At 38.3% G+C, this 68172-nt stretch overlaps 2 protein-coding genes across 6 annotated transcripts; one reads left to right on the plus strand and one right to left on the minus strand.

The window, feature by feature from the left end:
- The first annotated feature begins 3913 nt into the window (after nt 1–3913).
- On the plus strand, nt 3914–21339 carry LOC114318800 (oligoribonuclease). Of its 5 annotated transcripts, none has more exons than XM_028265763.2 (9): nt 3914–4457; nt 10748–10884; nt 11299–11433; nt 12826–12902; nt 14928–15009; nt 15187–15242; nt 19578–19664; nt 20030–20120; nt 20850–21339. In XM_028265763.2, the coding sequence occupies exons 2-9, from the start codon at nt 10773–10775 to the stop codon at nt 20969–20971; spliced, it is 762 nt and encodes a 253-aa protein (XP_028121564.2). In that variant the 5' UTR covers nt 3914–4457; nt 10748–10772; the 3' UTR covers nt 20972–21339. The 5 variants fall into 5 exon arrangements, with proteins under 5 accessions (XP_028121564.2, XP_028121562.2, XP_082776225.1 ...); XM_028265761.2 differs by having other exon boundaries at nt 4268–4457; nt 10740–10884; XM_082920099.1 differs by having other exon boundaries at nt 4313–4457; nt 10740–10871; nt 11298–11433.
- A 29248-nt stretch (nt 21340–50587) lies between these two features.
- LOC145821620 (uncharacterized) lies at nt 50588–51379 on the minus strand. The gene has a single exon (XM_082918156.1). The coding sequence runs from the start codon at nt 51377–51379 to the stop codon at nt 50588–50590; it is 792 nt and encodes a 263-aa protein (XP_082774282.1).
- Nucleotides 51380–68172: the final 16793 nt, after the last annotated feature.

Below are 68172 nucleotides of genomic sequence, written 5' to 3' on the forward strand. Positions count from 1 at the left end.
TGTTTATCTATTTCACATTGCACTTGTGGAATCAGATTTAGAACCACGGGAGTCCGAACTGTTGGGCTAATCGTATCTGAAAGGAGCACGAAAAGCAAGCTACAGTTGGCTGTCATTTCATCAAATCTAACATCATGAATTGCTTTTTCTTCAACTTATGTTTCTCAACCTTAGTACCAATTGATCGTATTGATGTATCAGTTGAAGGTTGTTGGTCCAAATCTATATTATTGTTTGATGCCGAAGTAGTAAGAGTTGATGGAGTCAAATGTGAATTCGATGTCAGTGTGAGTTTGTTGAATTGTGTTTTAAGTTCATGCCAGTTACAACTTTGGCTCAAAATTTTCCAACTTGTATCAAATGTAAAGTGCTTTTCTAGATTAAATGATACACGCGCTTAGCTTCAGTGAACTGAAAAACGAAGTAGTTAGCAAGTAACAAAAACTAACTACAAATCAAAAATTATATATGCTTCAAAAAATTATAAAAATTGCAGCAACCTTGTCTGCTTTGGTTGTTCCACTTTATTGTCTCAATCGAATTTGCTCAAGAAAACCACAAAATTTATTAATTGCATTTTGCATTGCAGACCAACGGTGAGCCAAAGAAATATGGTTTCAATTGTGAATTAAAATAAATGAGTACCTGATCCTAGAAGATTGCCATAGTCTGACTATTACCTGCAATTGAATCTTGAGAGACAACCAACTAAACTTTATATAAAGTTTCATCTGCTACCATTGTGAGAGCCTTACCACAAGGAACACAAGAACTTTTAGAAAAATATGTATTTCATGGGTTTTCTCTAAACTTTGTGATTCTTCAAACATTTCATGATCATCCATGGTTCGAAAATAAAATTTGTAGAAATAAACAAGTGAAAAAAAACCAAAAGGACAGAAAATTCAAGTTCAAAATAACAATAATAATAATAATAATAATAATAATAATAATAATAGTAAAAGAGATTGTAAAATAAACAAGTGAAAAAATTTTGACTGAGTGAAAATTAAAATTTAGAATAATTAATAATAATAATAAGAAGAAGAAGACGAAGAAGAAGAAACTGTGAGTGCACCAATAAATGGTCAAAGTGTAAATAGTGATATTGTGAGAATAAAAAATAGAGCATTGCTATTTTATAAGTAGAGCCACAACGGTAACGTGCAAAATTTGAAGTTTTTGCAAAATCAACGGTAACTTGCAAAATTTGATGGTAATAAATTTGCACAAATTTAAAGGCTTTGCAAAATTTTGAAGCCTCTGCAAAACCAAAGTTGTTATACTTTCAATAGTTCTATACAAATTTGTTGGTAAGAAATTTGCTATTGGCAAAATTTTGCATAATTTTGCAAGTTGGTTGATACATAAGTTGTCCGAGAAGACATCTTGCCAGTTGTCCGTCGTGTTGGTAAGTAATGGGCAAAATTTTGCATAATTTTGCAAGCCCGGTTTACAAGCAGGAACCGGCCAATCGTCCAGCTTAATTATGTTGGTACAGTTGAAGCCTCTACAAAAGTAACAGCTACTTGCAAAATTTAATAAAGGATAAAAGCTCCCTTCATTTGATGAATATTTGGTTCTCTTCTATTTGATATCAATTTGATGAAAGAATTGGAGCTAACATTTAAAGTGTTTTTCATCAAATTTGAATATTATGAAAGATCTAACGCAATGTTGGAGGTGGCCTAAGGACTGCTTTCTGTAAAAGTGAGACGCTTCAAAAAAAGGGTGTCTTATATGCCAAGTTACAATTTTTGTAATTCTTAGTTATAACCAATTGTGGTATTTATTACGATTTAATTATGACTCATTATGGTCTTTATAATCAATTATGACTTTTCATTATGACTTAATTATTGGTTATAACCCATTTTGGTATTGATTTTGGCTCATTATGATTTTGATTTTGATTATGATATATTATACTTTTTATTTTGATTATGACCGAAAATATCTTTTGATTATACCTCAAATGGTGTTTGATTAAGATTCATTGTATGTTTTTTGTATTACAAATTATCATAACTTACATACGTGACATATTCCCAAAAAAAAGTGTGCATGGCAACTATTTCGTTTCAATTTTCAATTTATATTTATAAAAATTTAAAAATCTATTATATAAACTTGTTTGGTAAGTTTTTAAATTTATAAATAGGTCTCTCAAATTAAAAATTAAACGAAGGATCATAAACTACAAAAATGTGGTTTCGAAAGTTTAAAAATTAAAAAAAAAAAATGCGGAAGGAACACGGATGCACAAGGTCAACCGTTCAAATCACTGAGGTAGCATTCATGGAAGCATTTTTTGTTTTTACTTATTATTTTTAACGTACAAATGTTTACAAACTGAAGAAAAACGCATAAGGTCAGTTTTCAAACCATGGAAGCAGTATTCGTGAAAGCATAAATTTTTAAATATTTTGTTCAAGTCAAAACGTATGTTAAATTTTAATATTTTTTAAATAAAAAAAAAATTAATTTACAATTGTTTTATAATCTAAAAAAAAAACGTAAATGTTATCAAACGTCACCTATTACAATTATTTCACACTGCATAAATTGGATCCATATTGTGGGGATTTTTCCCAAATTAAGGCAAAATAGCAATCTATTTTCCAAACTGGGTCTAGTTTGAACGGAATTTCCAAACTAGGCTAAAACGTGGTTAGAAATCATGCTTTCACCGTTTTTGTAGTCTAACCGTGAAAAATTTATAAAATCGTAAAAGTGTGGTTATAAATCACGCTTTTAATTAAGAAAGCATGGTTACAAAATAATTTTGGTTACAAACTATATTTTTAAGGAAATTTGATTCATACAGAAAGCGTTGTTTCTAATCACGCTTTTAAATAATTTTTTTTTTAGAAAACGTGGTTCACAACCACGCTTTTACGAAATAAATTTTTTTTTCAAAAAACGTGGTTCACAAACATGCTTTTACATAAAATTATTTTGTAGGCAAAATAAAAGACAAGTAAAGAGGTAGTTCAAATGGTAATGCATTCATTTTTATAGGAGAGATACGGGTTCAATCCTCCACATCTCCAAACTTTTGATTTTTTCAAATTCAATTCAATTTCGCCCCCCTTCCACTTACGTAATTTTTTTTTTGTCAAAAAAATGTAAAACATTTGTTTGGTTAACTAATATTTATAATAAAAATTATATTTCAAATAAAAAATAATTTTTTTAATTTTTTTTAATATTTAAAATATTAAAAAAATGTAACACATAAATGTATGAAACATAATGTACATTAAAATAAATAAATAAATATTTATGTGTTGTATTTTTTTAATATTTTAAATATATTTTTCAAATAATAAAAAAATTATTTTTTTATTTTAAATATATAATTTTTATTATAAATATTTTATTTCATTTTATTTTATAAATATATTTTTAAACATTTTAATTTTTTTTTTGTTATATGTTTGGTTACGATTTGAGTATAGAATTTTGAAAGTAATGTGAAATTTCGAGTTATGTATTTGTTTATGAGATTTGAAAATAATTTTTTAATTGAGTTTTGAGTTATGCGTTTGGTTATGATAAGTGTGAAAATGTATTTTGAGTTTAAAATATTAAAATTAAAAAAATTTAAATATTTACAAAATAAAATAAAATATTTTATTTTTTATTTTTTATTTTAAATATATATTATATATATTTAAAATATTTTATATTGTGTTTTAAATATTTTAATTTTTAATATTTTATTTTATTTTTTATTTTAAATATAATTTTTATTATAAATATTAGTTTACCAAACAAATGTTTTACTTTTTTTTTGACAAAAAAAAAAAATACAAAAAGCAAGAGTTTGGAGATGTAGGGGATTGAACCCCATATGGTGATGCTAAGGAATGCGTTACCATTTAAAGCACCTCCCTACTTGTCTTACATTATGCTTACAAAACAATTTTAAACCATGTTTTTTTGATAAAAAAAAAAAAAAATTATTTGGTAAAAGGTGAACCACGTTTTTTGAAAAATTTTTTATTTATAAGTGTGGTTAAAAATAAAACTTTTTGTATAAATTAAATTTCCTTAAAAACGTGGTTTGTAACCATACTTTCTTAATTAAAATCGTGATTTGTAACTACATTTTTACGATTTTACAAATTTTTCATTGTTGGGCTAAAAAACGGTAAAAGCGTAGTTTCTAACGACGTTTTAACCTAATTTAAAAATTTCATCCAAACTAAGCCTAATTTGAGAAATAAGTTACTATTTTGCCTTAATTTGGGAAAAGGCCCCAGATTGTGGGCTGATCTGTGTTCCCAAGCCCTGAATTTTCTATTTCCTGGGTGACCCAGTAGTCTCCGAAATATCCCTTAAAAACAAGGTTTGACTGTTGCAGTCCATAGCCTACCTCTTCCGCTTCTTCTTCAATCGAAGACACGCAACACAGAGCTGTCATCGCTCCCAATCCAACTGCTGTCATATAGGTACACGCTTTCCATCTCTATAATATCTATGCAAATATTCATACTCAGCTAACTTCTCTGCTTTCAATCTGTTGTTTTTACCAATACATTAATCCCCTTTCATTAATTTATTGGGTTTTTCTTCGCTCAAATCATCAATGGTTATTCTCTGTTTGTTCCAAGTACTGCTCTTTCAAGTCGTATTATTGATTTTTTTTTTGTATGTATTATATACGTGTATTCATATAGATATAGACCACTCTCTCTATTTCGCTCAATTTTAAATTTAGTGTTTTTTTTTTTGTTCTTTATTTATATATTTGAACCCCAGTTGCGAAGCTGAATCTTGTTGTTGTGACATCATGAAGAAAGATTTTTTTTTGGGTAAACTACTAATAGGTTTGACTTAATGCCCATCAAGTCCTATTGAAAATAAGTCTCGATAAAATTGTCATTAAAAATAATTTTTTTGTGACAATTTTTTATTTATGTCGCTAAAAATTAACAATTAGTGACTTTTTTTTGCCATGATTTTTATAAATTATCTTTAAAAATTACAATTAGTGACGTTTTTTGATGACAAATTTTTCTCATCGGATCTATTAGACAATAAATTCACTTATTATTAGGACCTACAGGTAAGTATCTTTTTTTTTACCAGGTCAATATAATGAGCTATTTAAAATAGCATGTGCTAAATTGCTAATGCCTTGTTATTCCAATTTTATTTTTGATGCACTTTTTTGCTAATGTATTCAAAACCTATTAAACCAGTATTACACTCTGTTAAAATTTTAAATTTTTTTTCTTTATTTATACATTTATGATATGTTTGGATTTTGGATTTGTTGAGGGAACGAAAAAGAAAAGAAGTGTTAAGAAAATATAATGAAGTTAAAGAAGTTGCATTTATTCAATTGTCATGTTAGGAAAATCAGGGGAAAAAAGATTTTTTTGCATTTTTTTCTCTCTATTTTCTGGTTACCCATACAAATGAACATTAACCAATGATGGGATTTTTTTTTTGATATATGGGAAATTTAAAATAGGGAATGAATGAATGAATGTCTACAATACCTAGGTTTAATTAGATACAATTTGAAAGTTTTGTTGGTTCATCGATCAGGTAGACTGTTTACCAAAAACATAGGTCTCCACAAAGTCATTGCCCAGTGCCGAAAGGTCAAGGAAGTTGGTAATCGTATGATAGGTAGTCAATGACCGAAGCCCTAGAGAATGACATCCGAGTCCATGATCAACTTCCTTTCGTAGTACACTACTCAAAGGGGAAAATTGAATCCCCACTGCCTTTTTTAAAAAGAGATGTCCCGAACCCTTAGAGTCTTAGACAGCTCGTGTGTGTACTTGCCTAACCACCTTCATTAAGTGGATTCATTATTTGAAGGGAAGTGGACTATTCAAAACATTCATTTTGGTCATAATTTAATGATGACACAAGTTGTAGTTGGCCATACCCCCAGGTGGTGATTCAACATAAATTCTACCTAATGAAGCTATGACATCAAGTTGTGTTAGGTTTGGAACACCAAATATTGATGAGTGGACACATTAGGTCAAAAATGCTGAATATTGTACCGACCATGCCTCATAAACAACCAATCATGTTCTTCATGATTGCTCCATAGCCAAAGAAGTATGGGAAAGTCTTGATGATATTGCTCTCTTCTATAAATTCTTCAGTGTTGATCATCGGGTATGTATCGAACAAATTTATATCATGATCTTACTTCACATCACCATGGTATTCCTTGGCACATCATATCTTCATTCACTTGCCATGCGACGCTGAATTTCGGGAATCAAGATTAAGATATAAACCTCAAGTGTAGGGATGAAAGGATACTACAGTCAAGGGTGGCCATGGCCACCGGACTTTGAGATACTCCTTCCTGTATTGTGTAAATCAAGGACTCAAAACTGTTTTATAAGGAATGACCCCCTTTCCAAGAAGGGAAGTTGGCAACATGCTCTATTTTTTTTTTCCTTCGCTTTTTGCATTTATTTATTTGTATATCCAATAAGGAAATGCTATTATTTTATTGGGTAGTGCCATATTTATTTTATCGTATGATTATTACATTTTGTTTATCACATAATGTGATAAGATATTAATGAGATTCATGTGAAACCAATTGTATTAATGGTAGTGTGTGTATCAGATTAGATAGTAAAAAATATGATCATTTTAGGAATATTATATTTTATTTCCTTTTTTTCATTCTTTCATTTTGTGCAACTTCTTTCGTCATTATAAATTTGATAGTTCCATTGTTTTTAGAAATGTTACGACTATTTTTTATTTTGGTATACCAATATAGCTTGTAGTATTAGCTGTAATTTTCTTCATAAGACATGTTCTTGACCCCCTTGAAGATAAAATCCTAGCTTCGTTCTTACCCAAGTGTACAAAGGTTTAAGGAAAACACATTTCCAAAATAACTTTCATAGATTAAATATCTGCCTACATAATTTCCAAAGAAAACTAAATTCCAAATTGATATGTTCCAACCAAATCCAGCTAAAGGGTACAAAAAGAACTAATGAAAGTTTCATCGGATTACTAAGACAAACTACAAATATAATACAACATAAGATTTCTTCATTGTAAGTGAGCCATGGCTCAACAACTTCATCCTCTACGGTTTCCATGTCCCAAGGCTTCAATGTTATCCTCACATGGCATAAAAACCCAATAGGAATATCAAACCTGACAAATATTCTAACCTATGAAACACTAACACTTCAAAACAAGTGCCATAGCCATGTCAAATACACGGATATATCAGGAACACGTAGATACTTCGGGAACAAGTATAGGACACCCCACATGGCGTGTCTCCTTAATTAATTTATTTTTAGGGGACACTTCATGGACACACTAGAGATATGCCAAGCTGTCTTTTGTCCCATTTTATTTAGTACTTTTGATGAATGTTGAATGTTTATTATTATTATTTTTATATTTAAATACTTAATAGATTATTCATTAAAAAAAATATAGAAACTGTAAGTGTTAATTTAAAAGTGCTTTTAAAAAAAAAATAGAATTAAAGTTAGTTTTTGTTGATATTGATTATTTGTGGATGTGATACTAATCTAGATAGCAAAAAAAAATATATCAAACATATTTTATTGTTGTGTCCCCACTGTGTCTGTGTCCCTATTTTTTTGAAATCACCGTGTCCCTTGTTCGCATCCGTGTTTGTGTCCGCACCCCGTATTCGTATCCGTGCTTCTTAGATTCTAATCGTTTCCCCAAGCAATTATGAGTAAATAAGCGAACAACGATGGCAAGAATATTCAATGTATGCAAGCATAGATAAATATATAGAAGTAACAGAATAGCAGACAAAGAAATAAAACATGTACTGTATTAATATTCCTAAGGTTTTGTTAACTAGGTGCATCTAGGTAACTTCACCTGGAATACGTTTTCACCAAACCACTAAGCCATGGCCATTGGCTATTCAGACTCCATTTTGGTTACTAAGGATGCCCACGGTCAGAGTTACATACCTAAGTAGTGGCATCAATAGTCTACCCCAAGGGAACAATTTGCAGGATACTCTTCCCTTGTGCCACTCACACATCCACCCTTGTGCCCAAGTTGATCTATTGATCAAAGCTAGAATATGCCTCGTGCCATCTTTGGATTTCGCAACACAACTTGGGCAAGAATTTAAAGTCAGTATTCATCCTAATGATTGGATTAACATCATATGCTCAACAATTCCAATTTCATATTTTCCGCGCAAAAAGCCGAACCACATGGTACAACCCTACAACTTCAATGAAGTTCCAATCGCAACCATTAAATATGATAGGGCACAATAGTAGAATAATCATGAATCATTAAACATCGTATAAGCATGCAAGATAAGCAAAATAAGGTTCAACTTCAAGGGTTCAAGGAATAACACTTCAGCCATCATTTTCAGATAAAACTATATTTCCAACACTACGGTCCTAAAGAAAAATATGAAACACATACTAAATGATGTCCAATGATCATGAAAATTTTGCTGGAAATAGTACATTAAGTTGGGAAAATTTTGACATAAATCGTGCATAAAAATCATTTTTGTAGAGTGAGAAAGTAATATGGGAAAACCTGCTGGCCCAGATTTGTCACATTTTCGTAAAATACTTGTTTCTTTCAATACTTTTGGTTTCGAGTGAAATCAGCGGCATTTGAAACGTAACACATAAATCTAACTTTTCCAACTAATTTCACTCAAAAAGGATTTCTGTGGATAAAATGACATGATTTCAAAGTTGAGGTACCTCCCCCAAATTGCAGTGGAGAGAAAAATAGATTTTGGTACTCAAATGATGTTGGATCCTTTTGCAATAACATACATACATATAGGACACTTACATCTAACTCCAATAAAAACAATTTTGAACAAGCTCCATCAAATTTCTCAAAGCTTTAGGTTCCATGCAAATTTATACTGTTTTTGACAAAAACTTACATTATCAAGTTTGGTGCTTCTACATTCAAACTTTCTTTCTCATTTCATGTGTATATAACATCTTAGGAGTAATGTAAGCTACAATAAGTAAGAAAAGGAATGGAAGGGATACAGGTTGTTTAGTAAACCTACCTTTCAAGAGCTTTAAGTGTTGATTTTTAACTTAGCAAGAGAACCTCCAAGACACCTTTTCTTCCTCACTATCTCTCAGATTTTCTTCTCCTCTCCCTTTCTTGTTTTCAAACGTGGGTCCAAATGAGGGGGGAAGAGGTCTCTTTTATAGGCAACAAAATTATTTTTGCATTTAAATGTGTTGTCTCTTTTTTGGTTCTTCATTTGTCCCATCCATCATCTCAAGTGCTCTATCCTAGGAAATGTTTGGAGTGCAAGCATGGCCAAGATCTTACAAAGGTGATGGGTGTGATGGTGGCTCACATGGCTGACACTTTCCTTCTTTTTTTAATATGTGTTTTAAGTCACATTGCTAATATAATAAATATTATATGTAACCAAGAGACTTGTAATTAAAACTAATAGGTTCTATAAATCAATTTTCTATACAAAAACCGTTGACACTGAATTTTACACAGATTAACCACTTCAAATAATTTAAGGAGAGTAGAAACAATTAATAATGATATTTTCATTGTCAATCGTCATGATAAGGATAAATTAGAAATACATCTCCTAAGGTTTGTTTAAAATATGGACTACCTCATGTGGTTTGGGAGATTACAAATACCTCCTTATTAGAATTTTTTATTTAACAGAATTAAGAGAAAAAAATAAAATTTCTAACTACTCTCCTATACAACAATAAAATTACCTAAATTGTTAATTGAAATATATTTATGACATCATTAAAAGTTGTTAATGACTTGATGATTTATTAATAAAATGGGCCATTTGTTATGCAATTATAAACTTAAAGCGGTGGGATGTAATTTCTAACTGTGTTACATAGACTTTTCTATCTCCCCCAAAGTGCTCGTGCCCATTGGATATGACATGGTTAAGGGTGTGGGATATGTGTCCGACACTCGTACCTAATTTAGACAATCTAATCTTTTAATTTGTTACAATATGTGAAGAAGAAACTCACATTTACTAGTAAAGCAATATTTTTAGCCTCTCATATGAATTAGATATAGAAATTTCGTATTTTTCTTGAATCCTATTTAGTTTTTAGTATATTTCTACATAATTTACACCACTTCTTCCGATAATATTATATAATATGCAATATATGTGTAAATGACATGTTCCCATACCCATATCCAATTTTGGATACATATTCCAAGATCCTAAGAATTAAATTTATGAGGGTCTTACGCTTGCATTAGTAGGAATACAACTACTTTCCAACATTATGTTTCCTTCCCTATCTTCCACCGTGTACACAATACTGCATAGGGCTAGTGAATACTATGTTCTTTATCCTCCTGAAACCAGAGCCTTGTCTGATCCAACCTATTGGTTGCATGAATTGCAACTAGTTCCATCATTCTTACAGTGACATTGACTCTTTGTCTCAAATTATTCATACAGAGATGGAGAAGGGCTACATAGGAAAATGTTACACTTTAACGCTCTTGAAATTTTAGGTTGAACTGTTGTCTTGCATTGGTCACAATGTAAATTTGAATGCCTGCAGAAATTACTCTCTCTCTCTCTCTGTATATATATTTGGTTTTAATTTAAGCTTGATTTTTTTTTTTTTGAATAATTTTACTTTCAGGAGCCTAAATTTGCTTCTTTACTTTTTCTTCCTACTACAATAAGTCGTTGACATTCTACTATTGGTTAGTTTGACAGGAGCTGAATGACTAAAAAATAGAAAATGAATCAGCTCGCAAATTCATTTTCTTTACTTGAGTTGGATGTTGCAGATGATAGAGAAGTGGCGACTTCTGCTATAGCTGCTGATCCTAAAGAAAGTGCTAATGGAAGAGGTTGAACCATACCTAAGTCTGCCATATTGATTCCTTCTTTTTTTTTTGTGTGTGTGTGTGTGTGTGTGTGTGTTTAAATGTAATCATTTTTCTTCTATACTCAAACTCAGATCAACTCACTCATATTTGGAGTTCTTAATTTTGGGGTCCAATTTCAACTTCAAAACTCTTTGACCATGACCTTCAATGGACATTGTGGTTAGAATGGTGGCATATTTTTTCTGGTGCTGTGATGGAAAAATTAAGTCCATAGATTTTGACCCCTATACGAATGTTGAACTGCAATATATGGTTGGATTATGACTCCTCCAGATTTTTAATTTTATTGTTCTGATCCTAACTCCTTGCCTGCTAATGTTTTGTTGCTGTTTTAAGTGACTATTTGATGCCAATGGAACAATATTCATGATGCAGGTAAAGGTAAGAAAAAAGATGACAGTTCAGGGGACATGACCGTATCGAACAATGACAATGCGGGTCAAAAAAACCTGGAAATGGGTTCAGGAGAGTACAAGATGCCCCTCGTGTGGATTGATTTGGAAATGACTGGTAGGTATTGGTTTTTGAACATTAAATAGGACTGGATCCCTCAGCTTGAGCTTGACATAGAGCAGTGACCAGCTTGTTTGAAATATTTCTTTGTACAATATGCACATGTCATTAGAATGAAGGGTAGGGTATTATATTATCCCATGAAATTGCACTGATATATTCAAGGTGTAAATCCCATGCCTATTCTACCAAGGTCTTTTTTTAGCCATGTTTAATAATGTTTACTTCAAACTTGAGATGGTTAGGAAAGGTTTAAATAAATTTTACATAGTTACTCTCGCTAATACGAGCTGCTTCACATCTTCCATGCTATAAGAGCAACTCAGCATTTAATTCCTTAGTCTTATTATTGGTGGATAAGTTATTATTGATTGATACCAAGAACATAGAACAACTTTTTGTCCTAGGTTTCAGAGAAGCTTTTTGAGTCCTTCACTTCTATCTCATTGCTAACAAGCAACAATATTGTTTCCAATGATGTCAATCGAAGATATCTTTGATACTTTTTCCTAGGTTCGTTATTTCGTCTCCTTCCTGCTGTTTCTTCTTTTGTGTCGCTTTCCTATGTTGCTCACTTGACACTTACATATATATATATGTACTCTCTGTCATTGATTTCCTAGTCAAAAGACTCCGAACCAATTACCCTCTGCCTTTCATTGCTTTCTTTACTCCACTTGAATCCTATTCTTCAAATTAGAAAGTTTAGTTTCAATTCCTTTGCTTCGTTTGTAGTTTTTGTCTTTCATGTTCTCCTCTTCTTTGATAGCACTTGTTTGCATGGTGTATTAAGTTACCTACTTCCGTTTTAATGAAATTGTTTCAAAGAAGTTCCTTTTAAATTCTGACACCACATTGTTAATTTTTATTTTTTCTCCAAAGAGGGGAAATATGGAAAATCCCGGGCTATAGTAGTTGTAAATTTTGGTAGCTTTGCAAGAACATTATTGATTCTATAATTGACAAATCTTTGCACCACATTCTTACTTTTCATTTTTTTCTTATCTCATTTAATAATGAGAAATGCTAGAGACCAAGAATTTTAGTCCCACAATTCACCTACAGTGACATGGCAAGGGAGTCAGACCTTACATGATTGAGTTTGTGACAAATCAAAAACTCACACATAACCTGCTATGTCATTGTGAGTAAAATTGCGGGTCTCAATCTTTTTCCTCAATCAAATTTATATGCATTGCATTGCTTTGCTTTAGTCTTGAGTAGAAGTTTTGTAGTTTCAAGTTGTGCTTAGTTAGTTGCATTTGTAACTGCCACAAATTTGTCTTGTTTATAAATGTTGACCTAGCCTGCTGTTGTATACATCCGTATTTGATGTTGAATGGCTGATAATGTTTGTGGATAATTCTTTTGCTTTTGTTGCCTATGCAGGTCTAGATGTGGAAGTAGATAGAATTCTGGAGATTGCTTGTATAATTACAGATGGGAATTTGACCAAATCAATTGAGGTAATTTTATTCCTTCTTTCAAGACAACGTGATGCCCCAGAATTGGTGGTTGGCTAGTTCAATTTTTTTATTTTTGTTCCCTGCTGTATTGTTTATGTCTTTATCTTGCCATTCCCTAGTTTCAGATTTCTTGACTTACTGAAGGTATTGATTATAGTGAAGGTCAATAGGTCTAAAATAATGGTGCCCACTCCTGCAAGGTTTTTTGCATGTTCATAATGACTTGCAAGATTGGAGAAAAAGCAAAGTGGGGAAATTGTTGCCTAACAATTACATTTATTAACGTAATGCCCTGCTCAGTATCTTACAATTTTGTAATTAAACAAATAGAAAATGTTAACATTTCAAGAAGAAATAAAGTGCATGCAGGTCCAGAATAAGTAATTTTTATATGCAGAAAAGTCTTGTATAAAACATATACCTCAGATGTGAGTCTTTTGTTGGTGATAACTAATTTGGCACAAACTTACAAAAAGATACAGGTGGAACTTATCCCACATATATTATTATAATTGGTAGTTATGCAGGTTGATGTGAACTGGTGTCCTTGGATTTCCTTTTTTTTTTCTCCTCCTTCTTTTCCTTCTTTTAGTCTATTTTTGGTTTCTCATTTTCCTTTTCCTATTTTGATAAGTTATACATCTTGTGAAATTGAAACAATTCTCAATGTTGTGCAAACAGTAAAGACAGAAATACACCTTTGGTTTAGGGAACTAACAAAAGCTTTCATATGATATCCTGTTTACCTAAAAGAAATAAGGGGAGGAGGAGAAATGTGGCTATGTCATATTGAAGGTGAAATAATACACATCCTGATTTTTTTCTTTTTAATTAAAAAACCATTAAAATGTATTTTGTGGTCATATATTGGTTATGGATAAATAATTATGAAGTGGAGTTTACAGGATAAGGAATTCCAAAATTTAGATAGAATTGATTTTAAGTTGCAATTACAAATTTAGGTTGTGCTTGATAATCTAAGTCAACACTTAAAACACAATGTATTAAGTGAAAAATAATTTAGTCCGTTTGTCAATGACAATTCATATTACTTAGAAATTTATGTGACTTTTAAAATGTAAGCTAAATGTTAAGAAAATTTAAAATACTGGAATTCTTATTTAATGCTGATTGAATTTGTTCTTGCTTATACATAAACATCGATGTGCACCTTTGTGACCTCACTATTGCCACCGTCACCACCACTACTACGCCTCGGCCCTCACCACCACCACCCCCCCCCCCACCCCACCCCTGCCACCGTTACCACCACAACTATTGCCACTGCCGCCACCTCTCTGCCTCCACTATTACCTCCACCACCATCTGCCATCATTTGACTACCATCACCTCTTCATTACCACTATCACAACCCTCCGCTTCCTCTGCCACCACCACAGCTGCCATAGCCACCACTATCATTCCACCACCACAACCACCACCACTGCCCCTCTATCACCACCACCACTACCACCACCTCGCTACCACAATATAAAATTAGAAGAGAAAATTTGAAAACGATAAATTTCAAATTTCATTTTGCACATGTTGAACAATTTGTTTTAGTTCAAACTTAAAATTTTATCAAACAATTTTAGCTTAAAATATTCAACATTCAGTTGACAGTATTTAATTTTTAGTTTTCAGTTTTATCAAGCACCACCTTATTGATAGTCTTAAGGAGATGACAGTATCAACGTGGTTCTGTTGTGCTCTAAGATATAGATGGTTCTGAGCACTTTTTGCTTCACATTGTTGTAAGATAAAAATTTAGCCTGACCATGAGGCAAACTTCAGATGCCCTTCTTGAATGATGTCATGGTAAATATGAACACACCCATTTTCAGTTTCTTCTTTTTTTATGGCAGTTTTGTTGTTTGTTTTATTTTAGTCTTATCCTTTTAGCAATTAACTCTCATGTCTTGGACGTTGATTTGTCCTCTCACTTACTTGTGCATGGAAAACCATTGAACACTGTCTTTTAAGTGATTCTCATCTCGGGAACTAAAATTTACTTTTCTTTAGGGACCTGATTTGGTTATCTCTCAAAGTAAGGAATGTATGGATAGAATGGGAGAATGGTGTCAAACTCATCATGCAGCAAGTGGTGAGCTGCTTTTCAAGTTTTGGCTTTAAGAGCTATTGCTGTCACCTTAATGATACATTCTATTTATGCTCTACTTCTACATGCCTTTTGTATTTCGTTCATAATTGGTGCATATAACACTGTTCTTATTGCTTTTGTAAGACTTGAATAAGCTTTAATATTTTCAGTTTAATTTAGGATTGACCGAAAAGGTGCTCCAGAGTACAATTAGTGAACAGGAAGCTGAAAAGCAGGTAATTATTTACTGCCAACCTTTTCTTTTCACGTGTGTTCTCACAAGGCTCAAAGTTCATAATCTGTGTGAATGGACTATTTTCTTGCATATTGTCATTCTATTTTTTTTTTTTTTTTTGATCAAAGCAAATATGTTGTCATTCTTAATGCAACAACATGCCAACAGTTGTTAATTTATGTTGGAATGTGTCCCACATCGCTTGGAGTTGCCCCATCTGTGCTAGTTATAAGGCTTTAGTTTCCTTCTCCTTAATACCTAGGTTTTAAGGAGAAATGTGGGCTGGGCTTTTCAACTTGGTATCAAAGCTTTGTTGGGCCTGTGACTGGTGGGCTATTTATCCAGCAAGTGTGTGTTGTGGTCCAGGAAGGTGTGTGGGACACATCGCTTGGAGTTGCTCCATTTGTGCTAGTTATAAGGCTCTAGTTTCCCTCTCCTTAATACCTGGGTTTCAAAGAGAATTGTGGGCTGGGCTTTTCAACTATTTAAGTTTTAGGAGCAAATTGGGGGCCTAGGAGGTTTATCTTTTGTGTGGACTCAGGGTCCTTTCCTTTGATACATGTAAATTCTTTTACAGTCTGTTTGATGGGGGTGATTTAGTGAGAAATGATAAGAAATGAAGAGAAAGAGAACTCTTTCTCAGGTTTGGTTTATAAATTTGGTGAGAAATGGTGAGGAAAAAAACTCACTTATTTTGCGTATTTCATTTCTCATCAAAAGTGATGAGATTTGGTGAGAAACAAACTGATTGGTTATAAAAAAAATTTATAATACCGAGATTGTCCATAAAAATACAAAGGAAATTTAGGGAAAAAAGAAAAGAAAAGCTCACTAATATCCTTCTCTCTCATGCTTTGTTTTCTTATTCATCCAAACATGATAGTGAGAAAACAGTCATTTCTTTTCTCACCCATATGAGAAACCACAATCGATTATTTTCTTCCCTCACCTAATGGACTGTTAGAATATAATTGAAAGATCTAGCGAAGTCCGACTTTGTAATAAATTGTGCAAGTTGTATTGTTGTATTTATTCTTCCTTTGATATTGTTTTAAATACTGTGCAATCCAAGTCCAAAATTGTTTACTTCCCTATTTTGGTGTCTATAATTCATATATTCAATCTTTGGGGAAATATGAGAATATCTGGATTTACTATTCATCGTATCTTCCAAACACACATTAATGTGTACTAATTGGGTGTTATTTTTTTACTATTCAGTCGTATCTATATGAGATCTGGGAATTTTACATCTGTAATTCGCTGTCTGTAATTCTTTCAATCAAGTTTTAGCTGCTAAGAAACACATCCTCGACAAAGTCAAAGTGAAAACCTTTAAAGGATGCCAGAATCAAATTATGGGCTACATTGATAGAGGATAAACTTATGGCATTGACGATGATTATTCTCTCTTACTGCCTTGGTATATAGGTTGCAAATTGCAATTTTGATTTTGGGACAACTAGCGGAGTGATATCCATTTTTGGTGTGCTTAATCCTCTTATTATGAATTATGGAAGCATTACCTAATTTCTCATTTTCAACTTCTCTTGTGGCAATAACATCTATACTGGCATGTCACAGCTGAGCTGAATGACAATCTTGAAAAAGTAGGATATTGTTAGCAAAAATCTGGTTTGGGTCGAATCGACAGAGTTGAATTGACAGACAAAACTGAAATTTCACAAACACACAAGATCAAACAATTGTGGTTGAGTGTCATTGTCTTAACAGTTTCAAGGACTTCTTTGGAGGTGACAAATGGAAAGAAACAAACACAAACTGAATTGAAATAATTGAAATGTTACTGATTACGTGAACCAGAAACAAAAACAATGAAGTGTTTACAAATTAAGAACTAAAATTATAGAGAAACTGCTCCTAAAGTGATTGTGGGGTGTTTGGGAAGTTGGATTTGGGCTGAAATAGTCAATAAAGACAAAATAGACTAAAATAGCCAATAAGACAAAATTTCACTTCCAAACTATAATTATTTCATTTTTTTTTTCACAACCATCAAATCAACCACAAAAAAAAGCTAACTATCACCCCAAACACAACTTTTGAAGCCAGGTTAAAATAGCCAAGAAGTCAAAAAGCCAACTAAAATAGCCTATTCCCAAATGGGGTCCTAGGGAAAATCTACTCCTACTGATCTATTCTAACTCATGTGTTGAGTGTTGATAATGATTTATTCCTTTGTTTGATCTCCCTTAGCGTATAAATAGGCCTAGTCCCATAGTTAGAAAACTGCTCTAGGCAGTTTTCCTTCACTTGTGCATCTTGCCACACAAGAAAAATGAAACTGTTTGAAGTAATTGATGCCAAAATGTGGTGCCACATTCACTTGATTTAAGCAACTAATTTGCAAGAGGCAGCCATGTTTCCCGTAAATTCCTTGTCTTGTGCAACTTCCATTAACCACCAGGTAACTTCCATGCCCTGCAATAAGTATAACAATAATAATACTAATAAATAATGTGGTCATAGTTATTCTTTACAGATGGTTTATGATCTGAATCGATAGGCCACGATCAATTAAATTGCCTATTGGCCACAACTAATTAGATTAGATTTGGCCTATTGATAGGCCCCAATTATCTGGAAAATAATATATGGTGTAAACAGATATGTACATGGATAAAGAAATGACGAGATATAAATTTACATTTTGGTATTATCAATCATTTGAATTGTTTATAGATTTCTAATAGTAACTCATTGGAGATGCCTTTTTTAAGAAATTAATCTAAATATGAAAATACTAACCTTCAGATAACTTGAAAGATGGTGCTTGATAATATAAATATATTCTTTTCTTATGCTTACCTTTCCTATAACTACATATTCTTTCTTATAAATGTGTGGACTGTGTGCTTGACATATGTGTTAGACATGTTTGATACTTTTTTATTAGAGTCTATGCTATGACATTAAACTTGTGCAAGGACAGCAGGGACGAGGTTAGGGGGTGGCCAGTGGTGGCCATGGCCCCCTTAAACTTTTTGAAATTTTCGATTAACCCCATATGTTATGAATGATTTTGTATTATATATAGAAAAGACGTCTAATTTTTTAAAAATTCTTCTATTAGTTTCTTATATTGCATAAGTATTCTTATAAACCAAACCAAACCAAACCAAACCAAACCAAGCCTTAAGTCTCATCAAACGGGATCGACTACATGAATCCTTCTTCCCCACTCGACTCTATTTACTATATTAGTCCACGTCAATCTATGTCTGCTCTTTCCCCTAACACTTTCATCTACCGTCACTATATCTCAGTTGGTCTCTGTTATATATGACCAAACCATCTCAATCTATTCTCTCAATTTATTTTCTATCAGTACTACTCTTACCCATTCACGAATATACTCATTTCTAACTCTGTCTTTTCTAGTCTTACCACATATCCACCTTAGCATTCTCATCTCAGCAACACTCATCTTATCTATATGTTGTTTCTTAGTTGCTCAACATTCCGTCCCATACAACATTGTTGGTTTAATAGCCATTCTATAGAGCTTTTCTTTTAGTCTAGTGAGTATTCGTTTATCGCACAGTATCTCAAACACACTCCTCCACTTAAGCCACCCAGCCTTAATTCTATGAATCACATCCGCTCCAATCTCCTCAGCCGTTGTGATAAATAACGAAAATGTTCACTCTTAAGTAGTTCTTGGTTCTAACCTTCACTTCTCCTCTACTTTCATGTTATTGTTACTAAAATTACTCCATATACTCTGTCTTAGTTTTGTCTATCCTAGATCTTTTATATTCAAGTGCTTCTATCCAAGTCACCAACTTAGTGTTTACTCCTTCTCTAGTGTTATTACTAACACGATATCATCTGCAAAAAGCATATATCATAGCCATAAGTATTCTTATAATGCATATAAAATAATCTCAAATTATTTAATATAATAGTTATAATCCTATTGACTAATATAAATTTATTAATTTTTTTCATTATTAGTTTTTTTCTTAAAGAGTATGTTAATTTCTTTTTTTTTTTTGCCACACTTATTTTGGCCCCTCTTAAAAACAAATTTCTGGATTCGTCCACATTGATAATCCGTATGTTGATATGTCAGATGATATATAGTGCTTGATATTGTGCTTATGTCTTGTATTTGAAATTTTGAAGACTGTTCAAGTTATTTGACAGTTTGTTGCTGTCTGGCTGATGACTGAACTTTCTGGCTGCATTTTTTTTACGTAGTTTATTGTACCAGAACCTTTTTTATGTTTATTTATTTGATTTATTTTCTTGGTTTCCATTTTTTTTCAGTTGAATTTAACATTCTCTGACGTTTTATTTTATTTTATTGTAGGTTATTGAATTTGTAAGGAGATATGTAGGCACGTATACCCCTCTCATCGCAGGAAATTCAGTTTATATGGATTTTCTATTTTTGAAGGTAGAAGAAATTATGTTCTGATGTATACAAGTGCTGGAAACATTTCTGTTTTGGCTTCCATCAAATGAGAATGAAGGTTTTATTTTCTGTCCAATTAGTATCCCTTCCAACAATGGTTTGTCGAAGTGCAACATACATAAAAGAATTAAAAATGTTGCACGTATGGACACATTTTTCTCATTAGCATAATTGCCTTGAAGCACCTGTTCCAGCAAATCTCTCAAGTACAATTATTAGGAGGATATATCCAACCTTGAGTTATTGTTATTGTTATTGTTGTTGGTCTTTTTTTATAAAATAAATTTTGAAAAAAAAAAATTGATGCCTAAAGTTGTTTGCTTTATTCTCAAATTTCTTTTTTGCAGAAGTATATGCCAGATTTGGCGAGTCTGTTCTCTCATGTAATCGTTGATGTTAGCAGTGTCAGGTCCCTATGCCTTCGTTGGTACCCAAAAGGTACAATTTTACTCTTCTTATCCAGTTGAAATGCCCAGCATACTAAATCATGTTAAGCTGAATTTGGATCAGGGATTTGTGAAGGGAAAGAGAAAAGTAAGGGGGAAGTTATTAAAACAGATTCTAGGGTAAATTACACTTTTAATCTTTGTAGTTTGACTAAAATTTCACTTCGATCCCTATTGTTTTAACTTGAACAATTTGGTCCCTGCACTTTCTAGTTTCCATTTGGTCATTCTGTTCAAGTTGAAGGTTAAATTTAATAATTTTGAGACACTTGTCAAATCTCCTGAGATGTACACGTAGAAAAAATTAATTAAAATTTGGACGGAAGGACTAAATTGAATCTGGATTGTATAGAGACTAAATTGTTCAAATTGAAGCAATAGGGACCCAAGTGAAATTTAGGTCAAACTATTTTTTGTTTCACCTTTCCCTCCACAAATCCTTCCTTCAAATCTTTGATCCACACACAACCAACATATTTTATTGAAATGATCTTGTTCGTTTTGTTCCTGTATTTGTACTCTATGTATGTCATGAAGGCATCCCTAAAACATCACACAGGTCTTCATCTTAATGAGCAATTACCTCTGTGCGTGCGCAAGCACAATCGTGTCATTTTCGTGTAATCATAATCAGATAATTCTGATGCAACTGAGTTTATTGTACATTCTGACAATTGGAATGTGTTTTTTTGTGTTCCATGTCATCACTTATATATGCTAGAAACCAGGAAGGCTCCTTTGAAGGAAAACACGCATAGAGCAATGGATGACATCAAGGAAAGCATAGCAGAACTTAAATACTACAAGGGAAGTATATTCAAATCACCTAAGTCTAAGAAGTGACAACAAACGAAGAGATTGCAGATTTCAGATTGAAGTGATCTCTTTTGTTGTAAAATGGTTTTATAGTCTTATTCTGTGGTTTAGCATAGTTATGGGTGAAAGAAAACATCAGAACCGAAAAGGAATGAGTGAGACTGAGTTGATGTTTTGATTTATCTCTGATTAACAACATTATTTTGATTGTTGCTATTGATTCATCTGCATGCCAAAGTCCAGGATCCAAGTCCAAGATCCAGGGATGCTACTGAAGGGATAATTACAAGGGTGTTCATGGATCGGATTAGTCTAGTTTATGAGTGATGACATTGGATACAAAATTATGTATGATGCGTTCGTAAAGAATGAAATAATTAAAATTTTATTGTCAATTTCTTACACAGTACCCCCCCTCTAGTTAGAATTCTGCGTTCTTCACTGGACCCACCTCTCACGTACGAGAGGTCGGAAGTTTCAGTTTGACTCTCGCGAAAGGCTTGGTAAACCTCTCTTGTATCTTCTATTTGTATAACTAGTCACTAATTAAATTAGGGATTGAGGGTGGTGATGTGCCTTATTGGCATAGCACCGTGTTGTGAGCTGTGAAGGCATAGCACCGTGTTGTGAGCTGTGAAGGCACATTCTAAATTTATTTTAATGATTCGAAATGTTCATAGTGTAGGGTTTATTGAGTATATCATCTATGAAAAAATTCAAGTTAATTAAACATTTGTAACTTACAACAAGATAATATTTATGTTTAAAAAAATAAACGGTTAGTATGATTTTAATAATTTTTTAGGGTTATTATTTGTCTTGATCATGTAATTATATTTGTTCGATTAATTTTATTTTTTATAAGGATAATATACTTAACAAATCTTATAATATGAACTGTTCAGATTATCAAAATAGAGTTGGAATAAACCATACGGAGTGTGACCGAATGAGTCCTGTCACAGCACCCACTCCCAATCTATTAAATTGATTAGACATTAGTAGTCACATATTTGGATTACATTTTTTTTTAAAAAAAAAATTGAATAGTCTATCTCAAAATTATACTTACTATGTATTTTTTTTTGAAAAAAATAATGTATCCTAATCTCGTGCATATCAATACTTTGATTAATTTAATTTTTTTTTATATGAATGAGTTATTTAAAAAGAATTAAAAATTATATAATTTAGATTATCGAGATGGGTCAAATTTATCCTAAATTGTACCATTTAGTCCAATTAAGGGTTGGTTTGGCATAAATTAAATAATACAAAAATTTAAAAAGTCACTATCCTATTTAAGTCACATCACCTTATTTAAATCACATCACTTCTCTAACACATCACATCAAACTCAACCCAAACTCAAGTCATATAAGTCAATAAATCAAAAAGTGTACTTTTTTATAACATCTCAAACCAACCCTAAAAGACTTGAGTGGAGCCCAACTCCTTTTAATACTATATATATATAGATTAGATGTGATCTTTTAGATATAAAAAAATTAATTTAAAGAATTTTAATTCATACTTTTAAAAACTTTTTTTAATATATATATACTTACCTATGGTTGTGATTAACAACTAAATGAAAACAAACATTTCTAAATTGTATGAAAAATTGACCAAAATTTTACTTAGAAAATGAAGTGTAAGGTATAGATTTAAGAGTAATGATTCATCCCCCTTTTCTCCCCACCCCCTTTGACCCCCTCTCTCTCTCATTGGTTACCTTTTCTTTTTCTTTTTCTTTTTTTTCCTGCTCCTCCAATCACCCCCTGCCACGTGGCAAAGGGGGTGAGGGGGTTACCCCCAAAAGGGGGTCCCAAACATTATTCTAGATTTAAATTAGTGTTATGTGTCACATACAAAATAATTTTTGTCAACATATTTTAATTATAGGTAAAAAAAATCTGATATGTAATATAACTTTAGTTTAGTTTTTGAATTTGTTTTCAAAATTTATATATGTTTACAAAAAATTTCAAAATATCAAACGAAATCTTGATTGGTATCTTCTTTTTTTTTTCAAAAAATAATCTATTTATCTGTAAATTTTTTTGAAAACATTAGACAAACTTATTTAGTATCTATTTTTGTTTTTAAAAACAATTGTAAACAATTTTCAAAACTTACTAAATTGTTTGGACATTGATTGAAGAATGAAAAATCACTCACGAGTAAGAATGATTCACTAGAACTAGATTTGCAAATAAACACTTAATAATAATTCAAATTATTAATTATTTTATATACATATAGATCACATTGTTTATTCATTTTAAAATAGGATTGAACAATATCAAAAATACAAAAAAAATAAATAAATAAATAAAAAATAATAATAATTATAATAATAATAATAATAATTAATACACTATGATAGTTTAGAAGAAATATTTTTAGGGAACTTTTTTAGTAAATTCTCTTTCTAAGTGTTATATTCCATCTAACTCATATTCTTTTTCAGTATTCCATTAGGTGCTATTTGAGATAAGAATACCAAAACACCCTAAATCTCTCTCACACGTATTTCCATTCTAAAATCAAATCTGATCAAAATACTCCTCTTTATCATTCCATATTTCACTCCCCAAATATTTCCTTCCCAAAACCCTCACTGTTGCAACCAAATCTCACAAACCCTAATCCTAGGTCTCACATTGCTTCGTCTACCATCCTATTGTCATCCCACGGTCACCGACAATTGGAAGTTCACATCAATTCACTGCTGCTATAGTGAAATCGACCCACGTTTGCGTTTTTCCATTCTTCTAGTCCCACCGTCATTGAAGCGCTATTGGCTACTGGAACCATACTCCAATGAAGAAGAAACAATGCTGTGAATATTCGCATCTATCGGAGTGTATCAACTCGACATATAGGGACCAAATGTAAGAACCTTTTTTTTTTCTTTTTTTGTGTAATCAAATTACATTTTTTTGTCCCAATGCAAACTTTCTCACATGTTTCCATTGTTATTTTTGGTCCTTCTTGTTCATGTTGTTGCCGTTATTTTTCCTATTTTTGCTGTTGTTGGTATTGTTGAAATGATGTGAACTCCCAAATTTGTTGCTTTTCCTAGAAAATAGAAAATTGTCGTTGTTTCGGATATTATTGTTGTTGTTCACATGATGTCAACATTCACACGGAGACCATGTCCTTAATAAATTTGTTATATGATTGTGAACATTGTGTCAAGCAAATCCCCAAATAAAAATGTTTATTCTAGTTGTGGTTTGATTTTGATGTGAACTTTGACATTGTGAACACTAATGTTGTTCATATTTGTCCACTTAATATTCACATTCACATGTGTACACTGAAAATATGTGGTTTGTGGTTAATGAATGAGTGATGTTGTCATGTTGTTTGGTTGTTTATAGCCACTATGAATATTCACATTGGTGCTTTTGCTTACAAATATGTACATATAATCATTGTCTTACTGTGAATTGTTGTAACTAAATGTTGATATGAATTTTAACATTCCCTTCTATATATATAGACATACCTAATATTATATGGATGTGTAAATATTAATATTCGGTGTGACCACTCCTATTTGTACCCTAGTAGTAATGTGAATATTCATATCTCTAATGATGTGAATGTTTACATTATTATATTTGTCACCTAAATAGTACTTTGTTGCTTTTACTTATATGAATATCGTTGAATGTGAACATCCATACTGACTAATGATGTGCTGATGTCAATGTGCATGCCTACTTTACCAATTCTATTGAAATTAAATTTAATGTTCATATAAACACTCACTATTTGTGTATGCCTATGTAACAGATGTTGCATCTAAATTTTGTACAAAGAGGAAGAAGGAGGAGCAAAGAGAGCATGCTTCTAGAGAGCAACACCCAAATCGACATGCGGCATGTCAATTATCAATTAAACATTACAGGCTTAGTAAAACTGATGACAATCACCAAGTTCTAAGATCCGAAGCTGGACTATTTAAGGCAAACTCCGTTGTTCGATGGTTGGGGTTGTCCACCATACACTAGCTATACCAAAATACAGTGCTAGTTTTTTTTTTTTTTTTTTTTTTTTGGTTTTTTGTTTTTGGTAATTTTGATGACTTGTAGTTGAAAACACTTGAAAACATATATATAAATCAATAATGTACTTCTCTCAGACCTATGTGTTTTGATGGTATATTTGGTGTTGATGTGTTGCATATGCTAAACAATATAAACTGTGAACATTCACATCTGTTTTCTTATGTTGAAATTTGTGTGAATGTTTACATCGTAATTTATATTCAATAAATGTAAATGTTCAAATTATGTCATATGTTTACTGTGGTTGACTACAAATGTTAATATTCACATTATACATTAATTAGGTGTATGATCTATGCACAAATATATTAGAATTAATGTGAATCTTTACATCTATTTATTGCATTGTGAATATTCACATCATATTGTGGTTGACTACAGATGTCAATATTCACACTATACATTAGTTAGGTGTACGACCCATGAACAAACATATCAGAAATTGGTGTGCATGACATCGTAATTTATGTTAATGCACATTTTCAATTAATGTGAGTGTTTAAAATGTCTTATATTTATTATGATCAATTACAGATGTTAATATTCACATTTTACATATGTAGGGTGTATGATTCATCCACAAATATATCAAAAAAGAATATTGACTACACACAATGACAGTTGACTAAACAATGTTCTAAACAACATGAAGTGTGAACATCCATATCTGGTCTCTTATGTTGAAGTTGGTGTCAATGTTCACATCATAATTATGCTAAGGCCCATTCTCAATCACATTATGTCCTATATTTATTATAGTTGATTACAGATGTAAATACTCACATTGTACATAAACAAGGTGTATGATCCATCCACAAATATACTAGAATTCATGTGAATCTTTACATCTATTTGTTACATTGTGAATATTCACATCATTTTTGTGTCCAAATAAACATTGTACATGACTGAATACAACAGTCTGATATGAACTTTAACATCACAATTGCATAGTGATAATGAACACAGTGAAAATATATACACTATCCATATATCATCATGATTTTGGCGAGGGTGCAAGTTGAGGTGGGGTTGCAGAGGAGAGAAATCGAGCGGATAGTGTCGAAGATGGAGTAAAAGAGGTGGTGGCGAGGTCGGAGAGAAGAGAGAGAGATAGATGGTGGAGTTGGAGGTGGAAGGGTTGAGGATGATAGATCGAGCGAAAGATAGAGCTTGCAGAGAAGTCGAGGTGGTTGTGGGTTTGTTGAGAATTTGCTCGAATTTGGCACGAAATTGTTGCTCCATTTATGGAGTTAGTGTGCTGTGAAATTCTTTGAAGCAATTTGAGACAATGGAGTTGGTGTGTGCTGTGCTGTGAAGTTATATATATATATATATGAAATGTGTATATCTTTTTCTTATGTAATACATATCAACAATAGACATAAGGGTATAATAGTCCAACAAATAATATAAATCAGGAAAAAAAGACCTCATGAAATAAAAGTTTAAATATATGGGATTAATTAGGTTATAATTTTTCTTAATGGACTTATTGGATTAGAACACCTCTAAATGAGATTTATCAACAACAAAAAAAAAACTAATATTTTTAATATAAGAAATAAATTAAAATATATCAATTATTTTGATATTATGGCTGTTCGGGGAGCAAATATCCAGGCGAGCCCGCACTCCTTACTTCCGAGCTCCGATTCTATCCGATCACCTGCGTGCACAACGGCAGTGAGCTACCCGGCGGTGTGTGGCCGGAAAACCCCTCCGACGATCAAGTTAGACACACACACAAGGATAGAGAGAGAGAGAGAGAGAGAGAGGACTCAGTAGTGTTTAGTGTTTATCTCACCAAAATGTCATCTGCCTCAGCATGGGGGGCGCAGACTTACTTATATACCTTCTGCGCGCCAAACCCACTCCCATTCGTCTCTCGACACGTGGTGCTACTATTCCAATTGTCAGCACAAATCTTACTGAACATCACCTAACCCGACTGCCAGCCCACTCTACTGGGAGCTCGGCAGCTGGGCTGCATCATCTCGGCTGTAGATGGCCGTGTTGTATAGCTGGCCGGAGTGCCCCGCTCGCCGCGCTCCGCTTCGACCGAGCTCGGGCATATCCCGGCATCGCCGAGCTCGGGACAGCTACGCTTGTTTGCCGTGGGCCTTACTGCCGAGCAAACACATGTAGCTCAGTCCAACCTTGTCTTTCCTGGCGCCGGATAACCCATTTGACAGGCTTCCATACCAAGAAGCTATGTAGCTCGGTCAAACCACGCCTCGCATTAACCGAGCAGGATCTTTCAAGACAGGGCCTCACTACCTCGGCCCAACCCTTGTCCGGCCCAAACCCGTCCGGCCCAATTCCAGATCATAAATCTCCCTCTCAATTGCCCCTTAATTCCGTCCGCGCAAGCATGACTGGGATTACCCGTTCTAACCGGGGTTACCTCTCCCCGCTCCTCGGTTCACCAGTCAATGACCGGGCTAGCTGACATGCCTGTCTTCAACATACTATCTCTTGACTTGCTCGGTCGTCGCCTCATCTGACCTTCCTGTCTGTTCAACTCTGACGCTGCCATTAATGGGGACACGTGTCAATCTCCCATTGGTCCTTGAGCGGCCAACCCAGCCGTCTGTTGGCGTTCAAATTTTTGACGGTTTTTTCTTCCTTATCTGTATGCCTAGCTTCCTTCATTTCATTCCTCTTGCTTATCATTTCTCTTCGACGACCCAGAGCTTGTGCCATTCCTCCCTTGCCATTCCTCAGCTTGTGTTCAAAGAAACAGCCACTACCCTTCAAAGGTATGTCCCCCAACTCCTCTTTTGCTGTTATTTCACTTAGAATTTCACACATTAGGGCACTAAACACGCAGTTTTTAGGACATAGGTACCCAAAATCGTCCCAAATCCTTAACTGTTCATGGTGTTCTTCACTTTCTCTGATGAACATTGAAGATCTGGGGCGGACCAGGCTCCAAGTCTTTTTTTTATCCGAAAAATCACTCCGACCGAACAAATAGCTTGTTTGCCTCAACCTTCGTAGAAACTGGGGTAGCAAAAGGACTTGGCTGCTCGACCGGGCCATTCTCTGGTTCGCTTGAGCGATCGAGCTCCTTAGCTAGCTTTTACGACCGAGGTGGTTTGGCACAATCCATGACCGAGCTCAAGTCCAGCTCGTTTTGCGCAACCGCGCTCCCACTTACAATTACCCTCCGTTTTCCTTCAGAGTCCAAGGGGACCAAAGACCAATTCCAAGGCTCTCAAGGACCGAGTAGCCATTAATTCCCAGCCCGTGCCAAACCGCCCCACCCGAGCTCAATTAGTCGGCCACACATGGGGAAATTCCACTTCCTTGTGGACACACCGGCTGCCTTGGCGGCCTTCAGGGAAGAGTACGGTATCCCGGCAGACGTCCATTTAGAACTCGCCGAGATGGAAACAACCCCCTGGGGCAGGCTTGACCAATGCCCCTTCACCGTGCTGTCAGTAGTTGAAGGAGGCCTCCGCTTCCCGGTCAACCCTTTGATGACCGAATTCCTGCGCCGCACCGGGCTAGCACCCACCCAAGTCTCGACCAATACTTACCGAATAATCAACGGTGTGCACGAGCTAAACAACCGGCTAGGAACAAACTTAGGTTTAGCCGAGATACTACGACAATACACACTTGGACACACCGGCGATGGCCTGGCCTACTATTTAAAAATAAGACCGGGCAAAGAGAAAATAGTGACCGGCACCCCAGACAAGGACTTACATGATGACGACTTCTTCTGGGTATCTGGCAATTATGAAACAGCCGACGTACCGGACTGGTTCATCAGCAAGAACTTCGGTTCCACATGTAAGGCACGCTAATTTGCTCAGTTAATACCCTGCCTTCAACATTTTGTACTTAACAATTTTTCCTGTTTCTTTTGCAGCAATTCAGGCCTTGCAATCCAACTACCAATATCCCAACGTTGAAGCCATCCGAACCGTGCTCCGTTACCGCCATCGAGATTGTAACGAGTTGCTCGGCTACACACCAACCTACAGATACTCAGCTCACGCCGGAGCAAAGTTACAGACTTTCTCCGTGCTCCAACGTCTTCTCCAGACCCAACTCTACCGGACGTGCCGCTAATCCGGCTGACCAAAGAACAAGAGATGGCAAAACGAAGCCGCATCAAGAACCTCCTAATAACCACCTCAGCCGAGATACCGAGCATCACCACACACTCGCAAGCTGCCGGACAATCCAGCAGCCCCGTGGTCGCCTTGGCATCTCCAGGTGCCAGGCAACCCAGACAAGAAGCTCGCCGGGCTGGCAAAAGGCCTCGCGCAGACCCATCTGCCGAGCTGGTTGCCGAGTTGACAACCGAGCAACCCACCGTGATTGTCGACCCAACACCACCATGGCGACCGCAGTTGAAGCACCGGGGAAAGGACATTCCAGCAACCGCTTCCATCAAGGGCGACAAAGAGCACCTGCTCGCCTTTGACCTTTCCAATGCCCTTCTACTACCGAGCGACGTGGTCGGCAGCGACCACGTTCCCGACACCCGGTTGGTGAAATCTTCTGTTAAGTCCATGGCCAGGGTAAGTCTCAATCTTTCACTAAAATTTTTACCAAGTGTTTGTACGGTTTCTTCTCTGATCAGACTGTCTTCCTGTAGGCCATCCAGAAGCAACACTTGGTCATGGAGAGAATCCATCGATTGCGGCAGAAGGCGAATGACACTGCCAGCCAAGTCCAGAGCCTGCAGACCGAGCTCGGCCGAGCAAAATCCTCACTTCAAATTGCCAATGCTGACAACAACAGGTTGCTCAGCCAGCTTGAGGAGGCCGAGAAGAAGAGAGATGAGCTCCAAGCTGAACTGGACGCACTCAAGGCGTCAAGGGAGAAAGAGTGCGAAGATGCAAACAACACCGGCTTCAAGGAAGCCGATGACAACTACAAGAAGCAGGTCTTCGCAACTTAAGACATTTATTTCAAAGCGGGCTGGAAGTCAGCCTGCGAACATCTCGGTCAAGGTCCTGACACCGACACCGATGTGTTTGCCACTCCCCCGATTGCCTTCTTACCGGTCTACCTCGTGCCTTATGCCAACGACGTCTTCAGCGCGTTGCAAGCTGAGGCCGAGGAAGAGCTTGCTAGAGAAACCGAGGTCAATGCCGAGGAGAGAAGCGGCCAGGAGCAGCCCGGAGAAACTGAGGTCGGTGTCCAAGAGCGAACTACGGTCGACCTGGAAGCAACTGATGACGAGTTCTCCAATCTTTCCCCCCTAGTGTAGTTCTCTTTTTCTTTCATTGTTTGCTTTGCATATGTAACCGGGCTCTCTGCCCCTCATTTTGTACTACTTTTACATCAATGAAAAAGCTTTAATTTCATCAAGTGTTTGTGCGGTTTTTAAGCCTCATAACTTCAGCCGAACAAGATATCTCGGCGGGCAAACCACTTTAATTAACTGATCTAACCGGAATAAACATCTCGGTTGAGAAGAGCTAAATTGAGCAAACCATCAATTCTTTCAACCGAAGTAAACATCTCGGTTGAGAAGAACTGAGTTGAACAAACCATCAACTCTTTCAACCAGAATAAACATCTCGGTTGAGAATAACGGAGTTGAGCAAACCATCAACTCTTTCAACCGGAATAAACATCTCGGTTGAGAAGAACTAAGTGGAGCAAACCATCAACTCTTTCAACTGAAATAAACATCTCGGTTGAGAATAACGGAGTTGAGCAAACCATCAACTCTTTCAACCGGAATAAACATCTCGGTTGAGAAGAACTAAGTTGAGCAAACTATCAACTCTTTCAACCGGAGTAAATCATCTCGGTTGAGAAGAACTAAGTTGACCAAACCATTAACTCTTTCAACCAGAGTAAATCCTCTCAGTTGAGAATAACTGAGTTGACCAAACCATCAACTCTTTCAACCGGAGTAAATCATCTCGGTTGCGAAGAACTAAGTTGACCAAACCATCAACTCTTTCAACCGGAGTAAACCATCTCGGTTGAGAATCTCAAAACTTAAAGCAACATTAAAAAATGCTAAGGCGAAGATGAGTTCTATATATTTGACACAAATGAATATTACATGTAAGGCAAAAAATTCCTTTGCACAAAAAGAAAGCTAAAGCTTTACACAAAAAGAGAGCTAAAGTTAGAAATAATACAGCTTGAGGTTGGCTGCATTCCATGGCCGGGGTATTCTTCTACCATCCAAGTCCTCCAGGTGATATGCCCCCTTGCTCGCCAGACCGGTTATCTTGTAGGGTCTTTCCCAATTTGCCCCTAGTTTGCCTTCACCTGGCACCAGGGTATTGCCCATGACCTTCCTCAAGACCCAATCGCTACTTTAAACGGTCTGGGGTGCACCGTTTTATTGTATTTCCTTAAGAGCTCTTGTTGGTAGGCAACCACATGGATGAGAGCCTTTTCCCGACGCTCTTCCACTAGATCTAGTTCAAGAGCAATGGCTTCGGCGTTCAGCTCGGGTTCAAAACCTTCACGTCTGAGGGTGGGCATGCCGGCTTCCAAAGGTATGACTGCCTCTATGCCATAAGCCAAAGCAAATGGAGTTTCCTCGGTAGATCGCCGCGGGGTTGTCCGGTATGCCCAAAGGACGCTGGGGAGCTCCTCAGCCCACTTTCCCTTGGCTTTTTCCAGCCGTTTCTTCAACCCATCAAGTATGATCTTGTTCGACGCCTCGACTTGTCCATTGGACTGTGGGTAAGCCGGAATAGAATTGTAGAATTCGATCTTTAGATCTTCACAGAACCCCCTAAACAGGCGGCCGTCAAATTGAGTGCCGTTATCAGAGATTAGAATTTTGGGGACGCCAAACCGCATGACCACATTCTGCCAGACAAACCGCTTCACGTCTTTCTCCTTGATTGTTGCCAAGGGCCCCGCTTCAACCCATTTGGTGAAGTAGTCCGTGGCCGCGATGAAGAACTTCCTATTGCCTGGTGCGGTTGGTAGCGGCCCCACTATATCTAGCCCCCACATCGCGAAGGGCCAAGGGCTGGTGAGGGGAAGAAGTTCCCTGGCTGGCTGGTGTATCTGGTGGGCAAACTTCTGGCATTTCTCACACTTGCGAACATATTTCTGGGCGTCGGCTTGCATGCACGGCCACCAATAACCCTGCGAAATAGCTCGGTAGGCCAAAGACCTGCCCCCTATATGACTGCCACAGATGCCTTCGTGAATTTCGTAAAGGAGGGCTTCCACACTGCTCGGGTGCACACACTTCAGGTAGGGACCGGAGAAAGACTTCTTGTATAAAGCGCCGGATGGGGAGAGCCAAAACCGCTCAGACTTCACCCGCACTTTATGTGCTTCCTTCTTGTCGGCTGGAAGGGTCCGTTCTCTAAGAAAGAGGATTATGGGATCCATCCAAGAAGGACCTAGCTCGGCGCAAAGTACTTCCGTCTGCCCGGTTTCCTCAATGCTGGGCCTCGGAAGGAATTCAATCAGAAGAGGGTTGGGAGATGTGCTGCCGACCATAGAAGCAAGGCCGGCCAACTCATCTGCTCGGCCGTTGTTTTCTCGGCCAATCTGTTGGACCCTGATCGCCTGAAATCGCTTGATGAGGTCTCTGACCAGAGCTTGGTACTTCATCATTCTGTCATCCTTTGCCTCGTAAACCCCAGAAACTTGGTTAACCACAAGCTGGGAGTGTAAACCATTAGTTCGGATGCTTGCATCTGAAGCGCGCTCTTGAGACCGGCCAATAGCACCTCGTACTCGGCCTCATTGTTGGATGCTGGGAAGCCAAGGGTGATAGAATGTTCAATAGTCAGTCCTTTGGGCGAAATCAAGACTATACCCAGCCCGGCACCGTAATGGTTCGAGGCTCCATCAATGAAAAGTTTCCACATTTCGCCAACAAAGAGCTTCTAACACTCTGAGGGGTCCTGAGAAGCTTGAAGGTTGATGGGATCACGGTTGCTCGGCTGTTCGACTTCCAGTCCCGTGCTGAGCAGTTCCACTTCAGCCCTCCTTGATGATTCGGCGCCGGACTCGGCATGTTGCTCCATAATGCTTAAGTCCGTGGGCAAATCGCCAGCGGTATTATGCTGGCCGCAGGCTCTGTGATGAGTGGTGCCATTTCTATCCTCCTCGGTGATGGGGTGTCGGACAAAGCGGGTTGGTCGATGACAACCAACTTGGCCATCACATCACCGGGTTGTAGTACCGTATTAACTGAAAGGGCTTCAGCGGGGCGCGCAAGCTCCGCGTCGCCAATGCCACCAAGCTGTGGTATTTCGGTCGAGCTTGTATTCATTTCATCATCTGCCACGGCAATATCGACCGAGCACGCCGGATGAGTTCCAGGTGAGAACTCAGCAATGAAATCGGCTAGAGTCTGGGCTTTTATGGTTGTTGGCGGCTGGAACTTCACATCAAACTGCCCCAATTCGACCGCCCACTTAAGAATCCGACCAGAGAAGTCTGCCCGTTCGAACAAAGCTTTGAGAGGGAACTCGGTCAAGACGATGATGGTATGGGCATGGAAGTAGTGTGCCAACTTCCTTGAAGCCATCATCAATGCTAACGCAAGTTTTTCCAGCGGCAAGTACCTCGACTCTGCCGGTAGCAAGGTTTTGCTGACGTAGAAGATGGGTAGATGTTTGATTCCTTCCGACCGGACAAGCACGGCACTGACTGCATACTGCGATACGGCCAGATAAAGGTAAAGTTCTTCTCCAGGTTTTGGTGTGACCAACAACGGCGCAGAAGACAAATACTCCTTGAGCTCGGCCAAAGCCCGATCACACTCTTCATCCCATGTGAACTTTGATTTCAAGGCTAGAAAAAAAGGGCGGCAGCGATCTGATGACCGGCTTATAAATCGGTTAAGCGCGGCAGCCATTCCGGCCAGATGCTGCACATCCTTAGCCGAGCTAGGCTGTTCTAACTCTTGCACAGCTCAGATTTGTGTAGGGTCTGCTTCGATACCTCGGTTCGTGACTAGGAAACCCAAAAATTTTCCGGATCCCACGCCGAAGGCACACTTAGACGCATTCAGGCGTAGCTTGTGTTTTTTGAGAATGGCGAACATCTCGGCCAAATCGGATAAATGGTCTGCTTGATGCCGGCTCTTAACCACCATATCATCAATATAAGCCTCCATTGTCCGGCCCAACAGCGGAGCGAACATCTTGGTCACCATCATTTGAAAAGTTGCCCCGGCGTTCTTCAAACCAAAAGGCATGACTCGGTAGCAGAAGAGTCCCCTTGGTGTAGTAAACGAGGTGATCTCTCGGTTGGGCCCATGCATGGCAATCTGATGGTAGCCGCTGTAGGCGTCCAAGAAACTGAGCCTGTTATGCCCAGCCGTCAAGTCTACAAGCTGGTCTATTCTAGGCAGAGGGAAGCTGTCTTTCAGACAAGCTCGGTTGACGGTCTTGTAGTCAACGCAAACTCGCCACTTCCCATTCTTCTTGGGCACCACAACCGTGTTTGAAATCCACCGAGGGTAGTGCACCTCCTGAATTGCTCGCGCTTCAAGCAAGTTCTTCACCTCCTCGGCAACTACCTCGGCGTGATGCAACGCCAATCTCCTTGTGCGCTAAATGACCAGCTTTACTCCGGGGAAGACATTGAGATGATGGCATATAAAACTTGGATCGAGACCGGGCATGTCGTAAGGTGACCATGCGAAGACTTCGATATTGGCCATCAAAAATTCAACCTTGTCGGTCCTTTCTTGGGCTGTAAGGCTTGAGCCGAGCAAGAAGAACCTGTCCGGATGCTCTGTATCGATGCGTACTTCCACCAATTCCTCGACAGCTTTGTCCTTAGCCTTGGTGCCCACATCGTCAAGGACTCCCCGGTCTCCCGGTCCCTCAATCATTTGAACGAAGCCTTTGGCAGCTCGGCTCCCGTTGACCGCCACGAAGCATTACTTCGACATGACTTGATCGCCCCAAATCTCCTCGATTGCCCCCATAACCGAGGAAAATCTCATCACCTGGTGATAGGTCGACGCTACGGCTTGCATAGCGTGAAGCCATCCCCTTCCAAGGATCAAATTATAAGTGGATGGCACTTGCAACACCCAGAACTCCACTTGTTTGACAACGGATCCCGCTTTGACCGGCAGGATAATCTTTCCCAAAGGCCACTCCGATTGTGAGTTGAAGCCAATAAGTGGCGAAGTTGTCGGGGCCAAATCTGTATCCCGGAGCTTGAGCTGTTTGAAAGCGTCGTAGTACATGATCTCGACCGAGCTTCCCTGATCGATCAAGATCCGTTTGACATCGAATTCTTTGACGCGGAGTGTTACCACTAGGGCATCGTTGTGCGGCGTCTGAATGCACTCTAGGTCTCTTGAGGAGAAACTGATCACGTCTTTCTCTTCGATCTTCCCCCTTTTGATTGCAGGCTGAACCGACAAAACTTCCCTCATGTGTTCTGCCTTCTTGATCATTCCTCGGAGTTAGCATACACACGCCGGTTCCACTATGCCGTGGATGACATTAAAAACCCCTTGAGGAGGCGCATCTCGGTCATCCGGTCCCCGCGGATCAACCGGAGCTTGATTGGCCTTCACACCACCATCAATGTAAAGGTCCAAGTGTCCGGCTATGACTAGCTCTTCCAAGTGTTGTCTCAAAGGCAAACAATCCTCTGTCCGATGGCCTCGCTCCCGGTGAAACGTGCAACGGTACCGTGGATTGAAGCCCTTCTGTCCGTCGCCTAACTTAGCAAGAAACCGGACATACTCCTCGTCACGGATTTCACTAAGTATGCGATAGATTGGAATCTTAAAGACCGTGGTGATGCCTGTCCTTGCCTTCAACCTTCTGTTAGCATCGGCTATGTCATCCCGGGAGTAGTTATCCCGGTCATTCCGACGTCCCCTACCGCGGTTTTTGCGATTAGTGCCACGGTCCGAGTCCTCAACGCGGTCGCTGGACCGGCCGGCCTCCTGCCTGACCGCGTGCACTTTGCCAGCTGATGGCTTGTCTGTTGCTACCGGAGTTGCCTTCACGGTAGATGTTGACGCATCATCTTCCACTCGGATGTGCTCATTGATGCGCTGCATTAGTTGTCCCATGGATGTCGGCTGGTGCATGGTAAGCGAGTCCCGCAGTCTATGTCCAACCGGGAGACCTCGCTTATATTGTGTGATTGCAAGGTTGGTCGGGCAATCCAAAATCTCGTTGAAGGTCTCCCAATATCTGGAGTTGTATGCCTTCAACGTGTCGCTCGGTTCCATCTTGACACTCAAGAGGTGATCAACTTCCTTTGATGTTTTGGTGTTGGTTTTGAAGCGTGTCACAAAGGCTTCGGCCAACTGCTGCCACCTTTCAATGCTCCCCTCCGGTAGCCTCTCGAACCATTTCAAACCCAGCTCGCCCAAACTCGACGGGAAGATCAAGCACATAAGAGCGTCATTCCGCCTATGTCCGGCCATGACCTGTCAGAAATGACTTACATGCATATACGGGTCGGTTTTTCCGTCATAGAGCGTGAACTTTGGCTGGTGAAAGCCCGCCGGAAGCGGTGCGGTCTCAATATCCACGGAGAATGGGGTGACACTCAGCCTTGCCAAGTCTGTATCTACAAGGAGAGGCGCAGTTGGGCGGGGTAGAGGCATTCTGACCTCCTCGCTGGCGTGAACCCTATAGGATAGCCGCTGGAACGCAGGCACCCTTTGAGCCTCCCGCCGGCAAGCCCGCTCCTTTAAAACTGCCCGCAAATCTTCTGAATGAGTAGAATAAGAATACCTCGACGTCGTCGCCGGATGTGAGGGTTGGTAGGTACTGTCCTGCGCGCTGGATTTCTCTTCGTGCGCGTCGGAATCTCCAACCTTGTAACTTCTGGTGATTGAGATGGACGGTGTACGCCATTGGCGCTGACTGCTTGAACGGCGAGGTTGAGTGCGTTCACTGTGGTCTCCCTCTCCAGCTATACCCTTTCCTTTGGCATGCCGCTTCAGCTCCTCCATCTCCGCTGCCATTCGCCGGATGACGGCGTCCTGGTCTCTTAACTTGTGTTCCAGACGTCTGGCATGTGATTCTCTCCGCCGCCGATGACCGTCTGGACTCCGTGAATGACCATAACTTCTTCCGCGCTTATCCCGCGCATCTCTACAATGTCCTCCTGGAGAAATCTCCAGGTCCGCCATCGAAGGAATGATGGTGGGATGTCCTTCTCTCCGTCTGCCCGACTCCGGGGTAACTCCGTCGACGGCGGACAGTGGAACCTCCTCGATGTTCGCCATGGATGGCGATCAGATGAGCCTGGAAGACAAGATTTTGTCTGTCGGATTCCCACAGATGGCGCCAATTGTGCGGGGAGCAAATATCCAGGTGAGCCCGCACTCCTTGCTTCCGAGCTTCGATTCTATCCAATCACCTGCGTGCACAACAGCGATGAGCTACCCGGCGGTGTGTGGCCGGAAAACCCCTCCGACGATCAAGTTAGACACACACACATGGATAGAGAGAGAGAGAGGACTGAGTAGTGTTTAGTGTTTATCTCACCAAAATGTCATCTGCCTCAGCATGGGGGGCGCAGACTTACTTATATACCTTCTGCGTGCCAAACCCACTCTCATTCGTCTCTCGACACGTGGTGCTACTATTCTAATTGTCAGCACAAATCTTACTAAACATCACCTAACCCGACTGCCAGCCCACTCTACTGGGAGCTCGGCAGCCGGGCTGCATCATCTCGGCTGTAGATGGTCGTGTTGTATAGCAGGCCGGAGCGCCCCGCTCGCCGCACTCCGCTTCAACCGAGCTCGGGCATATCCTGGCATCGCCGAGCTCAGGACAGCTACGCTTGTTTGCCGTGGGCCTTACTGCCGAGCAAACACATGTAGCTCGGTCCAACCTTGTCTTTCCTGGCGCCGGATAACCCATTTGACAGGCTTCCATACCAAGAAGCTATGTAGCTCGGTCAAACCACGCCTCGCATTAACCGAGCAGGATCTTTCAAGACAGGGCCTCACTACCTCGGCCCAACCCTTGTCCGGCCCAAACCCGTCCGGCCCAATTCCAGATCATAAATCTCCCTCTCAATGGCTTAAGTTATTTTTTCAAAATTTGAGTCAATAAAATAAAATAAAATAAAATAAAATTACAACCAATTGAGAAATGTACATCAAGAAAGTTTTTAAGACCATCCGTTTTTTTGTATTTAGATTTTTAGTTTTTCCCTGTACCATGAAATAGCATAGTGAAAATTATCACCAAAACACAAGTTGGGTGGGGTCTACCTCACTTAAAAAAAAAAAATTTTGTTTTGATTGATTTTATGAAAATTAAGTTTTTGTTTTTAGTGAATTTTGTTAATACTTTAAGAATTTTTTAATTTTTTTTACTTTTTAGATACACCGCCTAACAAGCAAATTAAAAAATTACTAAATATACAAGAATATAAAAATGTACTAACTTTTTTAAAAAATTTAATTAATGAAATTTCTAAATATTTTTTTCACAAATATTATACTTCTTGAGTGTATCTAGATGTATTTTAAGGGTAAAAAATTTACTAAAAACAAAAGAAAATAAAAAATAAAAACTCAATTTTCAAAAACTGGTCTAAATCAAACACTTGGTGACATTTTTTATTTTAGATATATATATATATATATATATATTTTGGTTATGAAATGGTGTTGATACTCTAACATGTTGTTTTAGGTACTTATCGGCTGGTTTTTAGAACTACGTTTAGGGTATATTTCAGGAGCCTTTTGCACTTATTAGAAATCAATTAAAAGAAATAAAAATTAAATAAAGTAGCTAATGAAAAAATAATTGTGAGTTACTGAATTTATTATTAACAACAAATTTTTAGTTACAAGTATCCCATTTACCATATCAAATTGTGTCATATCAGAATTTAAAAATTTTAAAAAAAAATGTTAACAAAAGTATCATCTCACCTTGCTTGCTTGGTTTTCAATTTTTCAAAACACTTTTCAAAAAATTTTACTTTCTTATTTTTCGTATTTTTTTGTTTTTACTGAATTTTTTTAATATTTTAAGCAATTTTTTTTTACTTTTTAGACACACCTAACATAAATACACTTAAAAAGTAAAAAAATTGTAAAAAAAATCTTTTAAAAATTCACTAAATACTAAAAATACAAAAAAAAAATATAAGAATTCAGTACATTTTTTATATTTTTATATATTTATTAATTTTTTAAAATATTTTTTCACAAATTTTTTACTTTTTAGATACATTTAAGTAAGGTGCATCTAAAAAAGTAAAAAAAAAATGTTTAAAATTTAAAAAATATTCACTAAAAATAAAAAAATATAAAAACTAAAAAAATTAATTTTTAAAAAATTTAATTCAAAAAACTCAAACCAAACACAGTAATTATTTTTAACAACCCATTTCTATAAATTAAAAATATCTCTCAGATTTCTCACTTTGAAGTGACATACAACATGGGTCACAAATAGCTATGTGAGAAAATGTGCAGAAATATGACATGTTAAAAAGAAAGTTTTCTCTACTTTCCGGTAGCAATGCACTCGAGCACGGAATCATTCTTTCATTTACTTGGGCAATTTTATTTTATTTTTTTAATTTTATCTTTTCAGTTTTTCCTTCACATGTATATCAACAATCGATTTGGGAATCCAAAAAAAAAAAAATTTGTGTTTACGAATGAACTATACGTTTAGATCAGTTTATATACATTTAAATCTTGAATTTTATTTACAAAATAATAAAAAATTTACTAGTGTTTCACTAACAATAACACCATTGTATTAAAATTAATATATATATATATATATATATAGGAAAATGTTTGCGACCTCCTTTTGAGAAAACCCCCACCAACTTCGCAGTGATGTAGATCAATGATGTTTGTATTGTTTTTTTTTTTTTTTTTCTTTCTCTTTTTTACTTAGACCAATCACAAGTGCGTGAGGGTTGTGGGGGTGATGTTTATGGTGGTCTGAACCATTACTGATAAATATTTATATGATAAGGTCATCCAGCAGCTCATCATTCATCAGGAGCAGTCCCAGCTGCAGCGCCTCAAGTCTCACAGCTCAAGCTAATCAGAGCTATAGCCTCAGATAGCATTAAGCTTGAGTTATTTTCTGTATCAGTTAGTCTGTTAGAACTATGGTTAGTTAGCAGTTACGGTTAGGTTAGTAGGTATGGTTAATTGTATCACATGTCTATATAATGCCTCGTGTATCTCTGGAATATTCAGTCAATGAAATAGATCTCAGTTTCTTTAATATATACATTGTTTTATAATTAGTACCTTGTACTTGCTTTGGGATTCAAAAGTTGCACCAAATGCTGATCATGTCCTATTCCATTTTGAAGATATATTTGGGCATTTGAAGTTTGAAGTGAACTTTGCTACTTAGCACACTCATCAAATTTTCCTCTCTCTATTGTTCCATTATCCCGATATTTTCATTTTTTCATCTTCTTTCACTATGCTAATCAGATTATAATTTTATATATCAACAATTACGTTCCGTTTGTTTTGACAGAAATCTTTTCTAAAATACGTTTTTTACATTTTGTAGTGTTTTGTATGGCACAAATTGAAGGTCAACAAAAAAAAAATTCATATGATTAACCGAAAATAGATTGTTAAGGCGAAAAATATTTTTCATTTTTGAAGATGGAAGCAGTGTCCAAACTTTGGATTAAGATTTTACCAATGCCACAACCACATCGCCAATGTTGTCACCACCTCTACTATCCTACCACCACCACTACCTCAACCACCCCACCACTATCACCGCTAGTACATTAGTTTCAAGATGGCAACTAAACATAGAAAAAGTTCTACTTGAAAAAAAAAAAAAAAAAAAAAAAAAAAAAAAAAAAAAATCTAAGAAAAGTTACTTATTGGAATTTTTTTCAGAGCATTAGTGGGAGCTTCCTGACCTCTTGCATTTGAACTGTTTCCATAGAGATCTTATCATGCTTAATATAATACTAGAAAATTTGCATTACTACTCTTCTCCCTGATTCTCTAATAACATTTTTTTGTCACTGTTTCAGATGTATGTGGATCCTTCTGAGGAAATTGGGAGGACGAAAAAGAACTTTGAACAACATAGAAGAAGTGTCAATGTATATATGGTATATATTCTTACATATATTAGGTATTGATTTCCTAGATATATTAGGTATTGCCATAGTTAGGTCTCTTATACGATACTCTTTCTTATAGTTAGATTTCTAGTAGAATACTTTTTCTTAGCCTATATATACAGGCCTTCTATTGTATAAGACAATTCATTCAATACAATACATATTATTTCTTCTCTCTCTACTATTTTAACATGGTATCAGAGTTAAGTTAAGAACCTAGTAATTTCACCTTACCGGTGGGCAGCAACCTCGCCTTGGCCGCCCTCCAGACCTCAATCTATTCCGCTGTCATATTTTCCTGTCAATATCGCTTCGTGTTGATCTCTTCCTTTATCCACTAGTTTATTACTACCCTAAATATCTCTATCATATATATTTTTTTTTGTGTGCTTCTACTCCACTCTTTCTTTCCCTCTGCTTCAACCTCAAATAAGTTTCTATGCTCAAACTTATTTGAGTTTGAGGGGGGTATTATACCTATATCATGGTGAACATGGTTATACACCATGCAAGCCACCTAAGCCGCCTCCTTTTGGCGCACTCTCTAAGCCGTCTCCTTGGCGCACAACCTAAGCCATTATACCTATATCATGGTGAACATGGTTATACACCATGCAAACCACCTAAGCCGCCTCCTTTTGGCGCACCATCCAAGCCGTCCTCTCTGGCGCACAATCCAAGTTGCCCTCTCTGGTGCACAACTCAAGCCGCCCCCTTTGGCACATGTGCAGACCAATTTCCGCAATAGAGTAAGATGGAACTTCGTGGACGAACCCTGGTGCACCAATGGGTGAAGGCGTGCACAAGGAACAAATAGTTAGGCTGCCCGACCGGGGGTTGGTCAGAAACCCCTCCGACGGTCGAGTCAGTACTGGAGTTTGGTAGAGACAAGATAGAGAAGACTAGTGTGTTTTTAGAGTTAAGAGATCGCCCCTTTCAAGGAGAGTAAGGTTACCTTTTATAAGGATCGTATGACTTATTCATCAAGCTCCCTCATTCTCCGCCTGGTCCTCAGCCGTGATGGTAGCACATCCCTTAATAGAGGGGAGAAAGATCCGTCATTCGCGGGCACCACGTGCCCTTTACTTTACAGGGTATTGATTGATCTGTTAGCACTCATGTGTCATGGAGTGGGACCCTTGGAGCCCAAGTTATGGACTTACCCTCTTCAGAGTGGGAAGGGGTGCTAGGGCCAGGCCCATGGTCTTTCCCTTTTCGAAGTAGGGAGTGGGCCAAGATTGATCCCTTAGCTCGGCCCATCATAGAATGGAAAGAGAGAGCCCACTTCGGAGTGGGGACCTTCGTCCAGTCCAACGAGGTTTCATACAAATAGGCTTGAGTACGGACTAAGGACCTTCGTCCAGTCCAGTGGGGACCTTCGTCCAATCCAACGAGGTTCCATACAAATAGGCTTGAATAATTGTGCCCCCTTCATTTGCCCCCCGGCTTGCACTAAAAATTATTGAGTGGAAGCCATTATTTGTATCTCAGTCCAATTTGCTCAAACTTTACGTCAGCCTTCAAATTTATTTATTTATTTATATATATATATATATATATATATGTATATATTTATTATTATTATTATTATTTTTATAATACCGTATACATATACATACCATATACAAAATACAAATATGTATACATGCATACATAGACAAACTCTACATATATGGAGTCACACACACACAAATATACAGTATACATATACATAGACATATACGGTATACACAGGTTTATGTACAAACAAAATACATACAGATACGTACATACGGTATACATATACACATTTGGGGAATATTTCGTTACAGAGAAGGAATATTCCGTTTGTTGACGTCAGCGCCTGCAAGACGCACAAAAACAAAGAAAAAGAAATGTGTTGATCCGGGAGTTCGAACCTTTGACCTCAGGCTTAGTCTCGTGGTCCTCAATCACTGAGTCAAACCACTGAACCAAGCCACTCTTGTGACCAAAATATTCAAACAAATATATATATAATACATAGCTATACAATATATATACATACATACATACACATACAAATCTCCTGCGCCTCTCTCTTTTTTGATAACCGCGTCTGACACGCGTCTTGCTTTTGCGTCATTAGCCGACAAAAGCAGGCCTCGAATGATGCTCGCCTCAGCTCTTTCCCTCTTTGTCTTCTTCTCTTTAGCGTCTTCTCTTCAGCCTTCTTCTTCATCATTCACCACTCTCATTCTTCATCACTCACATCTGTTTCTTCTTCCTCTCCTCGAGAGACAAAAAGAGAGACTGAATGAAGGAGGCTTTGCTATTTTTGCAACTCAGTTCTTTTACACCTATCACCTCTAATCCATGGCTTCCTCGTCCCGTCCTCTCACTCTGTTTCCGGATCTGAACGATCCCATAAACTCTTCTGGTTCGGGGCCGAGTGCCCCTACAGCTTCTCTTCCTAACCTTCTTGTGTTGTCGATTGAGAAAATAATGGCCGCTCAATCCGACATAAAAGCCAACCACTTTACATTGAGGTCTTGCACGGAGACAGTGGCGGCGGTCAAGCGGCGGTCACTAACTTGTCTTTCCAACTACAAGTCAGGACGAGTGAAGTACACCAGGTCAATGCCTAACTCTCTCTACTCCAGCGTATGTACAAAGATGGACGAGCAGAGATTTGCGTGCTGAAGGCAGAGAACAAAGAGTTGAAACGGAAAGCCACCGTCATGGCCCGATTTGGAGCACCTTCGTACTTTGCTTTTGATGACCAGCAGGGAGCCAACCCTCTCGGTGGTCCTGTAAGCACTAAGGCAGGGCCTTCATGGGTCGACGACAAAAGGAGGAAGAGCTTGGCGGAAGAGCCGAGTAAGTGAAGTTGGCATGTGGCCGTCATCGGAAAAACAAGATCCGTTTTGTTTCTATTTTCACTTCTTCTTCTTTTTTTTTTTTTTTTTGCAAGTGTTAGAGTTTGGCTGGTTTGACATCGTCATGTTGTAAGGCCGAGCTCCTCTTTTTGTAATGGATGCTTTATAGTAATGCCAAGCTTTGTTGTATTTTTGTATGTCTTGAACTTTAATTTCTAATTTTTGCTTGCATGTGTTATGCTTGCCCTCAGCCGAGCAGGGGCTCTCTAGAGAAGGAGGCCGCCTGTTCGGTCTAATTAGGTTCCATGCCATAGGAAAATTGGAAGAAATAACTTTTGATGCCTTCAATCCGAGCAGAGACGCCGTAGGAAAGGAGGCCATTTGTTCGGTAAAACTAGGCTTTGTGCCTTAGAAAAATTTGAGGAAAGAATTTTCCATGCCCTCCGGCCAAGCAGAGGCTTCGTGGCCGAGCGGACCTTCTATTCGGGCCAAATAGGCATTGTGCCTTAGAAAAATTAGAAGAAAGAACTTTCTATGCCCCTAGCCGAGCAGAGGCTCTGAGACTATATAGGGCGTCTAATCGGGCAGACCAGGCTTTGTGCTTTAGAAATGTCTAGTTGGATTCGGTTGGGCATTTCGTTGCTCGGCTTTTGCTTCATTCTGTCAAGCTTAACTCATCATAGAGTGTAACTCAGCTCTTCGTTGAGCGTGAGTTGTTACCATGGACCATGCTTTCAAGTAACGATACTTGGCATAAATTCCACCAAGCTATACCACTTGGCGCCTTACTCCAACCGAAGGGCTGAGTTTGCAGGCTGAGGCGTAGGTTAAGACCTGTAACCCGTTCTTGCTCAATTATCGAGCAAAAATATGTACGACACATATGAAGAAGAACACAATTCATAGGGAAAAGGTGATTTCAATAATACTGAGAGAATTGCGATTACAAAAGCTGTTTAGATCATTACATCACTGATAGTATTTCTTTAAGTTGGAGTGTTGCCATCAGTCAGGTAGTAAGCTCCGTTGCCTAAGGCAGAGGTAACTCTGTGAGGCCCTTCCCAGTTAGGCCGAGCTTCCCTTCACCAGGGACCTTCTTATGATCCATGACCTTCCTTAGCACCAGATCTCCAAGTAGAAATTGGCAAATTAGCACATTTTTATTGAAACTTCTAGTAAGTTGTTGCTGGTATGCTGCTAGACGAATGAGCGTGGCCTCTCTGCGCTCCTCTGTCAGGTCAAGAGCTTAGGCGATAACCTCATCATTTTTTGCTGGTTCAAAGATTTCAGACTGAATAGTGAGAAGGCCGACCTCTAAGGGGATGATGGCCTCCATCCCATAAGTGAGAGAGTAAGGCGTCTCCCCTGTTGATCGCCGTGGTGTTGTTCTGTACACCCACAGGACGTTTGGCAGTTCTTCTACCCATTTGCCTTTGACCTTCTCCAGCCGCTTCTTCATCCCATTGATAACCGTCTTGTTAGACGCTTCAGCTTGACCATTGCCTTGAGGGTAGCCTGGAGTAGAATTTCAGAACTCAATTTTTAAGTCAGAACAAAACTTCCTGAAAACCTTCCCATCAAACTGGGTGCCGTTGTCAGATAGTAGGGCCCTTGGGATGCCGAACCAAGTAATGGCGTTCCTCCAAACGAACCTTTTCATGTTAGCTTCCTTTATGCTTGCTAAGGCTTCAATCTCCACCCACTTAGTGAAATAGTCAATGGCAGCAACGAAGAACCTTTTGTTAGCAGTACCCCTTGCTAGAGGTCCAACGATGTCCAGACCCCATTGTGCAAATGGCCATGGACTGGTGAGGGGAGTTAAGTTCTTGGCTGGTTGATGAATGAGTGGGGCAAACCTTTGGCACTTGTCGCATTTTTGGACATATTGTTTGTGATATCCCTGTTCCATAATATGTTAATTGGTCCTTAATATGTGCATGATTATGTGTTTAATATGATTTTGTGTGCCGTTATGAGAAAATATGTGGTTTTGAATTTCTATCTGTTCACCGTACGAATATCTGTTTAATTATCTGCATTGGAAATTAAATTGAAGGTCCTATCGGCCACAGAACCCGAAATTGATTGCGCCATCATGATTGGCATAATTTTTAGAGCCTACGGTGAAATTTGATTGAAAACTGATTTGGATCAAATTAATTAGATTAAATTAATGAATTAAGTGCCCAATTGGCGTGGCTATTTCCATAACGGCCAATTTTCGTAACCCTGATAGCTTGAAATTTGCGGATTAGGTGCTTGGCTTGTTCTGCATAGGATGTCATCCGGTCATCGCGAGTTTCGTATACTCCAGTCAATTGGTTCACCACAAGTTGGGAGTCGCTATAAACGAGTAACTCCTCTGCATTAAAGTATTCAGCGCTGCGTAGACCAGCTAGCAGAACCTCGTACTCTGCTTCATTGTTGGAAGCCTTCCATTCCAGTCTGACGGCTTGCTCCCAAACAAACCGCTCTGGTGAAATAAGGACCATTCTTGCTCCAGAACCCTTTTGGTTGGAGGATCCATCAACGAACAACTACCAAACGTCTCTAATGAAAAGTTTCCATGCCTCGGTGGGGGTTTGATGAGTGTTGTGGATTCCAGTTGCTAAGGTCAAGCTCCCTTCGGAAGAGCCGGTCAGTCCTAGAGTGAATTCAGCTACGAAGTTTGCTAACACTTGAGCTTTGATAGCAATCCATGGCTGGAATTTAATGTCAAACTCCCTCAATTCTGCTGCCCATTTCGCTGTTCGGCCCGAGAAATCAGCTCGACTGAACACGGACTTTAGAGGGTACTTTGTGAGGACATTGATAGTGTGTCCTTTGAAGTAGTGAGCAAGCTTCCTAGAGGCTATCAGTAGGGCATATGTCAGCTTCTCTAGAGGTAGGTACCTGGTTTCGGTATCCAAGAGGGTTTTGCTAACGTAGTATATTGGCTTTTGTTCCTTCCCTTCCTCTCTAATCAAGACTACACTCACAGCGTGATCGGAGACAGCCAAGTAAAAAAAAAGCTCTTCGTTGGGGACTAGAGTAGACAAAAGTGGAGGGGAAGAAAGATACTTTTTTAACTCTGCGAGTGCTTCAGAGCATTGATCACCCCATTCGAAGTCTGCCTTCTTCCTTAAAAGTTTGAAGAAGGGTCTCATTCGATCGAAAGACCGACTAATGAAACGATTCAATGCTGCAGCCATATCAGCAAGCTTTTGGAGTTCCTTAGCCTTTGTAGGTGCCTTAATGTCTAGGAGAGCTTTGATCTGGTCGGGATTGACTTCGATACCTTGCCTGGTCACCATATATCCCAAGAACTTCCCTAAACCTACCCCGAATGCACATTTCGAGGTGTTCAAGCGAAGCTTGTGGGTCTTCAGGATTTGGAACACTTCCTCCAAGTCTCTCAGATGATGTTCGACCAATTTACTTTTGACCACCATGTCATCTATATAGGCCTCCATAGTCTTGCCTAGTTGATCCTTGAACATTTTAGTGACCATCCGTTGATAGGTCGCACCGGCGTTCTTCAGGCCGAAGGGCATCACTTTGTAGCAGTAGGTGCCCCTTGGGCTAATGAATGTTATCTTCTCTTAGTCAGAGCCAAACATAGGGATTTGATGATGGCCACTGTAGGTATCTAGGAAGCTCATCCGTTCATGTCCGGTAGTTACATCTACCAGTTGGTCTATCCGTAGGAGAGAAAAGCTATCCTTAGGACAAGCTTTGTTGAGGCTGGTGAAGTCAACACACACCCTCCATTTTCCGTTCTTTTTCTTTACCACAATGATGTTAGACAACCATTTCGGATATTGTACCTCCCATATGACCCCGGCCACCAGAAGCTTGTTTACCTCTTGGATGACCACTTCTGTATGTTCTACGGATGATCGTCTGCTCTTTTAGACTACGACCGAGCTGCTGGTTGGACATTGAGTTGGTGACATGCAAAGGTTGGGTCCAACCCAGGAGTCTCATAAGCAGACCAGGCAAATACTTCTATATTCTTGCGGAAGAGAGTTAGCAACTGCTCATTTTCTCTGGCGAGAAGCGAAGTGCCGAGCAGAAAGAACTTGTCTGGATCTCCTCCGCCCACCAAGATTATTTTGAGGTCCTCCACCATCTTCTCTGTTGGTACTCTAGCAATGTCTTCTAGTACAGGTTGATCAGGCAGTTCGACCATCTGGACTTCCTTGCATGCTGGTTTAGACTTCATGATGGCGATGGAGCAGTGCTTTGTGTGACAACCCTCGTCACTGTTTACCGATTAACCACTGATTACTGCTAAACTAAGATTGATTATGATTGGTAACTGAATTGATTGAAGTACTGAACTGACTGACTGAAATCTGGAACTGAATTGATTGACTGTATCTGTTTAATTGCATGTTTACCTGTTTGACTGTTTAATTATCTGTTCAGTTTTTATGTTTAAACTGTTAATTGAAGGCCTTATCGGCGGCCATATCTGAAACTGATTAATGTTCTGTGTTCGTTAGAATTTATATGTTTTTATGGTGTATTTATCTCAAATGTGATTTGGTATGATTAAATTAGATTAAAATGAGTTAAATTGAAAGAGTTGGACTTAATTGCCATTTTGCCACTTAGTGGACTTTCATGAGCCTCTTAGTTGATCTCTAATGTTAACATTACAACACTTCATTAGCCCATCTTTCTTGTTCTTGCCGACTTGAGAGAGTGAGAGGTAGAGAAAGCTTGAGTTCTTCACAATTTGGCTTAGAGTCTTGTAGAGTTTGAAGGATTCTTGCATAATTGAGCCTCTAGACTTCTAATTGAGGAACCTAGGTATGAATTTCATCCTCCTTATTGTGTATTTAAGTTCCTTCTAGCATGGATCATGGTAGATTAAAGAGTTAAGTCAAGAATTGGTTCAATAATGTTTAAATTGGAGCTCATTCCATGCATGCTTGTTTGAATTGTTGAGTTGTGAGTTGATTTCATAGTAAAATGTTATATGCATGTTCATATTGTGTTTAAGTCCATGATTTCATCTTGTCCTTGGAAGAATTGGCTCATTAGAGCATGAAATTGAGCTTTGAAATGGTTTAAATTCATGCATGTTTGCATGTTTTTCATATTCTTGAAAATTGGTTTGAAATTGAGTTGTTTGAAACACCCTTGGGCCTTGATTTTACAATTGAGCTTTGGAATCATGTTAAACTTTGAGTTTTGGGATGTTTTCTGGAAAATTGGCCCAAGAGGATCGAAATTTATGTTTTAAAACTTGAATTTGAGCTTGAGGTTCAAATTTGGGAATTCCAGATTTTGAACTCACGCTCGAGCGGGGTGACTGGTGCTCGAGCGTGTAATTCGTGCTCCCAGTACTTTGCACTGTTTTGAAGCCCGCTCGAGCAGAATAATTAACGCTCGAGCGGGACATTGTGTCTCATGCTCGAACGGGTGTCGAGCGCCCAATCGAGCGTGATTTTCACTAATCTAGCACTTTTAACTATTTTGCAGAACGCTCGAGCGGGTAAGTCTACGCTCGAGCGAAAACCTTTGTCTGCATGTTTGCTCGAGTGGAGTAACATACGCTCGAGCGTGACCTCTGTTTTCTGAAAATTCTGAAAATGCTTTTAAAGTGCATCTTTGCATCTTCATCTCATCCTAGGCATTATTAGGCCTAGTTTAAGGCATCTTAATGAGGATATAGATGTAGAACCACACCGAGAAAAATTAGGGATTAAGTTATTATCTTTCCCAACTGTGTAGCTTAGTGTGTGTTCAATCTGTAAACTGTGTAGGGTTGGCGACTGGGGACGTGCTCTAGCTTTACTGTAGCCCAGAACTCTGTGAGTAACAACTGTGTAAAGATATGTTCAAAATGATTATCTTCTGAACAATTGAACTGTACTGCTTTCTGAACTGATACTGTTAATTGAATGAATGTATGTCCTATATTCTGAACTATATTGTGGCATCCTTAGCAACTACTGTTTACTGTTACTGTTACTGTTACAGAGATCTCTGCCGGTTCCCTTGTTGGAACCACTACTGTTACTGATTGATGGCCATCATTTACTGTTCGGTCTTTTAAGACCTACTATTTACTGTGCTGTTATGCTAATGGATGTACCACATATAAGCATTATGACTGAATGACTGATATACTGAATCAACCGACTGTTTTCAATACTGAAAGGACATTCATTCTTAACCTCTTTACGCATTACGTTATTCACTGAGCTTTAACTCACTGCTCATATATATATGTAGGTGTACAAGCACCAGACCGCAGCTAGCAGCGTCGGGGTAAACTCCAGTTTTGTCAAGCCAACCTATGTGCCTCACTGCGAGGTTCTGAGCCTGTCAAGCTAAGGCTATGGGGTGTTTTAGTTTTTCCCCTTCTGTTCTGTCTTGTAAACTGTAAACTGTTACCGTACTGTTTAATAGGGATTAGGTCCCTGAACTGAATTATTGTATGTATGTACATACTGTTCTGTACTGTTCATGTATATGTGTATGAAAAGTCTTTTTGGCATACAGACTGTCACAACTCATTGGACATTGTTTATTTACTGTTTTGGCTTCCGCCATGCCCCTATACTCTGTTTTACTGTATTACTGTTAAGCAAGCCTTCGGTAATCTTGAATTACTGGCCGATTACGGTGCTAAACCCATAGGGGTGGGTTTGGGTCGTGACACTTTGCCACTACTTGGTTACCCATGATCTCCTCCACCCATTCTTTGTTGGGAAACGAACTACCTGGTGGTAAGCGGATGGCACTGGCTCCATTGTATAAATCCAAGGTCGACCGAGTATTGCATTGTAAGGAGATAAAGTGTTGATCACCAAGAAGTCGACAGGGACCACTTTGGACTTTGCTGTGACGGACAAGGTGATCCGGCCGAGCGGCCTCTCCGTCTGTCTATTAAAGCCGACCAAAGGGGAGACTGCAAGGATTAGGTGTTGTTCATCAAGACCTAGCTTTTTGAAAAGGTCATAATACATAATGTCAGCGGCGCTTCCTTGATCAATTAGGACTCGTTTCAAATCAAATTTGTTCGCCACACCGATGGTGACGATCAGGGCATCAGTGTGAGGATGTTGGATCCCTTCCAGCTCTTTATCAGAGAACACAATGTTGAACCGAGAGGGCTTTGCTTCCGTTCTGGACTTCTTGAGCAATGGTCGTACTGACATAACTTGTTGCAAGTGCGTGGCTCTCTGAATCTCACCACGAAGGGCATTCTCCCTTTGTGGGTCGGTCATCCCGTGGATAACGTTTATCACTAGCCTTGGGGCTTGGTCTTCTAGTAGAGGGGTTGGGGGTTGTCCTTGTTTTGCCCTTGTCTTTTCCACATCTATCCATTGCTGGAGGTGGCTAACAGTGACCAAGTCTTTGAGATGCCTTTTAAGGTCTCTGTAGTTCTGCTTCTGATGCCCTTTCTCACGATGGTAGGTGCACCGCCACTCCTGGTTGCGCCGAGTAGGGTCCCCCATCATCTTAGGAGGCCAAACGAAGTAGGGTTCTCCCTTGATTTTTTCCAAGAGCCTGTAGATTGGCTCCGTGAACACAGTGGTTATGGCTTCGTAGGATCTACTCCTTTCTTTTTCGATTTGCATGGTCAGTTGCTTAGTTTGGCCATACCTCCTTCTTTTGTCCTCCCTCCTAGGCTGTCCGACCCTATGTTGCTAAGAGGCCTTAACTCCCTTATCTGCAACTGGCAATTGTATAGAGGCTGTGTCATCTTCTACACGGGCTCACTCTTCTATTCGAGCCCTCAGCTCTTTCAAGTCAGAGGCGGGTCGTTTCGTCAATGGTTGCCTGAGCTTATGTGAATAGGGAAGGCCTTGTTTGAAGTATAGAGCTGCCAACGCCTCACTACAAATATCTTCTTCCAAATCACCATATGCCTTCCAATATCGCCGAGCGTATTCGCGCAAAGACTCCTTTTTATCCTTCCGAGTATTGAACAAGGTATCCAATCCCTTCGAGATTCGGCTATTAGAAACAAAACGTGCGAGAAAGGCTTCGAAGAGCTGAGCCCAATCATAGATTGATTGAGGAGGAAGCTTGTCATACTGCCAAAGGCCGTGCTCACCAAGGCTAGAGGCAAAAACCTTGCACATGAACGCATCATTCTAATTCTAAAGTGACATCATTTGGCGGTAATGGCTGATATGAGTCAGGGGGTCTGACTTCCCATCATAGAGGATGAATTTTGGTAGACTGTACTTATGAGGAGCTTCTACCATTTCAATCTTAGGGCAAAGTGGGGAAGAGACTAGTCGGTCCAGAGCACGACGCTCTATCTGATGAACGGATCGATCTAGATGCTCATTTTCCCTTTCTAATCGCCGTTCTGCTACTTTGTTCAACCGTCGGTCATCCCCTTGGTTGTCGTTCAACCATGTCCTCAAGTCACGCGGTCGTTCGTCACGACGGCGCGGAGGAAGAGAGATTGTTGAATAATGATTGATGGACTTTTGTCTCTTGTGAGAGTCTTTTTGGGAACTCTCTGTCCTACTACTAGCTCCCTCACTGCGTACCAGAATCGGCGGCTACGCTCACCACGAGCAGGACCGTAGTTAGACCGTTCACGTCGTGGGGGCGGCGAAAGAGTGTGCCTCCGTTGCTGAGACGGTCCCCCTCCAGACTTCCTTGGCTCACTCTGAGGTACCATCTACTTCCTCAGTTGAGTACGTAACTCCTCAATCTCTAGACTCATCGAGTCGATGACACGATCACGGTGGTCCTTCTCAACAAACAACCGTTGAGATGACTGATAGACGACAACATGACGTCGCTCCGCCATATGGAGGGTCGAACTGTCGTGGTCCATCAGGTTGTCGTTCCCGGTAGGAAAGGCCATACCCTTGTCTTTGGTTCTCTCCGTTCTTGGAGTTTTCTCTCCCATCCCAAGTTGTGAAGTTCCTTCAATATCCATCGTCGGAGTTTGTCACAAAGCAATCAGAGAACGATTCCCACAGACGGCGCCAAATATGCGGACCAGTTTCCGCAATAGAGTAAGATGGAACTTCGTGGACGAACCCTGGTGCACCAATGGGTGAAGGCTTGCACAAGGAACAAATAGTTAGGTTGCTCGACTGGGGGTTAGTCGAAAACCCCTCCGACGGTCGAGTCAGTATCGAAGTTTGGTAGAGACAAGATAGAGAAGACCAGTGTGTTTTTAGAGTTAAGAGATCGCCCCTTTCAAGGAGAGTAAGGTTACCTTTTATAAGGATCGTATGACTTATTCATCAAGCTCCCTCATTCTCCGCCTGGTCCTCAGCCGTGATGGTAGCACATCCCTTAATAGAGGGGAGCAAGATCCGTCATTCACGGGCACCACGTGCCATTTACTTTACAGAGTATTGATTGATCTGTTAGCACTCATGTGTCGTGGAATGGGACCCTTGGAGCCCAAGTTATGGACTTACCCTCTTCAGAGTGGGAAGGGGTGCTAGGGCCAGGCCCATGGTCTTCCCTTCTTCAGAGTGAAGAGTGCGCCAAGATTGATCCCTTAGCTCGGCCCATCATAGAGTAGAGAGAGAGAGCCCACTTCGGAGTAGGGACCTTCGTCCAGCCTAACGAGGCTTCATACAAATAGGCTTGAGTACGGAGTAGGGACCTTCGTCCAATCCAGTGGGGACCTTCGTCCAATCCAACAAGGTTCCATACAAATAGGCTTGAATAATTGTGCCCCCTTCAGCACACAATCCAAGCTGCTCCCTAGCGCACTCAATTATCTATTGCCGTGATCGTTCAACATCATGTCATAAGTTATGTGCGTGCCACGTTTGTTGGTTCAACATCCAATTCTCTACATTGATCTGGCATGACCCCTTTAAACTATCCTGACATTGATTCTGGTTAGCTCCTATATCAGTCCGGCATGACCCCTTTAAACTGTCCCGGCATTGATTCTGGTTAGCTCCTACAACAGTCTAACACGACCATAAACTGTCTCTCGACATTAGTTCTAGCCAGTTTCTACATTGGTCTGACACGACCTTAAATTGTCCTGGCATTAATTTCAGCTAGTTTCTACAATGGTCCGACACGACCATAAACTGTCTCTCGACTTTAGTTCCGGCCTCTGATTTATTGGATAGAAACCTATAATATTTTTTATTTTTTTGAAATAATATGTATTGTATTGAATGAATTGTCCTATACAATAGAAGGCCTGTATATATAGGCTGAGAAAGAGTATCCTACTAGAAATTTAACTATGAGAAAGAGTATCTTATAAGAGACTTAACTATGGCAATACTAGTATATCTAGGAAATCAATACCTAATATATGTAGGAATATATACCATATATACATTAATATCTCCCCTCAAACTTAAGGAGGATAAATATCTTGAGTTTGGAGAGAAAAACTAAAACATGAAATAAAACTAATTAAAATAAAAGATAAATAGGTTGCAAAATCTGAACGGGAGCACAAGGGCGCTTGAAATAGATCAGAGGCCGAAACTAAAGCTGGGAGACAGTTTATGGTCGTGTCGAACCATTATAGGAATTGGCTAAAACTAATCCCAAGACAATTTACGGTCGTGCCTAACCAATGTAGAAACTGGCTATCACTAATGTTGAGAGACAGTTTGTGGTCATGTCATACCATTGTAAGAACTGGCTGGAACTAATGCCAGGACAATTTAAAGGGGTCATGCCGGACTGATGTAGGAGCTAACCAGAATCAATGTCGGGACAATTTATGGGGTCATGCCGGACCGTTGTACAGATTAGCTAACCGGAATCAATGTCGGGACAGTTTAAAGGGGTCATACTGGACCGTTGTAGGAGCTAACCGAAATCAATGTCGGGACAGTTTAAAGGGGTCATGTCAGACCGATGTAAGAGCTAACAGGAATCATTGTCGGAACAATTTAAAGGAGTCATGCCGGACCGATGTAGAGACCTGTATGTTAAACCAACAAGCGTGGCACACACATAACTTATGACGTGGTGCTGAATGATGATAGCAACAGATAATTGAGTGCGCCAGAGGACGACTTAGATTATGTGCCAAAGGGGGCGGCTTGGAGTGTGTGCCAGAGGGGGCAGCTTGGATTAGGCGCCAGAGGGGGCGGCTTGGGTGGTGCACCAAAGGGGATGTCTTAGGTGATGCGCCAAAAGGGGCGGCTTGGGTGGTTTGAATGGTGTATAACCATGCTCACCATAATATAGGTATAATACTCCCCTTCAAACTCAAATAGGTTTGCAGATAGAAACCTATGTGAGGTTGAAACAGAGAGAAAAACAAAGTGGAGTAGAAACACACAAAAAATTGGATTGCGAGTAAAAAAAAAAATAAAAAAATATGAAAGAGTATCCTACAAGAAATTGGATAGTAGAGAGAGAGGAAATAATATGTATTGTATTGAATGAATTGTCTTATACAATAGAAGGCCTGTATATATAAGCTGAGAAAGAGTATCCTACTAGAAATCTAACTATGAGAAAGAATATCCTATAAGAGACCTAACTATGGTAATACCTAATATATCTAGGAAATCAATACCTAATATATGTAGGAATATATACCATATATACATTAGCATCCCCCCCTCAAACTCAAGAAGGATAAACATTTTGAGTTTGGAGGGAGAAACTAAAATATAAAATAAAACTAAATAAAATAAAAGGCAAATAGATTGCAAAATTCGAACGGGAGCGCAAGGGTGCTTGAAATAAATCAGAGGCTGGAAAGTAAGGACATTTTGTGGATTAGGATTTATAGAATTTGGTAGTTCTTCAAGTTTACATATTCTTCTCCGATCTTGCACAAACGAGGCTACTGTGGATAACAACTTTGGTTTGTTAATAGCTATCAAACCCTATATTTGTTTGGTTATTTAGATTTCTAGTGTGACTTCCCTTTTGTTTTGTTTTGTTTTGTTTTATTAATTTTTTTTAATGCTTTGTATGGTTCTAGGATTTGTTGAGGGAAAGTAGGAAACAAAGTATAAGAAACTAAATTATTTGCTTTTGTTTTTACTTGGTTGGGCTAAGAAAATGAATAGGTATTCCTCAAAATATATTTATATATATTTTTTGGTTTTGTTTATTACTCACAAAAAAATTATTAAGTAAGAGTAATTTCTTTTCCTTTCCATTCAACAAATCCAAGACCAAGCATAACATTGGAAAAACTCTTGGTCTTTAAGCATGATAATGCAATAACTTCAATGGAAGATGGGTCAGATTGATCCACACTTTCAATAGGTCTACTGGTTTTGGTGTCTTCGAAGCATGCCTGCAAAAGGTCCAAAGGGGGGAAATTGACCCCTGATGGACACTCCAACGATCAAGTTAGGTCAAGATAGATTGATTTTGGAGAGAGAGAGAGAGAGAGAGAGAGAGGCAAAGGGGTAAAGACTTAACCTCTAATGTATCTCAAAAGCTTCCTTATATCATTTACTCATTATTTCCTTATTCGTTCTAAACTATCTTGTTGGCTGAAAGTCTATGGCCTAGTTAATATCATTCATGGTGATTCTGCGTACTCCAGCGTGAGGGGTCTTACCGCATTTAATGCTACAGTGGCCTCATTAAATGGCTGATGTGTGGGTGCAATAACTTTGTAAGATCTTTGTCTGCTTTACGTGGCTGATTCCCTGTTTGACAAGTGTTTGGATGCTATTGGTCTTAAGCCAACATTAGTTTCTCAAAGTTATTAGACTTTAACACCTGGGCCGCCCTAAGCCGTGGGCTAGGCCCCCTTGGGTGCCCCTTAGTAGTATCAAAGCAAATAAAGACCAATGCATTAAAAAAGTTTCAGAACAAGTTTAAATATTGATGATAAATTATTTAGAGAAATTATAAGAAAAACTAGTTATTATTGATATAAAAAAAAAATAGTCTTTATTTACGAAAATAATATAGAAAATTATTATATTTTCTCAACTTTCAAAAAGTGTTTTTGATAAATTTCTCATCAGCTTTTTAGAGTTTCTGTAAACTTTTTAGAAGTTGCCCTTTCGTTCCCAAAAGAAAGCTACGGGAAAACGAATTTCTGCATTCAATATAGTTAAGGGCAATTTGGAAAGTTAGTAAAAAGTCAGTTTTTTAGCTTTTTACCAACTTCTTCCAGAAAAGCCACTAAAAAAGTTAACTTTTTTGCTAAAAAAGCCATCAAAAAAGTTAAAAAATCAAGTTTTTACCAACTTCCCAAAACACTTCTTAGGTAAGATTCCTAGTGTTGTTTGCCTTGTGTATAGACATTGACTTGACGTGTTAGCAGTGGCAGAGGCAGAGGCAGCTAAGGACCAAGGGTCAGGTGTTCTCCGGATTTTTTATTTTTTATTATTTATATTTATACTAATACACCTAAATATAAAGATTATGAATTGTTTATGCTTTATAAAATTATAGTAAAATCCCTCTTTAAATAATGTAAAACTCTTTATATTGTGTTTTATTAGAGCATCCGCATCAATCTCAGCAAATTTTGATTCAAATTATAACTCAAAATCTACTTTTGTATTTTAGCTAACCTCTTTTTTATGTATACACTCCATCAAACTCTCTATTCTAAAATTCTATTTCATCAAAATATTATTTTTTATTCTTTTATCCTTTTTAATTTAAATATATTTTTTTCCAGTGCAACATAGCAGCAGCAGAGAGCAACAGTCGAAGGAGGCAAAACCACCGAGGGGTGATTGACCAGCAGGTCGACCGGTCAGACGACGGTCAACTAGTCAGGCCAAAATTAAGTAAAACTTCCTTTTCTGCAGGGACATCTAAGTGGACACCTGGGGAGAACGTTCAATGCGTGAGAAAATATAATAAAAAATAGATTAACCTATCTAAAAAAAATAAACTATTGAATAACTAATGAATGTGGCAAATTCAACCAAAAACTAGTCTAGAAATAATTTGTTGAGACTGATAGAGCAAGAATTTTATGATTTGCTAACTGTATTTAACCAAAAATTACATTTGGTGAGGCTAATGTGGATGCTCTTTGTAGACACCCCATTTTTGACCGACCTTAAGACTTAGACGTCATCAATTGAGCGCTCGGTGATAACGCATGTTGTGCTCGTTCTGAGGTTACAGAGTCTCGACTGAGAGCCTTGCCTCCGGACCTCGGGACTCTTTTGTGCTTTGCCTCGATTTGTGAACCAGGTTCTATTTTCTCTTCCCGAAGGGAGGGAGAGGTCTCGTAGACCATCTCTCAGTGGCCGTAGGCTACTTTTCGTGGTCTTAGACCACTGTTCCCGTTTGGAGACCAGTTTTCAATTTTCGGAGCCGTCGGCCGTGCGCCTCGATTCGGGACCGCTTAACTTTCTCCGTTTGGCACGATTTTTGGAGAGCTTGAACCTTTTGAACCTTTCGGAGGCACTTCTTTCTTGAGGAAGCTTGAACATTTTGAACCTTTGTTTTAGCTTCTTGAGGAAGCTTGAACCTTTTCAACTTTTGTTTTTGCTTCTTGAGGAAGCTTGAACCTTTTGAACCTTTGTTTTTGCTTCTTGAGGAAGTTTGAACCTCTTGAACCTTTGCTCTAGCTTCTCCAAGAAGCTTGAACCTTTTGCTCTAGCTTTTCCAAAAAGCTTGAACCTTTGCTCTAGTTTCTCCAAGAAGCTTAAACCTTTTGCTCTAGCTTCTCCAAGAAGCTTGAACCCTCTTGTTTCTCTATAAGAGAGGGCCTCCCTCTCCTTTAGAGAGGTTCCAAAAAATTTGTCTAAGGAAAAACACATATATCTCTCTATATCTCTACATTCTAGGCTTAGAAAGGGTGTTTGTTCTTGGCCTTTAACACCACACCTCATAGCCACACACCTCCACTATTGATCTAAGGTTCTTGGAGGGTCTTGAGTGGTCTCAAAGAGTTGGTTTTTGGTCCAAGAAGCTGCTAGTTTTGTTGAAGCTACAAGGTAACACACTGTTCCCTCTTTTAAGCTTTATTTTGCCCCATCTTTTAGCCATACTTGAAAGCATATTTGAGATTTGGTGTAAACTAAAAAAAGTCTTGTTTTGAGGTCCTTTTCATGTTTGTTTAAGGTCACTTTGTTGTTGGGGGTCATCTACCCCCTTGCATGCTTCATTTTGCCTTGTTTTGAGCCATGCATGAAGGCCTTTGTATTGATCTTTGTTTGGCGTTTTGACCACTGAAATCCAGCGGATTTTTAGTGGTTAATATGCTATTTTGAGAGCCAAAATCAGAGAGGGGTGACCCACTCTCTCTTTGTCTTGTTTTCTAGCATATTTGGCCTAACAAAGGAGCCTATACTTACATGCCTCCAAGCCTTGTTTTAGGCCTTTTTTGGTGGTTTTTAGGACCTGCATAAGCTCTTTCCAGAGCTGATTTTGTCATATTGGATGTCCACCTTGCATGTGTAGAACAATCCTCTTCATAGCTTATCAAAGGAGCATGTCATTCTTGCATGTATTGATCATGTTTCAGTGGGTTTTTGGGCTTTATTTGGCATGTCATACCTCTATCTTATTCTGGTTTAGTGGCCTCTTGAATGCTTCACATGCTTGTAGTGTAAATCCTCTTCACTAGCTTGTAATGCTTGTTGTTTTGGCCTTTGATTCTAGCATATTTTGGCCATGTTCTAAACTGATTTTATGCATATTTTGGACTGCCTTAGCTCTGTTTTTAGGCCTCATGGTCGAATGATGTTTTCTATGCATGGTTGTAGTGCAATACCCTTGCCTAGCTTTGAGTTTTGAAGTCTATTGCATGCTTATATTGAGGTGTTTACATGTTTTGGGGTCATTGTGCATGGTATTTCAGAGCATGTAAGGTTTCCATGTTCCCATGTTTTCTACTCCTTAAATGCATTTGAGGGTTGTGCTTGTATACCTCATTTATGGACCATTGCATGAGCTTCATTTCCGTGCCTTTTAAGCCACCATTTTAGTCCATTTTCCTACTGTTTTGGGCCTGCATAGGGACTATTTGTGGCTGGTTTGGTCATTTGTGCATCGCTTTGCATACCTCTAGTGTAATGCACTTCACTAATTTCGGTACTTGAGTCATCCAACATGCATCGGGTGAGTTGTTTGCATGATTCGGGACCGCCTTGTATGCCATTTTAGAGCTGGAACTTGTGTCATTGTATGCCATATTTCATGCTTTCCATGCTTTGGTAGAGTTGCACTTTGTGTCTTAGGTTTGGTCCCTTGCATTTGTGCATGTTTGCATGTATTTTTGTTGTCTCATTTTCATCCTATTGGCCACTGATTTGGATGTGGCTGAGGTCCATCCATCTTGGTTTAAATCTATCTTGCATTACATATGCCATATAGTCCATGTTGTTGCATGATTGACCATTGCATTGTGTATGCCTTGATCATCTCATTGATAGTCTTCATATGTGCATTGCGTATGCCATATAGCGTCATGTGCATTGAGTATGCCATTCTTAGTTCATAGCATTGCGTATGCTAGTCACACCCTTGCATGTCATCCCTTGCATGTTTGCATCATTTAGTCGCATTGCATTTAGGTTGCATGCTAGAGTTGCATTGGTGCATGCATTGTGTGTTGCATCGTGTTTGGAATAGGAGTTAGTCCAAACACGGGAAACGATGGACGTTTCATACTCAAAGTGACGAAACATGCTTCAATTCCCAGTCGCCGACACTCTTGACTACCCATGATGGAGTTTAGGCCTTATTGTGTTCACATGTGTATTCATTTCATATCGAGTCGTGCAATTCGACTCCTCGGCCATCATGCATCGAGATGCATGATTGGTGGCACGAGGATCGAGGACTACCCTCCCTAGAGCTTCTGCAATGATGGGGAGAGTGGTCGTGCACACATATGTTGAAAATACTTTGCCATGCCCCTTTCTTGCTCTCTGTTGCAGCAAACCAGAAACTAGCAGCAAAAACTAGTCGGCAGTATCCCTACAAGTTCCCATAGTGGAGTTTCAGCCTTCTGGAGCTTTGTACAGTATTCTGGGACCAGTTACAAACAGAGGCAAATCGGGGCATCGCGATGGATTTCCTAACGAGATGACTCGAGCATGTATGCATCCCTTATCATTCAAAGCAGAGCTAAGGCGGTCCATCATATGTAGTTTGCATGCTAGTTCATTTGCTTATTTAGTTAATTTGTTAATTAGCTAATGTTGTGTAATAATTAACTTGATTAGCTTAGATTAGCTAGTTGGTTGTGTATTATTCATTCGGACCCTCTAAGGAGGGCAATGTTGTAATAAGTGTGCGTGTGTGTGATGTTTGTCTTCCAACCCCACATCTTTCTCCCTTTTACTTACTTACTTTCGATGGTTAATTTTAGGGCACGTTTCAATTAGCATCCTTATGCTCGCATGTTTGCATCCATTCATCTATCTTGCATGCACCGGGCTCGGTGCATCATACTAACTGCATTGTATTTCAATTCCAAGTTGAATACATGTTATCTGTTGCATTTCATATGCCATGTTTAGAATAGCCGAGCTATCTTAGTTGCATTTTTGCATGTGTTGCATTAGCCATCTTAACATGAACTAGGATCATGCATTGATTACTAACTAGTTTTTGTTTTGGCTTGGAGTCCTCGGTGAGTGTTTATGCTTTAGCATCATTGCATGCGTGTGAGTGACTGCCATGATAGTATGCTTACTATAAGGCTATTTGCTTATGTGATATAACTACCTAAATGCCTGTGGGTGGAGGTTGGGTTATTTGAATTGGAACAATGCATTGAATGAGAGTTTTAAGCCCACTTGAGAATGGCAAAATCATGTTTTCTAAGCCCACCTAAGGGTGGCAAAATCCACGTCTTATCCTACTTGCGAGTAGCACCTTCAAACCGTTTTTCAAAACGAACACGAGATGTTTTGTTCCAATTCAGGCGACCCAATCTATACTTGTATGCTATGCGCATCACATAGTAATTCTAGGCTAATAACCGGAATAAGAGCACATATGTTTTCAAAACTCGATATCATGCTTAGTAGTGACCGATCTTTGATCGGGCGAGCGGGGGTGCTCATAGCTGACCCTCTCCAATCGTACCCAAGTTCCGGAGCCGAGGCAACTTTGGTGATGACGGACATGTGGCCTTAGGCAACGAGTCAGGATTTCCTAAATTCTCCCAATATAAATATTTAGGTGGCGACTCTATATCTGGCAAAACAGTCCATGTTTGGCACTTCTTTCTAAAAATCAGTTTTTCAAAACGATTTGCTGGATTTGGACTCTTTGGTGATTTATCGATCTTGCATTGCACTTTGCGAGATTAGATTCAGAACCGTGACATTTGAGTCCGAACTGTAGTGAGTCCAATGAACAAAACGGGATTTTCCCGGGACGTTCGGGGACGTCTACACTCTTATATTCCTTTGATCATTCTTATACACTCTAAATTGGAAGGTCAGTCAATAATTGAATCAATTGATTTTTTTTTTCATTATAAGATTTGTTTAGTTATTTCTTTATTTGTTGAGTATGGTTTTTTTTTTCATCAACATTCTAGGAAGTTAGAGTTATTATTTTGTTAGTAAAGTTGGTGTACAAAAATGTACTACTTAAAGAGGTCGCCATTGTCCTAAGGTGTAATTACACGCCAACTTGCCACAAGGGCGTTGGTTATTTGTTGAATTGACAGGGTTGAGTTTGTTAATTGTCGATTTAGTTGTTTGTTTGTCTTTATTGCTGAGTAAATAGATTTTAATTGTTGATTATGGATTTATAAGTCATGTTGATGTTAAATCACATGATAGTTCTAATATTGAATCTCATTGATTGATAAAAGATAAAAAATAAAAAATAAAAGTTTAATAAATTTAATAATATCTCGTTGCTTGTTATGGGAATTGGGATCACTATTGTACGAGGTGCATAGCAGTAACTGTTGTGTGGCCAATAGGTATATTTTGATTATTTAGAATATATCAAGTGGAACATACCTATAAAAAATTAATTTGATCAGATATCATGATTCCTTTCATCAAATCACATTTGTACCTAAAAAAAAATATAGTGAGCATGATTTTATGTATAAAATTAAATAAAAATGTAGTTTGATGAAAAGATTTTCGATATTTGATCAACTTTTTTTTTCAAGTATTTCTATTCAATATGTTTAAAAAATGAACGATTCAGATTATCGAAACATATTCCATTGGCTACACAACGATGATTGTTGTGCATCCCGCATAACAGTCATGCTAATTCTCTTGTAATAAGGGGAAAAAAATCAAAATGTTGTGATTAAATTGTGCCCTCTCTACATTAAATTTTTAACTCCACCACTGCATGTTAGGGTTTGCATACTATTTCTTGATTTGGACCCTTTAATTATATCATCTCTAATGGGAGTTTCATTATTTGTTCACTTATATATATATATATATATTTCCTTTCTGTTAAAATTTTATGGTTTTTTAGTTAAATGCACTTTGCAATATAATTGGCTTGCTCAAAAGCTTCGAAAGTTTAATAGAATCTTCACTTTCTGCATGATAGAACAATATGAGCATTTAGTAAGCTAACTTCCCAATATAAAACTCACAATTCATTATCATATTGTTACAAAACATTTTTGGAAAGTTTAGGAAAAATTCTAAATAATAATTTCTTGATTTTTCAGTATGCAATATAAGCAATATAATTAAAGCATTAATTTATTTGAATCACTTATGCTATGTTATAGGGGTAGATATTAAATCTAAAGTACAACCTAATAGATAATATTTATGCTCTAATAGGTACTATTAAATGGACTTATTGTCCGATAGGCCTTATGATAATTAATGATATTTTTTATCATACATTATTAAAAAATGTTAATAATTATTAATCTTCAGAAATAGTTTGAAAATTTTGTCACAAAAAATATCACTAGTTATAAGTTTTAGCGACAGTTTAAAAATTTTGTCACAAAAAAGTCACTAATTTTTAACTTTCAGTGACAGTTTAAAAAATTTGTCACAGAAAAAGTCATTAATTGTAGTAACTTTTAGCAATAATTTATAAAAACAGTATAAAAGAAGTCACTAATTGTCAATTTTTAACAACATATGTAAAAAATCATCACAAAATTATTTTTACCGATGATTATATTAGGACTTATTTTTAATAGGATTTAATGAAAATTAAGTTTAATTATTAAGATCTATCGATAATTTACCCTAACAATTGGTGATGATGCAAACATTAGTGTTTATAATGATGGTAAAGTATTATATAGATAAGCGTTTTGTTGACAATATAATATTAGAATTACAATGTTAAGTTTCGTTATAGAAAATCGAAAGAAAGGTTTTTTTGGCATGTCAATGGATAGTGCAGATTTCCTCACATAACTACGTGTGACACCCACATCACACAACACAACAATTTGTTGAGTTTTGAAGAAAGAGATTGGGAAAGAGACATATATATAACAAGTTTAGGATTGGTTTTGGATTTTCAATTCATAGGGTGGGTTGTTAAATATAATGGGATTTTTGCTGAGATTTTTTTGTTATTTCTATTTTGATACAAATAACAATTTGACAGCATATGAGATATTGTCTTTTTTTTTTTTTTTCTAATATAAATAACAACATTTTGATAGTATATGAGATAATGTAATAATGTGTATCGCATATGTGGCAGAATATTCTTCCTCGATGCATGCATTTTGGTCAATTAACAAAAGACAAGTTAAGTTACGTGTACGCAAAATTGGCAAAAATATTAGAGATTTTCAAAATTTTATCAAATGTCTCATATGAATGTCGGACTCACATGAAACCCACATTGTATGAGTCTCACCCTCATATAAGACATTTGATAATAAAATTTTTATAATCTCTAGTATTACTCGCAAAATAAGAGTCTTAATCGTCAAATATTCATATATGTTTGGAAGGAATGGAGGGTAGAATTGAACTCCACGTTTAATTCATTATAAAGTCCATTACTTCGATAAAAATTTGTAATTAGAAATTTTACACCTCACCACCTCCTCTCTATTACACCAGTCTCAATTTCTATATAGGGTCTTTTTTCTCTTTATATAATCTTCTTCTCCTCAACTAAAGGTTATGATCAACTTTATCCTAGGGCATCATTAGGCTTCTAGAATAATTTAGAATATGCTTTTTTTTTTCTTTTACTATATTTTAAAATTGGATACTCGGTTAAATTCAAATTTTAGTTTTGTTTATCCAAAAATTCAATCGCTGAAACACTTTATTCAAAAAGACAAACTCAAGTAAAATGTCCAACATATCTATATATATCATATGCACAGTTCAAAACAAACAAACAAATCTCTCTCTCTCTCTCTCTCTCTCTCTCTCTCTCTCTTTTTCTTTCTTCGTAGCACTGCCACTGCAGCGATGCTGGAGTTGTCGTCCACCTCGTGCCGGTACCTCTTCCATCACCTCCTCTCATCCTCGTCGTTCTTCTCAGCTGTTTGTTGTTGCCGCTGCTGTCGTCGTCGAAGGCCACTTAGATCTACAGATCGATCTCTTATCATCAAATCTATAGATTCGTCATCGCTGGTCTTCTACTCCACTATTGGCCAAATTTGTAGATCTTTCATCATCGTATACGACCGGATCTTCAATCACAAAGGTGAAACCTAGTGTTAGAATTGTGTGTCTGTATTATTGAATTGAATGAATGAATACAATAGGAGAAGCCTGTATATATGGGCTAAAAAGAAACCTAGATAAGTATAGAAGAAGATAGAGATACAAAGAGATAGAGATAGAGATAGAGATAGAGATAAAGATAGAAAGAGACAGAGACAGAGATACAAGATAGAAATACAAATACAAATAGAAAAGTATAATATAATAATATACATTAATAACCCCCCCTCAAACTCAAGGTAGGTAGGCATCAACCAACTTGAGTTTGGAAACTAGATCACTGAAACGACCAAGAGGATGAGCTTTGGTGAAGATGTTGGTTGTCTAATTGGCAGAAATAACAAAGATGAGACGAATAGTGCCACTAGTAACATGCTGTCGTATGAAGTGACAGTCAATCTCAATATGCTTTGTGCGATCATGGAAGACATCATTATGGCCAATCTGAATAGCACTCTGATTATCACAATAGATATTAATCTCAGTAGAATGAGAAACCCCCATATCAGAAAGAAGTCAGCGAAGCCATACAAGCTCTTGAGTAGTGTCAGTAAGAGCACGATACTCAGCCTCAGTACTAGAACGCACAACAAGAGTTTTCTTCTTGCTACGCTAGGCAATGAGAGAGTCACCCAAGAAGAAGCAGAATCCTGTAGTAGAATGGTGATCAGTAGGGTTCCCTACCCAATTAGCATCAGAAAATGCATGTAGTTGTAAGGAAGAGTGAGCGGAGTAGTGAAGACCGTGAAACATAGTACCTTTGAGATAGCGTATAATGCAAACTAAAGTATCATAGCTCGGAGAGCGATGAACTGCCATGAACTGACTAACAATGTGAACAACATAAGCAATGTCTGGACGAGTAACTGTGAGATAAACAAGACTGCCAACTAGCTGACAATATAAAGTAGCATCAGACAACAGGTGATCGTCAAGAGGTGTGAGACGAGTCTGAGGATCAACGGGAGGAGAGGCAGTCTTGCAATCGGTAAGACTAGCACGAGCCAAGAGATCAGAGGTATACTTGGCTTGGGAGAGAAAGTAACCAGACTGGTCGTGAGAGATTTCCAAGCCGAGAAAATAGTTGAGAAGACCCAAATCCTTTATCTCAAATTGGCGACTAAGAAACTGTTTGAGACTAGAGATACCCACTTTGTCATCTCCAGTGATGATCATATTATCCACATAGAAAAGAAGAAGAATAGTACCACGCTCTGTCTTACGAATAAAAATGGCAGAATCATAGGCACTGGAGGAGAATCTAAAATCATGAATGGTGGAGCTAAACTTGGCAAACCAGGCACGATGAGCTTGTTTCAAACCATACAAAGCAGGACGAAGTTTACAGACTTTGGAGCGTGGAACAGAGGAACCAGGTAGAGGTTGCATATAAACTTCCTCAGTGAGATCGCCATTGAGAAATGCATTATTCACATCCATCTGACAAAGTTTCCAATAGCGAGCAGTAGCAACGGCAAGTAAGCTACGAACAGAAGTCAAACGGGCAACAGGAGTAAATGTTTCTTTATAGTCAATCCCATATTCTTGAGTAAACCCCCGGGCAATAAGACGAGCTTTGTAACGCTCAATAGAACCATCAGAATGAGTCTTGAGCTTGTAAACCCATTTGCAACTAATAACACTTTTGCCATGAGGAAGATCAACCACATCCCAAGTATGAGTTTTATCAAAAACGTGTAGTTCATCAGTTATAGCTTGCTGCCAAAGAGGATTAGAACAAGCCTCTCTATAGGAAGTAGATTTATGAGAGGAAAATGTAGTAGAACCAACAATGAAATCACGAAGAAGGACAGAAAGTTGTGTTACTCGAGTAGAATAACGAAGAGGTACCTTAGAAGCAGGACCAGGAGGCGGAGCAAGAGCCTCAGGATGGGCCAAACGTAGCATGGTAGGACTAAGAGCAGGACTAAAAGCAAGATCAAGGAGTAAAGCATCAACAGGACCAGGAGATGGAGCAGGATCCTCAAGATGGGCCGGAGACAACATGGCAGAAGTAGTGTCTGTATCAAGCTCATAAAAAAAAAAAAAGAGGGATCTGTGAAGAATGGTGTAGTGGGAAGAGTGAACAAATGAAACTTAGATATAGAAGAGAATATCTTGTCTTCCTAAAATACCACATGACGAGAGACACAAAGAAGTTGAGAAATAGGATCCTAACAACGATAGCCTTCATGTTCAATCCCATACCCCAAGAAACAACACAAACGAGCTCGAGGTTCTAATTTGGAACGCTCATATGGTTGAAAGAGGACAAAATAAGCACATACAAACACACGGAGATGAGAATAGACAAGAGATTGGCCATATAAGCGCTCATACGGAGTATGATTGTTGATAGTAGGAGAAGGAACACGGTTGATAATATAGGCAGCTGTGAGAACGGCTTCTCCCCAGAAGCGCTCAGGACAAGAAAAGGAAATTAAAAAAGCACGGACAGTATCTAAAAGATTACGATGTTTACGCTCAGCGCGACCATTTTGTTAGGAGGTACCGGGACAAGAATAGTGAGAAAGTGTGCCATTTTGACTAAGGAATTACAAAAAATTTGTTTCTTTGTATTCTTGGGCATTATCAACACGGAAAACTTTGATGGTGAAAGAAAACTGAGTTTTGAACATTTGTGAGAAATCATAGTATATTTGTGGTAACTCAGAGCAAGACTTCATAAGAAATAACCAAGTAAAACGAGTGAAATCATCTAC

The sequence above is a fragment of the Camellia sinensis genome, chromosome 3, assembly GCF_055761805.1.
Source record: "Camellia sinensis isolate YWXY chromosome 3, ASM5576180v1, whole genome shotgun sequence".
NCBI lineage: Eukaryota > Viridiplantae > Streptophyta > Magnoliopsida > Ericales > Theaceae > Camellia > Camellia sinensis.

Excerpts from the sequence above, each read along its gene's own strand:
- LOC114318800 (XM_028265763.2), top strand. The coding sequence starts at position 10,773 with ATGAATCAGCTCGCAAATTCATTTTCTTTACTTGAGTTGGATGTTGCA. Across the intron at positions 15,010-15,186 it reads AACTCATCATGCAGCAAGTG|GATTGACCGAAAAGGTGCTC; the intron begins GTGAGCTGCTTT and ends AGTTTAATTTAG. Across the intron at positions 15,243-19,577 it reads AACAGGAAGCTGAAAAGCAG|GTTATTGAATTTGTAAGGAG; the intron begins GTAATTATTTAC and ends ATTTTATTGTAG.
- LOC145821620 (XM_082918156.1), bottom strand. The coding sequence starts at position 51,379 with ATGGGGGACCCTACTCGGCGCAACCAGGAGTGGCGGTGCACCTACCAT.